Below are 72,089 nucleotides of genomic sequence, written 5' to 3'. Positions count from 1 at the left end.
TCAGCGTCGTTAGGAATGCCCTACACATGATCTTGTTTGGTACCCCTTGAAGGTGCATTAGGGTCTTGAAAGTCTCTAGATGATCGAGGGGATCCTTGACCCCATCGTAGCTTTCAATCTGGGGGCATGCGGAATTTCTATGGCAGAGGGAATGAGTTGACGGAGGTAGTGAACAGTGAGTCAGTTCTGTTTACTAGGTCATCAAGATCATTGGACACTCGTCCTTTGAGAGCATTCATCATGACCTCCATCTGCTCCTTCATCGCCTGCATCTCTGCGATAATCGGTGGAGGGGCCGAATCCATGAGAGACAGAAGGCTCATGTTTTGTCGCTTTGGTCTGCTTGGGGCGTTGCTGCCCTCTGGCTTCTCTTGGTCCCTTCGTTCTGCACTGGTTCCTTCTTGGTTTTCCTCCTGAACGTTATGTCCTGCGTCCCTTTGGCGTAGCTGCTCCTCCAGATCATGGTTCTGTTTTGTGAGACGTTCTACTACTGCCATAAGAGTTTAGACCTGCCTCTCTAATGCAGTAGGTCTTGGAGGCTCATCTCTTTGAGCGTTGTTGGTGGTAGCCATCGAGCGAGTGAGTACCATGCAACTCTTATGTCAGAGAAGCGATAGTATGGCTAAACTTCAATTGTATTCCCACAGACGGCGCCAACTGATGATGCCGTAAAATCACCAGTGAGCTACACGATCCTCGCACGCTTGAACTAGCGACCTACAAGAAGAAAGAAGTGACCTAACAGAGAGCATCGGTGTGGTGCCGGCCAAATACTCTCCAAATGTCAAGTTAGAACTATTCTCAACTCTAGAGTGCTAAAGAGGGATTAATTATGCGTACCTTGATTTGTGAGGGTATTGGGGCTTTTATAGTAGTAGTAGAAGGTTGGCCTTTCTTCCTTGATGTAGAAGTCTTTTCCTTATAGGAATCCACTTGAATAATCTCAAATGTGATGGACAAGACATTTCCTTGTAGAGAGAGTTTCTCCTCAATGCGCGTATCTTCCGGAATTCTTTTTGTACTAGGATTCCTATTTCCTTTGGGATTCTACCAGAATTCAAGCGTGTGTAACAAGTATTCTAAGTCATGCTATGCCCTGGGCTCACCCATTGCCGGCCCATGGGCTAGGATCCATCAGGCCCAACATAGTGAAGGTTCGTCATGCTAATTTTTACCCATTCACTAAGTATTTGACCAATCTATTTTTTCATGCATCATTTATGTTTAGGATTCACATGCATTGCATTGTTTTCTATATCCATCTTGTAGTTTTGCAGTCATATCTCTCATTGTTTCACACATAACATGCATACACCTTGCTAAATTGGGTACTCAATTTGCTTTATAAATTGATTGATTAGTTTTGAGTCCTTTGTACATTCTAGTATATGCTATTTTTATGTGTGAACTGTAGAAAATTATTTTCTTAAGAGATATGATGGATAATCAATGTGCAAATATTTCTCAACTCATGCAACTGTTTATGGGTCACATAGTGTCAAGTTTGCATTTATTGAAAGAGAGAATATTTTTTTTCATGTGTATCCTTAACTTATCAACTTAATTTTTTAAGTTTGGGTTGTGTTTTTTTCCCCACCTCCTAAATTTTCCCCAAAACTGTTTTCCTAAATCTTGTTTTGTTTTTCCTATTTTTATATGGGGGAAGCTTGTTTTTAACCCTTGTTGTTCATAAGGGGAGTTGTTGCTCTTCGTAGGGCTTGTCTCTATTTTTTATAGAGTTGAATTGATTTGTATTCCCTTGATTGTCTTTTTTTCTCTTGACCTTTGTTACTCTTTGTTTGAGTTATCTTTGTCAATTCATGACAAAAATGGGGGAGATTTAGATGAAATATGGGAATATGTGTGGAAAATACAAGAATGTTCTGTTTAGGGGGAGTTAACATTGTTGTTGATGTATCTAACTTAGGAGGAGAGTTAGTTTGCATATTTGTTGATTTACTGTTTTTGTTTTCCTGTCACACATGCGGTTATGCATTTTGTTTAGTGTTTCAGGAAATATACAGGTTGATTCAATTGAGCTGCTGTCTACACTTGCAACTGATGGATAATAGTTAGGATTGAATTTGTTTTTATGAGCATTATTTTTGTAAAGGGCTTTTTTTTGTAAACTTTGAGCTTTTAGTTGTGTTTTGTCACAGATTGCCAAAAGGGGAGTTTGTTAGGTTCTAAAGACTTAGGATTTTATGTATTTAGAACTCTAATGTGTATTGTTGGCAAACCATGATCAAAACAAGATGTTTAGTCGTGTTTAGACTTGCTCAAAGTTGGTTCATTTATGTAAAGTTGGAATAAACTGATGCAGGAATCATTTAAGCTTCTCTGCCTGGTTCAATCAATCGAAACTTAGGCTCGATCAATCGAAAATTGGGTCAGATGCATTTTCTGCAGAATTCCAACTCAGCCCTAGTTTTGTTTTAAAGCGTTTAGGGTTTTCTAATTTGCCTTAGGTATATAAGGCAAACCCTAGCCACATTTTTGTGTTGCTCATATTGCTGTTTGTGTAAATCTCTTGTGAGATCTGTGAGGAGCTTTCCTTTACACAAGCTTAGGATTATCAAGAAGGAGATTTCTTCAAGAGCTTGATGATCATTCAGTTGCTGCCATAAGAACTTAAAGAAACACAAGCAGGTGTGCTTGTACTTGCTAGAAAATCCAAGAAAGAAGGAGTCTATGGTTTCGGAGCTTGCACGTGGTCGTGTCAGTAAGTTTCTACTGGTGGGTAGCAATAGGATGTTAGTGGTCGAAGTCCTATTGAACAACTTCGATTCTTTCATAGTGGATTCAGGTTTACCTTGAGGATAGCTAAGTTAAATCCTCCCCCTGTTTTTACCGGTTTGGTTTCCTGGGTGATCATATGATTGTGTTATTTATCTTTCCGCTGCTTTGCCTGATATGATTGTTTTGATTGTGATAACCTAGATTTGTTAATTTGGACTAAGTAACAACTTGGCTAATTACCTAGGTTAATCCGATTGTGTTTTTAAGGGGTCTAAAAACTATCAATTACGACATATTACCAGGTCCAAAAAAAAGAAAAGAAAATGACATATTGCCAAATATATTCCGATGGGAATGGCATGGAAGCTTTACATAGATCGTGCTTACAAAAAAAGAAAAAAACAATGGTTGAGTTTAGAATATTTTACCAAATATTTCCACTATTTTACAATGTAGTTGACTCCCAATTACCAATGATTAAGTGAAGAAAATTGCACTTAAATATAATATTATTAATTGATTATCAGCAACAGATAATCATGAAAAGAAAGCAAAAAAATGAAAAAAATAATTACGGTAATTTTTTTGACCGATAATATATACTAGTCTTAGAAGCTCTTCTATTTTCTAGGAATACCACTAGAACGATTACTAGATACCACTGGAAAGATTACTTCCACTGTAAGCAAATAGAATGTAAAAAAAAAAAAAAAATTAGAAGAGAAAAAGCTTGTGCTAATTTTATTATTTTCTTTTTTTTTTTCTTAAAAGCAAAACATGATAACCAAAGGGCAAAAATATTTCAAAAAAAGAAAAGAAAAAGAAAGAAATACAAAAGAGCATCTTAATTATGCCAAAAGAAATTCATAGTTTCAAATAAATTTAAAGTAATCCTTACCAAACCAAAACTAAAATTTAAAGTTTTCCAACTAAATACAAAGCAAATAAAAATATGAAAATAGATGAAAAAAAAAACATAAAATAAAGCCATTGGTACTTGCTAGTCGGTAGGATGATCACAAGCTTGCTCAAAGACCACGAAAGTAAGGCAAAATAAGAATTAATCAAGTGTTAAATGTGATGAGTAATAGACATATAATAACAAAAGTAGCAATGGTTAAAGTATTTAATTAAAATTAAAAATAATATGAAGGGTGGAGATTTTATTTATGATATGAAAAATATACCTGAAAAAAATTATTGTATAATGTAGATCTTGTTCTTCAAAATTCTTTATGGGGAAATTGAAAGAGGAAGAAATGTGCAGATATGCATTTGTGCCTTGACCTTGATTTTTTTGAATTTGAAGTTTGTATTGGAAACAAAAGAAAATTGATGAAGAGTGGTGGTTATTCATTTAAGTTGAAACTGAATGGATGATTTTTTTTTTTTTTTTTTTTTTTATTGATGGGAAGACTCTGATTTTATTACATATCAGAAATAGCCATTAGATCATGGATAAGAGCTTGCTCAATGCAACAAGGATTCTCTTCAATACAAGCAATTAATATAGTCAACAATGCAAGACGCATGTTTAGTATTTTGAAAATTGTTCTCAAAAGTGGGAGCCAAACACAAAATATAAAAATTATTATCTGAAAACTTGTTTCAAGTTTAATTTTTTGAAAATTATTTTTATGTTGTTTTGAAAACAAAAACAAAAATCTTCCTACCAATCAGACCCTAAGATAGTATTGATATTGATAGTTGGGAATAGGAGATTTGAATTTTGAATATCTCTATTAAAATCAACATAAAATATCACTATCAAACAATTAATTTAGAACTTACGAACCTCTTGGCTTTATATAATTTAAAATAACTTAATAAATTTTATATATAAGTAATAACACACCCCCAAAAAAAAAAAAAAAAAAAACCTTATGAACTTCTTGGCAATTCAAATGAGGGTCCCAAAAAAAAAAAAAAAAAACCAATTCAAATGAGGTTGTTCCTATAATAAAAAAAAAATAAAAAAAATGAAGTTGTTGTGCACCGATAGACCAGGACAAGTCAATTGGTTAAAATCATGATAATGTAGTTTAAGTATATTTTATTTTAATTTTTTGAGATGACCTTCTTCAATAATGTAGTTCAAGTTGATCTTATAATTTCTTCAAAAATTTAAAAAAGAAAAAGAAGAAAAGAAGTTGATCTTATAATTTAATGCACACTAGCGAAGTTGACATATCAAAGAATTACTAATATTTATTACAACTTATCAAAAAGAATCTACTCAAAAAAAAATTATCAAAAAGAAATTGCTTTTATAATTTTCTTGGTTTTTAGCAACAGGGAAAAAAAAACTTTTATCTATAGGAGAAAAAATATTTTTATTACAATATTATTACGACATATTACCTGGTCCAAAAAAAAAAAAAAAAAAAAAACGACATATTGTCAAATATATTCCGATACGAATGGCATGGCAGTTTTACATAGATTGTGATAATTTTAAAAATTAAAAAAAAAAAAAAAAAAAAAAAAAAACAAACAACAACCAGTGGTTGAGTTTAGAATATTTTACCAAATATTTCCACTGTTTTACAATTTAGTTGACTCCCAATTACCAAAGATTAAGTGAGGAAAATTGCACTTAAATATAATATTATTAATTGATTATCACCAATTGATAATCATGAAAAGAAAGAAAAAAAATGAAAAAGAAAAATTACGGTAATTTTTCAGAACAATAATATATACTAGTCATAGAAGCTCTTCTATTTTTTAGGAATACCATTGGAACGATTACTAGATATCATTGGAAAGATTACTTCCACTGTGAGGAAATAGAATGTAAAAAAAAAAAAAAAAATTAATTAGAAGAGAAAAAGCTTGTGCTAATTTTATTATTTTATTATTTTTTAAGAAATAAAACGTGATAACCGAAGGGCAAAAATATTTCAAAAAACAAAAAGACAAAGAAAGAATACAAAAGAGCTTCTTAATTATGCCAAAAGAAATACATAGTTTCGAATAAATTTAAAGTGATCCTTATCAAACCAAAACTAAAATTTAAAGTTTTCCAACTAAATACAAAGAAAATAAAAATATGAAAATAGATGAAAAAAAAAAACGTAAAATAAAGCCATTGGTACTTGCTAGTCGGTAGGATGATCACAAGCTTGCTCAAAGACCATGAAAGTAAGGAAAAGTAAGAATTAATCAAGTGTTAAATGTGATGAGTAATATACATATAATAACAAAAGTAGCAATGGTTAAAGTATTTAATTAAAATTAAAAATAATATGAAGGGTGGAGATTTTATTTATGATATGAAAAAAATACCTGAAAAAATTATTGTATAATGTAGATCTTGTTCTTCAAAATTCTTTATGGGGAAATTGAAAGAGGAAGAAATGTGCAGATATGCATATGTGCCTTGACCTTGATTTTTTTGAATTTGAAGTTTGTATTGGAAACAAAAGAAAATTGATGAAGAGTGGTGGTTATTCATTTAAGTTGTAACAGAATGGATGATTTTTATTTATTTTTTATTTTTTATTGATGGGAGGACTCTGATTTTATTACATATCAGAAATAGCCATTAGATCATGGATAAGAGCTTGCTCAATGCAACAAGGATTCTATTCAATACAAGCAATATAGTCAACAATGCAAGATGCATGTTTAGTATTTTGAAAATTGTTCTTACAAGTGGAAGCCAAACACAAAATATAAAAATTATTATCTGAAAACTAGTTTCAGGTTTACTTTTTTGAAAATTGTTTTTATGTTGTTTTGAAAATAGGAACGAAAGTCCTCCTACCAATCAAACCCTAAGATAGTATTGATATTGATAGTTGGGAATAGGAGATTTGAATTTTTAATATCTCTATTAAAATCAACATAAAATATCACCATCAACCAATTAATTTACAACTTACAAACCTCTTAGCTTTATATAATTTAAAATAACTTATTAAATTTTATATACAAGTAATAACACACCCCAAAAAAAAATTATCTTGTGAACTTCCTGTCAATTCAAATGAGGGTCCCGTAAAGCAAAAAAACCAATTCAAATGTGGTTGTTCCTATTAAAAAAAAAAAATGAAGTTGTTGTGCACCGAGAGACCAGGACAAGTCAATTGCTTGAAATCTTGATAATGTAGTTGAAGTTTATTTTATTTTTATTTTCTGAGATGACCTTCTTAAATAATGTAGTTCTAGTTGATCTTATAATTTCTTTCTCAAAAAAAAAAAAAGTTGATCTTATAATTTCTTCTAAAATTTAAAAAAGAAATAGAAAAAAAGAAGTTGATCTTATAATTTAATGCACACCAGCGAAGTTGACATATCAAAGTATTACTAATATTTGTTACAATTTATCAAAAAGAATCTACTCAAAAAAATAATTATCAAAAAGAAATTGCTTTTATAATATTCTCGGTTTTTAGCAACAGGGAAAAAAAAAAAACTTTTATCTAAAGTAGAAAAAATATTTTTATTACAATGTTATTACGACATATTGCCTGGTCCAAAAAAAAAAAAAAACGACATATTGCCAAATATATTCCGATACGAATGGCATGGCAGTTTTACATAGATTGTGGTAATTAAAAAAAAAAAAAAAAAAAACCATCGGTTGAGTTTAGAATATTTTACCAAATATTTCATCTATTTTACAATTTAGTTGACTCCCATTTACCAATGATTAAGTGAAGAAAATTGCACTTAAATATAATCTATATATAAAATAATAGGTGAAGCAGAGAGAGTGTGAAATTGAATTCCAAATTAGAACTCTAATTTTGTACCATGTGTCTAGAATCTGAAATTGAAGTTGAATTTTGCATCATGTGGCTAAATGTATGTGGGCTCATTCTCATTAAAACCACTTCTATGTATCGGGTCAAGTGAGTTATTGTACTAATTAAATTTTTTCTTGATTTTGTAGTCAAACATGAAAACCAAAGAGATTAATATCGGTGGAGCTTTGGGCTTGAACACTTTGTGCAGATGTTGTTCTAGCCATACGACACTTGTTGGGCTGTTGTATCCTGGGGGAGACAAGTCAGAGAAGGTCTGCACTGGTTACAAGAATTAGCTAACCAAGGGCTTGAATCTCCTTAAAGAGAGCGAGTGCCGCGCCTCAGTCCAAATAGTGTTGTGTATTTCCTTTCTTTACATTAATAATATTTAAAAGTATTATTCAGTTTCTCTTTGTGTGTTATTTCCATTATTATTGTGTTTGCACCAACAGATAGCAAAGCCAGAGTTTGCATCTTTGTTATAAATTGCTTACAAAGTTTGCATCTTTACATTTGTACTGAGTTTCGAATTAAAGTGCTTTCTTCTTGGTTCTGACACTGAGTTTTGTTTACTATTCACTTACAAAGTTTGCATCTTTACATTTGTTATAAATTGCTAATATGTGATTAGATGCACATTATGCCTAAAATTCACTATCCTTATATTTGGCTTTTTGTTCAAGTTGGGCACCTATAACAATGAAGAAAGCACTGCTGTGGACCGATGGATGATACTTTTTGTAGGTTCCAAAGGAACTTAGTGATCAATGAAATCTCACACGAATTAGAGAGGACCCGACTGTAGATGTCTGGATGGCAGATGTGAGTCACTATATTTTTAAAATGTTCAGTGAAGGTAAAGGTTATGAACAATGTAAATTTTCCGGAGAGAGATTTATTATTCTATATTTACGCAAGTTTGGTCGCCTTCTTGGAGTGGATCACTCCACCCTGTCTTTCTACTGGAATTTTTTATTCAGATTGTTACAATTTAATTCGAAATTTTATTTGAATTTTCCTATTGTTGTTACTATCATATATTGTCATTCCAATTGTTCGTTCCAATTTTACTATACACGTGTACAATTTAATTATTTTTAATTTTGCTATCATATGCAGAAGCCAATGAGATGAAATTAATAACACATTAAACACTAATGCTTTGGGAATCGGTAGTACCAATCTAAATCCATTGGACCTGCTTCGTGATAATACAACTATGAAGGATGTATAAAAACACGCACAAACCCATCTCTTTATAAAAAGAGATTGGAGAGAATTTCTTTTATCAGCCATGGAACTTCAGAGGTTTTTTCTTCACACAAATGCCCATCATGTTACAAAATGACTCATCGTAAAACTACAAAATCAGTACAACTCTGAGGGTTTTTTTTTTTTTTTTAATTTAAAATTTTTTAAGCTACGAAAATTTCAATCACCAATAGAGATTGAAGATTCAAAAGCGTGAATGGATCTTTTGGATAAACATTGCCACCAAGGTTCATCTTTCTGTGTAAAATATATATACTGCTAAGTTTTGTTAATGAAATTTTCTGGTTAATAATATGAATTTAGACTTAACTGAGCCTTTTAAACATGAATAAACTCATGATTAATAATATATCCATTCCCGTGCGGTAGCACGAGACAACATACTAGTATTAATAATTGATTATCAGTAACTGATAATCATGAAAAGAAAGAAAAAAATGGAAAAAAAAAATATTACGGTAATTTTTCAGACCAATAATATATACTTGTGTTAGAAGCTCTTCTATTTTTTTGGAATACTACTGGAACGATTACTAGATACCATTGGAAAGATTACTTCCACTGTGAGGAAATAGAATATATAAAAAATTAATTAGAAGAGAAAAAGCTTGTGATAATTTTATTATTTTATTTTTTTAAGAAATAAAACGTTATAACCAAAGGGCAAAAATATTTCAAAAAAAAAAACAAAAAAGAAATACAAAAGGGCATCTTAATTATGCCAAAAGAAATACATAGTTTCGAATAAATTTATAGTAATCCTTATTGCAAACCAAAACTAAAATTTAAAGTTTTCCAACTAAAGAAAAAAGCAAATAAAAATACGAAAGTAGATGAAAAAAAAAACGAAAAATAAAGCCATTGGTACTTGCTAGTCGGTAGGACGATCACAAGCATTCTCAAATGGACCACGAAAGTAAGGCAAAATAAGAATTAATCAGGAGTTAATTGTGATGAGTAATAGACATATAATAACAAAAGTAGCAATGGTTAAAGTATTTAATAAAAATTAAAAATAATATGAAGGGTGGAGATTTTATTAATGATATGAAAAAAATACCTGAAAAAATTATTGTATTGTGTTGATCTCGTTCTTCAAAATTCTTTATGGGGAAATTGAAAGAGGAAGAAATTTGAAGATATGCATTTGGGCCTTAACCTTGATTTTTTTTAATCTTAAGTTTGTATTGGAAACAAAAGAAAATTGATGAAGTGTGGTAGTTATTCACTTAAGTTGTAACTGAATGGATGATTTTTTATTTTTTATTTTTTTATTGATGGGAAGACTCTGATTTTATTACATATCAAAAATACCTATTACATCATAGATAAGAGCTTGCTCAATGCAACAAGGATTCTCTTCAATCCAAGCAATATAGTCAACAATGCAAGATGCACGTTTAGTATTTTGAAAATTGTTCTTAAAAGTGGAAGGCAAACACAAAATATAAAAATTATTATCTGAAAACCAGTTTGTAGTTTAATTTTTTTTAAATTGTTTTTATGTTGTTTTGAAAACAGAAACGAAAATTCTCCTAGCAATCAAACCCTAAGATAGTATTGATATTGACAGTTGGGAATAGGAGATTTGAATTTTTAATATCTCTATTAAAATCAACATAAAATATCACCATCAACCAATTAATTTACAATTTACAAACGTCTTGCCTTTATATAATTTAAAATAACTTATTAAATTTTATATACAAGTAATAACACACCCCAAAAAAAAATTGTCTTGTGAACTTCCTGTCAATTCAAATGAGGGTCCCGTAAAGCAAAAAAACCAATTCAAATGAGGTTGTTCCTATTAAAAAAAAATGAAGTTGTTGTGTACCGAGAGACCGGGACAAGTCAATTGCTTGAAATCTTGATAATGTAGTTTAAGTTTATTTTATTTTTATTTTCTGAGATGGCCTTCTTAAATAATGTAGTTCATATAGATCTTATAATTTCTTCCTCAGAAAAGAGTTGACCTTATAATTTCTTGTAAAATTAAAAAAAGAAATGGAAAAAAAGAAGTTGAACTTTTAATTTAATTCACACCAACGAAGTTGACATATCAAAGTATTACTAATATTTATTACAACTTATCAAAAAGAATCTAGTAAAAAAAAAAAATTATCAAAAAAAAATTGCTTTTATAATATTCTTGGTTTTTAGCAACAGTGGAAAAAAAAAAAAAACTTTTATCTAAACTAGAAAAAATATTTTTATTACAATATTATTACGACATATTGCCTGGTCCCAAAAAAGAAAAGAAAAGACATATTGCCAAATATATTCCAATACGAATGGCACGACAGCTTTACATAGATTGTGGTAATTAAAAATAAATTAAAAAATAAATTAAAAAAAAAAGAACCAATGGTTGAGTTTAGAATATTTTACCAAATATTTCCACTATTTTACAATTTAGTTGACTCCCATTTACCAATGATTAAGTGAAGAAAATTGCACTTAAATATAATATTATTAATTGATTATCAACAATTGATAATCTTGAAAAGAAAGCAAAAAAATGGAAAAAAAAAAAAATTATGGTAATTTTTCAGACCAATAATATATACTTGTCTTAGAAGCTCTTCTATTTTTTAGGAATACTACTAGAACAACTACTAGATACTATTGGGAAGATTACTTCCACTGTGAGGAAATAGATTGTAAAAAACATTAATTAGAAGAGAAAAAGCTTGTTCTAATTTTATTATTTTATTTTTTTAAGAAATAAAACGTGATAACCAAAGGGCAAAAATATTTCAAAAAAAAAAAAAAAAAGAAGAAACAAATACAAAAGGGCATCTTAATTTTGCTAAAAGAAATACAAAGTTTCCAATAAATTTAAAGTAATACTTATTGCAAACCTAAACTAAAATTTAAAGTTTTCCAACTAAAAACAAAGCAAATAAAAATATGAAAATAGATGAAGAAAAAAAAAACGTAAAATAAAGCCACTGGTCCTTGCTAGTCGGTAGGATGATCACAAGCTTGCTCAAATGGACCACAAAAGTAAGGAAAAATAAGAATTAATCAAGAGTTAATTGAGATGAGTAATAGACATATAATAACAAAAGTATCAATGGTTAAAGTATTTAATTTAAATTAAAAATAATATGAAGGGTGGAGATTTTATTAATGATATAAAAAATACCTTAAAAAATTATTGTATAGTGTAGATCTTGTTCTTCAAAATTCTTTAGGGGAAATTGAAAGAGGAAGAAATGTGAAGATATGCATTTGTGCCTTAACCTTGATTTTTTTGAATCTGAAGTTTGTTTTGGAAACAAAAGTAAATTGATGAAGAGTGGGGGTTATTCGTTTAAGTTGTAAATGAATGGATGATTTTTTTTTTTTTTAATTGATGGGAAGACTCTGATTTTATTACATATCAAAAATAGCTATTACATCATGGATAAAAGCTTGCTCAATGCAACAAGGATTCTCTTCAATCCAAGCAATATAGTCAACAATGCAAGATGCATGTTTAGTATTTTGAAAATTGTTCTTAAAAGTAGGAGCCAAACACAAAATAAAAAAATTATTATTTGAAAACTAGTTTCAAGTTTAATTTTTTGAAAATTGTTTTTATGTTGTATTGAAAACAAAAATGAAAATCCTCTTACCAATCAGACAATAAGATAGTATTGATATTTATAGTTGGGAATAGGAGATTTGAATTTTGAATATCTCTTTTAAAATCAACATAAAATATCACAATCATCCAATTAATTTACAACTTACAAACCGCTTGGCTTTATATAATTTAAAGTAACTTATTAAATTTTATATATAAGTAATAACACACACCAAAAAAGAAAAAAAAAATTATGTTACGAACTTCCTGGCAATTCAAATGAGGGTCCCATAAAGAAAAAAAACCAATTCAAATGAAGTTGTTCCTATAAAAAAAAATGAAGTTGTTGTGCACCGAGAGACCAGGACAAGTCAATTGCTTGAAATCTTGATAATGTAGTTTAAGTTTACTTTATTTTTATTTTTTGAGATGACCTTCGTCAATAATGTAGTTCAAGTTGATCTTATACTTTCTTCCTCAAAAGAAAGTTGGTCTTACAATTTCTTCTAAAATTTAAAAAAGAAAAAGAAAAAAAGAAGATGATCTTATAATTTAATGCACACCAACGAAGTTGACATATCAAAGTATTACTAATATTTATTACAACTTATCAAAAAGAATCTACACAAAAAAAAAAAAAAAAAGATTATCAAAAGGAAATTGCCTTTATAATATTCTCAGTTTTTAGCAACAGGGAAAAAAAAAACTTTTATCTTAAGTAGAAAAAATATTTTTATTTCAATATTATTACGACATATTGCCTGGTCCAATTAAAAAGAAAAATGACATATTGCCAAATATATTCCAATACGAATGGCATGGCAGTTTTACATTGATTGGGGTAATTAAAAAAAAACCAGTGGTTGTGTTTAGAATATTTTACCAAATATTTCCACTATTTTACAATTTAGTTGACTCCCATTTACCAATGATTAAGTGAAGAAAATTGCACTTAAATATAATATTATTAATTGATTATCGGCAACTGATAATCATGAAAAGTAAGCAAAAAAATGGAAAAAAAAATTACGGTAATTTTTCAAACCAATAATATATACTTGTCTTAGAAGCTCTTCTACTTTTTTAGAATACTACTAGAACGACTACTAGATACTATTGGAAAGATTACTTCCACTGCGAGGAAATAGAATGTAAAAAAAATTAATTAGAAGAGAAAAAGCTTGTGCTAATTTTATTATTTTATTTTTTAACGAAATAAAACGTGATAACCAAAGGGCAAAAATATTTCAAAAAAAAAAAAGTAGTAAGAAATACAAAAGGGCATCTTAATTATGCTAAAAGAAATACATAGTTTCAAATAAATTTAAAGTAATCCTTGTTGCAAACCAAAACTAAAATTTAAAGTTTTCCAACTAAAAACAAAGCAAATAAAAATACGAACATAGATGAAAAAAAAAACGTAAAATACAGCCATTGGTACTTGCTAGTCAGTAGGATGATCACAAGCTTGCTCAAATGGACCATGTAAGTAAGGAAAAATAAGAATTAATCAAGAGTTAATTGTGATGAGTAATAGACATATAGTAACAAAAGTAGCAATGGTTAAAGTATTTAATTAAAATTAAAAATAATATGAAGGGTGGAGATTTTATTAAAGATATGAAAAAAATACCTGAAAAAATTATTGTACAATGTAGATCTTGTTCTTCAAAATTCTTTATGGGGAAATTGAAAAAGGAAGAAATGTGAAGATATGCATTTGTGCCTTAACCTTGATTTTTTTGAATATGACGTTTGTATTGAAAAGAAAAGAAAATTGATGAAGAATGGGGGTTATTCATTTAAGTTGTAATTGAATGGATGATTTTATTTATTTTTTATTAATGGGAAGACTCTGATTTTATTACATATCAGAAATAGCTATTACATCATGGATAAGAGCTTGTTCAATGCAACAATGATTCTCTTCAATCCAAGCAACATAGTCAACAATGCAAGATGCATGTCTAGTATTTTGAAAGTTGTTCTTAAAAGTGAGAGCCGAACACAAAATATAAAAATTACTAACTGAAAACTAATTTCAAGTTTAATTTTTTGAAAATTGTTTTTATGTTGTTTTGAAAACAGAAACGAAAATCCTCCTACCAATAAGACCCTCAGATGGTATTGATATTGATAGTTGGGAATAGGAGATTTGAATTTTGAATATTTCTATTAAAATCAACATAAAATATCACCATCAACCAATTAATTTACAACTTACAAACCTCTTGGCTTTATATAATTTAAAATAACTTATTAAATTTTATATATAAGTAATAACACACCCAAAATATATATATATATATATATATCTTATGAACTTCCTGGCAATTCAAATGAGGGTCCCATAATGAAGAAAAACCAATTCAAATGTGGTTGTTCCTATTAAAAAAAAAAAAAATGAAGTTGTTGTGCACCAAGAGACCGGGACAAGTCAATTGCTTCAAATCTTGATAATGTAGTTTCAGTTTATTTTATTTTTATTTTTTGAGATGACTTTCTTCAATAATGTAGTTCAAGTTGATCTTATAATTTCTTTTAAAATTTAAAAAAGAAATAGAAAAAAAGAAGTTGATCTTATAATTTAATGCACACAAGCGAAGTTGACATATCAAAGTATTACTAATATTTATTACAACTTATCAAAAAGAATCTACTCCAAAAAAAAAAATTATCAAAAAGAAATTGCTTTTATAATATTCTCGGTTTTTAGCAACAGGGAAAAAAAAAACTTTTATCTAAACTAGAAAAAATATTTTTATTACAATATTATTACGACATATCGCCTGGTCGAAAAAAAAAAAAAAAAAAAAAAAAGGGGACATATTGCCAAATATATTTCAATACGAATGGCAAGTCAGTTTTACATAGATTGTGCTAATTAAAAAAAAATAAAAAAAAAAACCTGTGGCTGGGTTTTGAATATTTTACCAAATAATTCCACTATTTTACAATTTAGTTGACTCACATTTACCAATGATTAAGTTAATTGATTATCAACAACTGATAATCATGAAAAGAATGCAAAAAAAAAAAAAAAGGGAAAAGAGTTACGATCATTTTTCAGACCAATAATATATACTAGTCTTAGAAGCTCTTTTATTTTTTAGGAATACTACTGGAACGATTACGAGATACCATTGGAAAGATTACTTCCACCATGAGGAAATAGAATGAAAAAAAAAATTAATTAGAAGAGAAAAAGCTTGTGCTAATTTTTAATTTTTTTTACATTGGCGAAAATGCACTTTTAGTCCCTATATTTTACACTTTTTCTATTTTGGTCCCTACGTTTTATTTTTACCACTTTTAGTCCCTAAATCAATTAACACGTGACATTTAAGTTCTTACCATCAATCAACTAACAAGAAAAACTGAGGTGGCAAACAAAACATCCTATATCAATTAATAAGAAAAGCTGAGGTGGCAAACGAAACATCCTATTAACTAATGTGACACTGATGTGACGATTAAAATATTATTAAAAATTAGTATTTAACATTTTTATATGCCACATCAATATTTTAATTTTTTATAGAAAGCCATGTCAAACAATTTAAACAAAAAAAAATTAAAAAACAAAACTTGAAATTATTTTTTTAATAAGAAAATAAGAAATAAAAAATTATTTTTTATTTCTTCCCAAATCCAAGAAATAAACCTAGCACCCACAACCCAACCACCACCAGACTACCACAACCAAACCACCATCACAATCGATCCCACCCAATCAACCCACAAAATAAAAACCAGAAAAATAAAACCCAGAAAACTAGAAAAATGAAACCCAGAAAACCCAGAAACCCAAAAAAATAAAACCCAGAAAACCAGAAAAATAAAACCCAGAAAACCAGAAAAATAAAACCCAGAAAAAGCAGAAAAATGAAACCCAGAAAACCAGAAAAATAAAACCCAGAAATCCAGAAAAATAAAACCCAGAAAACCAATCAATCCCACCGTTGTTGGTGACGACAGAGGGTGAAAAATAAGGCTGATCGAGTGGCAACGCATGTGGAGGAGAGGCCGGTGATTTCTGGGTTTTGTTTGTGTGATCTACAACCCGATGAGGTGGCGGCAAGGTGGAGGAGAGGCCGGTGGTTTGGTGGTTTAGCTGCGTATTCTAGAGAGAGGAAGAGAGGCTAGAGTGAAAGTGAGAGTGAGAGTGAATGATGAAGGGAGGAGAGGCGGCTGGGTTAGAGTGGAAGAACTTAAAATTATTTTTTTAATCTATAGTTCTAAAGGAATAGTTATGTCAGAGGTACTGGGTTTATTTCTTGGATTTGGGAAGAACATTAAGATCTTATTTTCTTATTAAAAAAATAATTTTCAGTTTGGTTTTATAAATTATTTTCTTTTTTAGTTTAAATTGTCTAACATGACATTTTATAAAAAAAATTAAAATGCTGGCGTGGCATATAAAATGTCAGACAATATTTTTTAATAATTTTTTAATCGTCACATCAGTGTCACGTCAGCTAATAGGGTGTTTCGTCTGTCACCTTAGCTTCTTCTATTAGTTGAGTGATGATAAGGACTTAAATGTCACACGTTAATTGGTTTAGAGACTAAAAGTGGTAAAAATAAAATGTGGGGACCAAAATGAAAAGAAGTGCAAAATGTAGGGACTTAAAGTGTATTTACACCGTTTATTATTTTATTTTTTTAAGAAATAAAATGTGATAACCAAAGGGCAAAAATATTTCCAAAAAAAAAAAAAAAAGAAGTAGAAAGAAATACAAAAAAATTTAAAGTTTTCCAACTAAAAACAAAGTAAATAAAAATATGAAAATAGATGAAAAAAAAAAAAGTAAAATAAAGCCATTGGTACTTGCTTGTCGGTAGGATGATCACAAGCTTGCTCAAATGGACCACGAAAGCAAGGCAAAATAAGAATTAATCAAGAGTTAATTGTGATGAGTGATAGACATATAATAACAAAAGTAGCAATGGTTAACGTATTTAATTAAAATTAAAAATAATATGACGGGTGGAGATTTTATTAATGATATGAAAAAAATACCTAAAAAAATTATTATAGAGTGTATATCTTGTTCTTCAAAATTCTTTATGGGGAAATTGAAAGAAGAAGAAATGTGAAGATATGCATTTGGGCCTTAACCTTGATTTTTTTGAATCTGAAGTTTGTATTGGAAACAAAAGAAAATTGATGAAGGGTGGGGGTTATTCATTTAAGTTGTAACTGAATGGATGATTTTTTTATTTTTTATTACTGATGGGAAGACTCTGATTTTATTACATATAAAAAATAGCTATTATATCATGGATAAGAGCTTGCTCAATGCAACAAGGATTATCTTCAATCCAAGTAATATAGTCAACAATGCAACATGCATGTTTAGTATTTTGAAAATTGTTCTTAAAAGTGGAAGCCAAACACAAAATATAAAAATTATTTTCTGAAAACTAGTTTCAGGTTTAATTTTTTGAAAATTGTTTTTATGTTGTTTTGAAAATAGAAACGAAAATCCTCCTATCAATCAGACCCTAAGATATTATTGATATTGATAGTTCGGAATAGGAGATTTGAACTTTGAATATCTATATTAAAATCAACATAAAATATCACCATCAACCAATTAATTTACAACTTACAAACCTCTTGACTTTATATAATTTAAAATAACTTATTAAATTTTATATATAAGTAATAACACACCCCAAAAAAAAAATTATCTTAAGAACTTCTTGTCAATTCAAATGAGGGTCCCATAAAGAAAGAAAACCAATTCAAATGAGGTTTTTCATTAAAAAAAAAAAAAAAAAAAAAAAAAAAAAAAAAATCACCGAAAGACCAGGACAAGTCAATTGCTTGAAATCTTGATAATGTAGTTTAAGTTTATTTTATTCTTATTTTTTGAGATGACCTTCTTAAATAATGTAGTTCAAGTTGATCTTATAATTTCTTCTAAAATTTAAAAAAGAAATAGAAAAAAAGAAGTTGATCTTATAATTTAATGCACACCAGCAGAGTTGACATATCAAAGTATTACTAATATTTATTACAACTTATCAAAAAGAATCTACTCAAAAAAAAAAATTATCAAAAAAAAAATTACTTTTATAATATTTTTCGGTTTTTAGCAACAAGGAAAAAAAAGAAACTTTTATTTAAAGTAGAAAAAATATTTTTATTACAATAATTAACTGAAGAAAATTGCAATTAAATATAATATTATTAATTGATTATCAACAACTGATAATGATGGAAAGAAAGCAAAAAAATGGGAAAAAAAAAAATTACAGTAATTTTTCAGACCAATAATATATACTTGTCTTAGAAGCTTTTTATTTTTTAGGAATACTATTAGAACGATTACTAGATACCATTGGAAAGATTACTTCCATGATGAGGAAATAGAATGTTAAAAAAATTAATTAGAAGAGAAAAAGCTTGTGCTAATTTTTAATTTTTTTTTTGCATTGACCTAAATACATTTTTAGTCCATACATTTTACATTTTTTCTATTTTAATCCCTACATTTTATTTTTACCATTTTTAATCTCTAAACCAATTAACACGTGACATTTAAGTCCTTACCATCAATTAACTAGCAGGAAAAACTGAGGTGGCATACAAAACATCCAATTAGCTGATGTGGTGCTGATGTGACAATTAAAATATTATTAAAAAATATTATTTGACATTTTTATATACTACGTCAGCATTTTAATTTTTTATAAAAAGTCATGACAAACAATTTAAACCAAAAAAAAAATTAAAAAACAAAACTTAAAATTATTTTTTTAATAAGAAAATAAGAATTTGTTCTTAATGTTCTTCCCCAATCCAAGAAATAAACCCAGCACCCACAACCCAGCCACCACCGGACTACCACAACCCAACCACCATCACAAACAATCCCACCAAATCAACCCACAAAATAAAAACCAGAAAAATAAAACCCAGAATACTAGAAAAATGAAACCCAGAAAAATAAAACCCAGAAAACCAGAAAAATAAAACCCAAAAAACCCAGAAACCAGAAAATTAAAACCCAGAAAAATGAAACCCATAAAACCCAGAAAACCAGAAATATAAAACCCAGAAAACGCAGAAAAATGAAACACAGAAAACCAGAAAAATAAAACCCAGAAATCCAGAAAAATAAAAACCAGAAAACCAATCAATCCCACCGTTGTTGATGACGACAGAGGGTGAAAAATAAGGCTGATCAAGTGCAACGCATGTGGAGGAGAGGCCGGTGATTTCTGGGTTTTGTTTGTGTGATCTACAACCCAAAGAGGTGGCGGCAAGGTGGAGGAGAGGCCGGTGGTTTGGTGGTTTAGCTGCGTATTCTAGAGTGAGGAAGAGAGGCTAGAGTGAAAGTGAGAGTGAGAGTGAGAGTGAATGATGAAGGGAGGAGAGGCGGCTGGGTTAGAGGAAGAACTTAAAATTATTTTTTTAATTTATAGTTCTAAAGGAATAGTTATGTTAGAGGCGCTGGTTTTATTTCTTGGATTTGGGAAGAACCTGAAAATAAGTTCTTATTTTCTTATTAAAAAAATAATCTTAAGTTTTGTTTTTTAATTTATTTTCTTTTTTGGTTTAAATTGTTTAACATGACTTTTTATAAAAAAATTAAAATGCTGATGTGATATATAAAAATGTCAAATAATATTTTTTAATAATTTTTTAATCACCACATTAGCACCATGTCAGCTAATAAAGTGTTTCGTCTGCCACCTCAGCTTTTCTAATTAGTTGACTGACGATAAGGACTCAAATGTCACGCCTTAATTGGTTTAGGGACTAAAAATGATAAAAATAAAATGTAGAGACCAAAATGAAAAAAGTACAAAATATAAAGACTAAAAGTGCATTTACGCCTTTTATTATTTTATTTTTTTAAGAAATAATACGTAATAACCAAAGGGCAAAAATATATATATATTTTTTTTAAATGAAGTTGTTGTGCACCGAGAGACCAGAACAAGTCAATTGCCTCAAATCTTGATAATGTAGTTTAAGTTTATTTTATTTTTATTTTTTGAGATGACCTTCTTCAATAATGTAGTTCAAGTTGATCTTATAATTCTTCCTCAAAAAAAAGTTGATCTTATAATTTCTTCAAAAAAAAAAAAAAAAACGAAAAGAAAAGAAGTTGAACTTATAATTTAATGCACACTAGCGAAGTTGACATATCAAAGTATTTCTAATGTTTATTACAACTTATCAAAAAGAATATACTCAAAAAAAAATTTATCAAAAAGAAATTGCTTTTATAATATTCTCAGTTTTTAGCAACATAGAAAAAAAAAAACTTTTATCCAAAGTAGAAAAAATATTTTTATTACAATATTATTATGACATATTGTCTGGTCCAAAAAAAAAGAAAAGAAAAACGACATATTGCCAAATATATTCCGATATGAATGGCATGGCAGTTTTACATAATGATTAAGTGAAGAAAATTGCATTTAAATATAATATTATTAATTGATTATCAGCAACTTATAATCATGAATAGAAAGCAAAAAAATGGGAAAAAAAAATTACGGTAATTTTTTAGACCAATAATATATACTAGTCTTAGAAGATCTTCAATTTTTTAGGAATAATACTGGAACGATTATTAGATATCATTAGAAAGATTACTTCTACTGCGAGGAAATAGAATGTAAAAAAAAATTATTTAGAAGATAAAAATCTTGTGCTAATTTTAATATTTTATTTTCTTTAGAAATAAAACGTGATAACCAAAGGGTAAAAATATTTCAAAAAAAAAAAAAAAAAGAAGAAAGAAATACAAAAGAGAATCTTAATTATGCCAAAAGAAATAAATATTTTCGAATAAATTTAAAGTAATCCTCATTGCAAACCAAAACTAAAATTTAAAGTTTTCCAACTAAAAACAAAGCAAATAAAAATATGAATATTGATGAAAAAAAAAGAACGTCAAATAAAGCCATTGGTACTTGCTAGTCGGTAGGATGATCACAAGCTTGCTCGAAAGGACCACGAACGGAAGGCAAAATAAGAATTAATCAAGAGTTAATTGTGATGAGTAATAGACATATAATAACAAAAGTAGCAATGGTTAAAGTATTTAATTAAAATTAAAAATAATATGAATTATGAAGGGTGGAGATTTTATTAATGATATAAAAAATACCTTAAAAAATTATTGTATATTGTAGATCTTGTTCTGCAAAATTCATTATGGGGAAATTGAAAGGGGAAGAAATGTGAAGAAATGCATTTGTGCCTTAACCTTGATTTTTTTGAATCTGAAGTTTGTATTGGAAACAAAAGAAAATTGATGAAGAGTGGGGGTTATTCATTTAAGTTGTAATTGAATGGATGATTTTTTATTTTTTTTTTATTGATGGGAAGACTCTGATTTTATTACATATCAGAAATAGCAATTACATCATGGATAAGAGCTTGCTCAATGCAGCAAGGATTCTCTTCAATCAAAGCAATATACTCAACAATGCAAGATGCAGGTTTAGTATTTTGAAAATTGTTCTTAAAAGTGGAAGCCAAACAAAAAATATAAAAATTATTATCTGAAAACTAGTTTCAGGTTTAATTTTTTCAAAATTGTTTTTATGTTGCTTTGAAAACAGAAAAGAAAATCCTTCTACCAATCAAACCCTAAGATAGTATTGATATTAATAGTTGGGAATTGGAGATTTGAATTTTGAAATCTCTATTAAAATCAACTAAAAAATCACCATCAACCAATTAATTTACAACTTACAAACCTCTTGCCTTTATATAATTTAAAATAACTTATTAAATTTTATACATAAGTAATAACACACCCAAAAAAAAAAAAATTATCTTATGAACTTCTTGGCAATTCAAATGAGGGTCCCATAAAGAAAAAAAACCAATTCAAATGAGGTTTTCCCTATAAAAAAAAAAAAAAAAAATGAAGTTGTTGTGCACCGAGAGACTAGGACAAGTCAATTGCTTGAAATCTTGATAATGTAGTTTAAGTTTATTTTATTTTTATTTTTTGAGATGACCTTCTTAAATAATGTAGTTCAAGTTGATCTAATAATTTCTTCCTCAAAAAAAAGTTGATCTTATAATTTCTTTTAAAATTTAAAAAAGAAATAGAAAAAAAAGAAGTTGAACTTATAATTTAATTCACACCAGCGAAGTTGACATATCAAAGTATTACTAATATTTATTACAACTTATCAAAAAGAATCTACTCAAAAAAAAAAAAAAAAAAAAAAACTATCAAAAAGAAATTGCTTTTATAATATTCTCGGTTTTTAGCAATAGGAAAAAAAAACATTATCAAAAGTAGAAAAAATATTTTTATTACAATATTATTACGTCATATTGCCTGGTCCCAAAAAAAAAAAAGAAAAATGACATATTGCCAAATATATTCCAATACGAATGGCATGGCAATTTTACATAGATTGTGGTAATTAAAAAAAAAAACCAGTGGTTGAGTTTAGAATAATTTACCAAATATTTCCACTATTTTACAATTTAGTTGACTCCCATTTACCAATGATTAAGTGAAGAAAATTGCACTTAAATATAATATTATTAATTGATTATCAGCAACTGATAATCATGAAAAGAGAGCAAAAAAAAGGAAAAAAAATTACGGTAATATTTCAGACCAATAATATATACTTATCTTAGAAGCTCTTCTATTTTTTAGGAATACTACTAGAACGACTACTAGATACTATTGGAAAGATTACTTTCATTGTGAGGAAATAGAATGTAAAAAAAATTAATCAGAAGAGCAAAAGCTTGTTCTAATTTTATTATTTTATTTTTTTAAGAAATAAAACATGATAATCAAAGGGAAAAAATATTTCAAAAAAAAGAAGAAGAAGAAAAAAATACAAAAGGGCATCTTAATTATGCTAAAAGAAATACAAAGTTTCGAATAAATTTAAAGTAATCCTTATTGCACACCAAAACTAAAATTTAAAGTTTTCCAACTAAAACCAAAGCAAATAAAAATATGAAAATAGATGAAAAAAAAAAAAAAAAACGTAAAATAAAGCCACTGGTCCTTGCTAGTCGGTAGGATGATCACAAGCTTGCTCAAATGGACCGCGAAAGTAAGGCAAAATAAGAATTAATCAAGAGTTAATTGTGATGAGTAATAGACATATAATAACAAAAGTAGCAATGGTTAAAGTATTTAATTAAAATTAAAAATAATATGAAGGGTGGAGATTTTATTAACGATACGAAAAAAATACATGAAAAAATTATTGTGTAGTGTAGATCTTGTTCTTCAAAATTCTTTATGGGGAAATTGAAAGAGGAAGAAATGTGGAGATATGCATTTCTGCCTTATCCTTGATTTTTTTGAATCTGAAGTTTGTATTGGAAACAAAAGAAAATTGATGAAGAGTGGGGGTTATTCATTTAAGTTGTAATTGAATGGATGATTTTTTTTTTTTTTTTGATTGATGGGAAGACTCTGATTTTATTACATATCAGAAATAGCTTTTATATCATGGATAAGAGCTTGCTCAATGCAACAAGGATTCTCTTCAATCCAAGCAATATAGTCAACGATGCAAGATGCATGTTTAGTATTTTGAAAATTGTTCTTAAAAGTGGGAGCCAACACACAAAATATAAAAATTATTATCTGAAAACCAGTTTTTGGTTTAATTTTTTGAAAATTGTTTTTATGTTGTTTTGAAAACAGAAACGAAAATTCTCCTACTAGTCAGACCCTAAGATAGTATTGATATTGACAATTGGGAATAGGAGATTTGAATTTTGAATAAAATATCACCATCAACCAATTAATTTACAACTTACAACCCTCTTGGCTTTATATAATTTAAAATAACTTATTAAATTTTATATATAAGTAATAACACACCCCCAAAAAAAAAATTATCTTATGAACTTCCTGGCAATTCAAATGAGGGTCCCACAAAGAAAAAAAACCAATTCAAATGAGGTTGTTCCTATAAAAAAAAAAAATGAAGTTGTTGTGCACTGAAAGACCAGGACAAGTCAATTGCTTCAAATCTTGATAATGTAGTTTAAGTTTATTTTATTTTTATTTTTTGAGATGACCTTCTTAAATAATGTAGTTCAAGTTGATCTTATAATTTCTTCCTCAAAAATAAGTTGATCTTATAATTACTTCTAAAATTTAAAAAAGAAATAGAAAAAAAGAAGTTGATCTTATAATTTAATGCACACCAGTGAAGTTGACATATCAAAGTATTACTAATATTTATTACAACTTATCAAAAAGAATCTTCTCAAAAAAAAAAATTATCAAAAAGAAATTGCTTTTATAATATTCTCGGTTTTTAGCAAATGGAAAAAAAAAAATTTCTCTAATGTAGAAAAAATAACTTTATTACAATATTATTACGACATAATGCCTGGCCAAAAAAAAAAAAAAAAAAAAAAAAAAACGACATATTGCCAAATATATTCTGATACAAATGGCATGGCAGTTTTATATAGATTGTGGTAATTAAAAAAAAATAAATGAAAAACCAGTGTTTGAGTTTAAAATATTTTACCAAATATTTCCACTATTTTACAATTTAGTTGACTCCCATTTACCAATGATTAAGTGAAGAAAATTGCACTTAAATATAATATTAATAACTGATTATCTACAACTGATAATCATGAAAAGAAAGCAAAAAAAATGGAAAAAAAAATTACGGTAATTTTTCAGACCAATAATATATACTAATCTTAGAAGCTCTTCTATTTTTTAGGAATACTACTGGAACGATTACTAGATACCATTGGAAAGATTACTTCGACTGTGAGGGAATAGAATGTAAAAAAAATTAATTAGAAGAGAAAAGCTTGTGCTAATTTTATTATTTTATTTTTTTAAGAAATAAAACGTGATAACCAAAGGGCAAAAATATTTCAAAAAAAAAAAAAAAAAAAGAAGAAAGAAATACAAAAGGGCATCTTAATTATGCCAAAAGAAATATACAGTTTCGAATAAATTTAAAGTAATCCTTATTGCAAACCAAAACTAAAATTTAAAGTTTTCCAACTAAAAACAAAGCAAATAAAAATAAATAGATGAAAAAAAAAAACTGTAAAATAAAGCCATTGGTACTTGCTAGTCGGTAGGATGATCACAAGCTTGCTCAAATGGACCACGAAAGTAAGGCAAAATAAGAATTAATCAAGAGTTAATTGTGATGAGTAATAGACATATAATAACAAAAGTAGCAATGGTTAAAGTATTTAATTTAAATTAAAAATAATATGAAGGGTGGAGATTTTATTAATGATATAAAAAAATACCTTAAAAAATTATTGTATAGTGTAGATCTTGTTCTTCAAAATTCTTTATGGGGAAATTGAAAGAGGAAGAATTGTGAAGATATGCATTTGTGCCTTAACCTTGATTTTTTTGAATATGAAGTTTGTATTGGAAACAAAAGTAAATTGACGAAGAGTGGGGGTTATTCATTTAAGTTGTAACTGAATGGATGAATTTTATTTTTATTTTTTTATTTTTTATTTTTTATTTATTGATGGGAAGACTCTAATTTTATTACATATCAGAAATAGCTATTACATCGTGGATAAGAGTTTACTCAATGCAACAAGGATTCTCTTCAATCCAAGCAATATAGTCAACAATGCAAGATGCATGTTTAGTATTTTAAAAATTGTTCTTAAAAGTGGGAGCCAAACACAAAATATAAAAATTATTATCTAAAAACTAGTTTCAAGTTTAATTTTTTGAAAATTGTTTTTATGTTGTATTGAAAATAGAAACGAAAATCCTCCTACCAATCAGACAATAAGATAGTATTGATATTTATAGTTGGGAATAGGAGATTTGAATTTTGAATATCTCTTTTGAAATCAACATAAAATATCACCATCATCCAATTAATTTAAAACTTACAAACCTCTTGGCTTTATGTAATTTAAAAAAACTTATTAAATTTTATATATAAGTAATAACGCACCCCAAAAAAAAATTATCATATGACCTTCCTTGCAATTCAAATGAGGGTCCCATAAAGAAAAAAAAAACCAATTCAAATGAGGTTGTTCCTATAAAAAAAAAATGAAGTTGTTGTGCACTGAGAGACCAGGACAAGTCAATTGCTTCAAATCCTGATAATGTAGTTTAAGTTTATTTTATTTTTATTTTTTGAGATGACCTTCTTCAATATTTTAGTTCAAGTTGATCTTATAATTTCTTCCTCAAAATAAAGTTGACCTTATAATTTCTTCTTAAATTTAAAAAAGAAAAAGAAAAAAAGAAGTTGATCTTATAATTTAATGCACACCAGCGAAGTTGACATATCAAAGTATTATTAATATTTATTACAACTTATCAAAAAGAATCTACTCAAAAAAAATTATCAAAAAGAAATTTCTTTTATAAAATTCTCGGTTTTTAGCAACTGAGAAAAAAAAAAATTTTATCTAAAGTTGAAAAAATATTTTTAGATATTGCCTGGTCCCAAAAAAAGGAAAAATGACACATTGCCAAATATTTTTCAATACGAATGGCATGGTAGTTTTACATAGGTTGTGCTAATTAAAAAAAAAAAAAAAAAAACAGTGGTTGAGTTTAGAATATTTTACCAAATATTTCCATTATTTTACAATTTAGTTGACTCCCATTTGCCAATGATTAAGTGAAGAAAATTGCACTTAAATATAATATTATTAATTGATTATCAGCAATTGATAATCATGAAAAGAAAGCAAAAAAATGGAAAAAAAAATTACGGTAATTTTTCTGACCAATAATATATACTAGTCTTAGAAGCTCTTCAATTTTTTAGGAATACTATTGGAACGATTACTAGATACCATTGGAAAGATTACTTCCACTGTGAGGAAATAGAATGTAAAAAAAAAAAAATTAATTAGAAGAGAAAAAGCTTGTGCTAATTTTATTATTTTATTTTTTTAAGAAATAAAACGTGATAACCAAGGGCAAAAATATTTCAAAAAAAAGAAAAAAGAAGAAAGAAATACAAAAGGGCATCTTAATTATGTCAAAAGAAATACATAGTTTCGAATAAATTTAAAGTAATCCTTATTACAAACCAAAAATAAAATTTAAAGTTTTCCAACTAAAAACAAAGCAAATAAAAATATGAAAATAGATGAAAAAAAAAACGTAAAATAAAGCCATTGGTACTTGCTAGTCAGTAGGATGATCACAAGCTTGCTCAAATGGACCACGAAAGTAAGGCAAAAAAAGAATTAATCAGGAGTTAATTGTGATGAGTAATAGACATATAATGACAAAAGTAGCAATGGTTAAAGTATTTAATTAAAATTAAAAATAATATGAAGGGTGGAGATTTTATTAATGATATGAAAAAAATACCTGAAAAAATTAATGTATTGTGTAGATCTTGTTCTTTAGAATTCCTTTTGGGGAAATTGAAAGAGGAAGAAATGTGAAGATATGCATTTGTGCCTTAACCTTGATTTTTTTGAATCTGAAGTTTGTATTGGAAACAAAAGAAAATTGATGAAGAGTGGGGGTTATTCATTTAAGTTGTAACTGAATGGATGCTTTTTTTTTTTTGATGGGAAGACTCTAATTTTATTACATATCAGAAATGGCTATTACATCATGGATAAGAGCTTGCTCAATGCAACAAGGATTCTCTTCAATCCAAGCAATATAGTCATCAATGCAAGATGCATGTTTAGTATTTTGAAAATTGTTCTTAAAAGTGGGAGCCAAACACAAAATATAAAAATTATTTTCTGAAAACTAGTTTCAAGTTTAATTTTTTGAAATTTTTTTTTTTTTATGTTGTTTTGAAAACGGAAACAAAAATCATCCTACCAATCAGACCATAAGATAGTATTGATATTGATAGTTGGGAATAGGAGATTTGAATTTTGAAAATCTCTATTAAAATCAACATAAAATATCACGACCAACCAATTAATTTACAACTTACAAACCTCTTGGCTTTATATAATTTAAAATAACTTATTAAATTTTATATATAAGTAATAACACACCCCAAAAAAAAAAAAAAATATCTTATGAACTTCTTGGCAATTCAAATGAGGGTCCCATAAAAAAAAAAAAAAAAAAAACCAATTCAAATGAGGTTGTTCCTATAAAAAAAAAAATGAAGTTGTTGTGCACTGAGAGACTAGGACAAGTCAATTGCTTCAAATCTTGATAATGTAGTTTATTTTTATTTTATTTTTATTTTTTGAGATGACCTTCTTCAATAATGTAGTTCAAGTTGATCTTATAATTTCTTCATCAAAAAAAAGTTGATCTTATAATTTCTTCTAAAATTTAAAAAAGAAAAAGAAAAATAGAAGTTGATCTTATAATTTAATGCACACCAGTGAAGTTGACATATCAAAGTATTACTAATATTTATTACAATTTATCTAAAAGAATCTACTCAAAAGAAAAATTATCAAAAAGAAATTGCTTTTCTAATATTCTCAGGTTTTAGCAACAGGGAAAAAAAAAAAAACCCTTATCTAAAAGAGAAAAAATATTTTTATTACAATATTATTACGACATATTGCCTAGTCCAAAAAAAAAGAAAAACGACATATTGCCAAATATATTCCGATACGAATGGCATGGCAGTTTTACATAGATTGTGCTTAAAAAAAAAAAAAAAAACCAGCATTTGAGTTTAGAATATTTTACCAAATATTTCCACTATTTTACAATGTAGTTGACTCCCAATTACCAATGATTAAGTGAAGAAAATTGCACTTAGATATAATATTATTAATTGATTATCAGCAACTGATAATCTTGAAAAGAAAGCAAAAAATGGAAAAAAAAAAAAATTACGGTAATTTTTCAGACCAATAATATATACTAGTCTTAGAAGCTCTTCTATTTTTTAGGAATACCACTGGAACGATTACTATATATCATTGGAAAGATTACTTCCACTGTGAGGAAATAGAATGTAAAAAAAAAAATAAAAATAATTAGAATAGAAAAAGCTTGTGATAATTTTATTATTTTATTTTTTTTAAGAAGCAAAATGTGATAACCAAAGGGCAAAAATATTTCAAAAATAAAAAAGAAGAAGAAAGAAATACAAAAGAGCATCTTAATTATGCGTAAAGAAGTACATAGTTTCGAATAAATTTAAAGTAATCCTTATTGCAAACCAAAACTGAAATTTAAAGTTTTCCAACTAAATACAAAACAAATAAAAATATGAAAATAGATGAGAAAAAAAAAAAAAAAAAACGTAAAATAAAGCCATTGGTACTTGCTAGTCGGTAGGATGATCACAAGCTTGCTCAAATGGACCATGAAGGTAAGGCAAAATAAGAATTAATCAAGAGTTAAATGTGATGAGTAATAGACACATATTAACAAAAGTAGCAATGGTTAAAGTATTTAATTAAAATTAAAAATAATATGAAGGGTGGAGATTTTATTTATGATATGAAAAAAAATACCTGAAAAAATTATTGTATAGTGTAGATCTCGTTTTTCAAAATTCTTTTTGGGGAAGTTAAATGAGGAAGAAATGTGATGATATGCATTTTTGCCTTAACCTTGAATTTTTTTGAATCTGAAGTTTGTATTGGAAACAAAAGAAAATTGATGAAGAGTGGTGGTTATTCATTTAAGTTGTAACTGAATGGATGATTTTATTTTATTTTTCTTTTGCTGGGAAGAGTCTGTTTTTATTACATATTAGAAATAGCTATTATATCATGGATATAAGCTTGCTCAATGCAACAAGGATTTTCTTCAATCCATGCAATATAGTCAACAATGCAAGATGCATGTTTAGTATTTTGAATATTGTTCTTAAAAGTGGGAGCCAAAGACAAAATATAAAAATTATTATCTGAAAACTAATTTCAAGTTTAATTTTTTGAAAATTGTTTTTATGTTGTTTTGAAAACAGAAACAAAAATCCTCCTAACAATTAGACCCGAAGATAGTATTGATATTGATAGTTGGGAATAAGAGATTTGAATTTTGAATATCTTTATTAAAATCAACGTAAAATATCACCATCAACCAATTAATTTACAACTTACAAACCTCTTGGCTTTATTTAAGTTAAAATAACATATTGACTTTTTTTTTTTTTTTTTTTTTTTTTTGAGAATGTACATATTGACTTTTGTTGACTTTTAGATATAAGTAATAACACAAAAAAAAAAAAAAAAAAAAAAATCTTATGAACTTCCTGGCAATTCAAATGAGGGTCCCGTCAAAAAAAAAAAAAAAAAAAAAAAATCAAAATGAGTTTGTTCCTATATATATAAAAAAAAATCAAGTTGTTGTGCACCGAGAGACCCAGACAAGTCAATTGCTTAAAATCTTTTATTTATTTATTTATTTTATTATTATTATTATTATTTACTTAAGAAACCAATGGCTTAAAATCTTGATAATGTAGTTTAAGTTTATTTTATTTTAATTTTTTGAGAAGACCTTCTTCAATAATGTAGTTTAAGTTGATCATATAATTTCTTTTTCAAAAAAAAAAAGTTGATCTTATAATTTCTTCTAAGATTTAAAAAAGAGAAAGAAAAAAGAAGTATCAAAGTATTACTAATATTTATTACAACTTATCAAAAAGAATCTACTAAAAAAAAATTATCAAAAAGAAATTGCTTTTATAATAATATTCGCTTCTTTTTTTTTTTTTTTTTGAGAAAAAACTTTTATAATATTCTTGGTATTTAGCAACAGGGGAAAAAAAAACTTTATCAAAAAGAGAAAAATATACTCCTATTTATTATAATATTATAACGACATATTGCCAAGTCCAAAAAAAGAAAAAACGACATATTGCCAAATATATTCCGATACGAATGGCATGGCAATTTAACAACGATTTTTCTCATTAAAAAAAAAAAAAAACCAATGGTTGAGTTTAGAATATTTTGCCAAATATTTCCACTTTTTTCAATGTAGTTGACTCCCAATTACCAATGATTGAGTTAGGAAAATTGCACTTACATATAATATTATTAATTTATTATTTGATGGTTTTTAGACCCCTTAAAAACACAATTGGATTAACCTAGATAATTACCCAAGTTGTTACTTAGTCCAAATTCCAAATCTAGGTTAATACAAACACAACAATCATATCATGCATAGTAGCGAAAAGATAAATAACACAAAGATATGATCACCTAGGAAACCAAATCGGTAAAAACCTGGGGAGGATTTAACCTAGCTATCCTCAAGGTAAACCTGAATCCACTATCTTGAAAGAATCGAAGTTCATACAATAAGATTTACAAGCCCCCACGCTCGACTTCTTATTGCTACCTACCAGTAGAACTTACTGATACGACCACGTGCAAGCTCCGAATCCACAGACTCCTTTCTTGGATTCACCACCAGATACAAGCACACCTGCTTGTGTTTCTTTAAACTTCAATGGCAGCAACTGAGTTGATCATCAAGGTGTGGATAATATCTCCTCCTTGAAAACCCTAAGTTTGTGTAAAGGAAAACTCCTCTAGATCTCACAAGAGATTTACACAAACAGCAATATGAGCAACACTAAAACGTGGCTAGGGTTTGCCTTTTATACTTAGGACAAATTAGAAAACCCTAAACGTTTTAAACAAACTAGGGCTAAGTTGGAAATCTGCAGAAAAACGCATTCTGCCTGAGATTCGATCGATCAAGTCTAAGCTTCGATCGATCGAGCCAGGCCGAAATGCATAGTAACTTCTGCATTAGCTCGATTCCAACTTACATAAAAGATACAACTTTGAGCAAGTCTAAATACTACTAAACATATTGTTTTGATCATGGTTTACCAACAATACACATTAGAGTTCTAAATACATAAAACCTAAGTCTTTAGAACCTAACATTATTAGCAACTGATAATCACGAAAAGAAAACAAAAAATTGAAAAAAAAAAAGTTTTATGATAATTTTTCAGACCGATAATATATACTAGCCTTAGAGGCTTTTTTTTTTTTTTTTTTTTAGAGATACCACTAGAAAGATTATTGGATACCACTGGAAAGATTACTTCCACTATGGGAAAAATAGAATTTTAAAACAATCAATTAGAATAGGAAAAGCTTGTGCTCATTTTTTTTTTTCTAAAAAGAAAAATGTGAAAACCAAAAGGGAAAAAATTTTCAAAAGAAAAACAAAATACATAGAAAGAAATACAGATGAGCATCTTTCCTTTTTTTTTTTTTTTTTTTTTTTTTTTGAGAGAGAGAGAGAGAGAGAGTTTTAATCTGTGGTGTCTGCTCTTGATAATAACTCTTTATTATCAGATCAAGATACCAATCGGTTTTTGGTGTAGGCAGGGATTGAATCCCAGATCTCTTATACAATCATCAGAGACTTTACTAGTTGAGCTAACTGGAACCTACAAAGAGTATCTTAATTATGCCAAAAGAAATAAATAGTTTTGAATAAATTTAAAGCAGTCCTTATTGCAAACCAAAACTAAAATTTAAAGTTTTCCAACTAAATACAAAGCAAATAAAAATATGAAAATAGATGAAAAAAAAAGGTAAAATAAAGCCATTGGTACTTGCTAGTTGGTAGGATGATCACATGCTTGCTCAAATGGACCACAAAAGCAAGGCAAATAAGAATTAATCGAGAGTAAAATGTGATGAGTAATAGAGAAAGAATAATAAAAGTAGCAATGGTTAAAGTATTTAATTAAAATTAAAAATAATATGAAGAGTGGAGATTTTATTTATGATATGAAAAAAAATACCTGAAAAAATTATTGTATAGTGTAGATCTTGTTCTTCAAAATTCTCCAAGGAGAAATTGAGAGAGGAATAAATGTGAAGATATGCATTTGTGCCTTAACCTTGATTTTTTGAATCTGAAGTTTGTATTGGAAACAAAAGAAAATTAACGAAGAGTGGTGGTTGTTCCTCTATACTACTATTTAAAAGGCTTCCGCTGTTTGGATTCCTTATTTTTTTAGTTCAAAAATACCCCTACACCCCTATATTTAAGTAGAGACAAAACTAAAGGACAATCCGGTAAAAATGCAACTCTAACTCTTACTAAAACATTGCCTAAAAAATATGACCACTCTCCTATTAATTTTCAAATTGCTTTATCTACTATAAATTAAATACTCAAAGTAAAAATTATATAAAAATAAAAACACAAAGTTTTATGAGGCTAGTTTAAGTTGTAAATTTGGAGAAATAAATAAAAAAACTGCTAAGGATAATAACAACGGGGTTTTTTTTTTTAAATACTCTTAACTCTCTTCTCAAAAAAAGAAAAAGAAAACTCTTAACTCAACTTGACAAATTGGGTTTATTTTTTATAGAATTAAATGTGCATAAAAACAAAATGAGAGAGAAATAGAAAAGAAAGATTTTATAAGTAGCCTAAAATTTAGGATTTTAAAACTAAATAAGTTTACTTAGATAAGTGAAAAAGAGTAGTAGATAATTGGATATTCTTTTAACTACATGAGATAATCTCATAAAAATAAATAAATAAATAAAAACTAAATGGGATGATGGGATGAGGATAAAAGGTTTTTTTTTTTTTTTTTTTTTTTTTAAATAGTCGTATAGAAAAACTTGCGGCAATTTTTTTTTTTTATAAGACTTGTGGCAATTTCATTTGGAAATTAGGAAAAAAAGAGAGTACATTATTGGAAAAAAAAAGGAATTTCATTTTTATTAAAATATAGGAGTTTTTAAAATCAGTAATTATATATATATATATATATATATATATATATATATATATATTTAATCCTATTATTTAAAATTTACATACTGGTAAAGTTGAGAATATTTTAGGCATCAAAATTGAGCATCCTAAACAGGGAAAACCCCTTAATGTTCCTGTGAACTTTTTCTTGACTGGATTTCTTTGAAAGTCTAACTAAATTCAATTTAGTTTTCTTCTATATCTTTTTAGATCATAGATAATATTTGACTAAATTAGATCCATCGGTCCAAATTTCTATGTAAGTCTATTTTTACTTAATTTATTTTTCATTTTAAAAAAAGTTGAAATTTGGATTATTTTCATTAATGAATTCATATTTTTCTTAATTTTTTTTTGTCAAATGTTTTAATTATTATATATATTTTTATTTTTTTATGTGTAATATTAATATATTTGTTCTTAGAGGCTAAAGCACATTATAATTAGAGACATTACTTAAGTTGTATAAGTTAGGGTGTTAACCACTTGAATAAAATCAACACTAAAATAGATTATTAAATATTAAAATTTGACTAAAGAATGAAATTTCTTTTAGGTGTACAAATACAATTGATTTTGTAATCTTTAGTTTGGAATTAATTATTTTAGGATAACTTTATTTATGCAAGTATTATAAAAGATTTAACTACTTGATTCAAATCACCCCTCATTAATAAATAGGGAATTATAAAATAAAAAAAAGTAGAAAAGTTTTATTGATCATTTTAATTAGGGATATTATACATAAGAACAAATATACAAAATTATTCATTTTATATAATAATAATCATCTATTTAGTTAGAAATGAGTTTTAAATTATGTAATAATAACTCATTTATTTATTATTCCTCAATATACATACATACATACATACATACATACATATATATATATATATATATATATATATATATATAAAGAAAATTCATCACTAAAGTCGTGCAATGTACAAGACTTTCACTAGTTTATAGAATAAAATTAACATGGAAGTTCAACAAAAGTTTAACAAATTTATTCTAATTTTAGATATCATATCATATAAATAAAATAAAATAAAATTTTACATATAATTTTTTGTCATGCAGACTAAGAAAAACACAGTTTTTTTTTTTTTTTTTCATGATTTACATACGCTAGATTTTTTTTTTCATCCTTTATTGTTCTGTAAGTAAGAAAATTTTATGATATTGTTGATTATGTTCTTTTGATTTTAATTTTCTTTTATTAATTAACCTAGACAGGGGAGTTTCATGAGGAGACTATCACTTAGGAATGGACCTAGGATTTCAAGCTAAGGAGGGTTAGAGTATAAGTAAAAACAAAAAAATCATAAAATTTCAAATTAGCATCTATTTAGTATTAACAAACTATCAGCAAAGAAAAATACACAAAATTTTGTTTCGTAATATATTATAATGAAATCATCTACTAATAAAGACAAAAACACAAAGCTTTATTGTTTCTTACTACACTAGAGCATTTGCATAAGCTCATGCAAAAATTTCTATCTATTTTAGCATAATAACCTTTTTGTTTTATTTTATATACTCACAATTATTTTTTTTAAACTACATTTCATCATAATACTATTTCCTTATCAATTTTTTTTTTTCATTATTATCTCAAATCATCTTTGAAAGCTCGAAAATGTGTTAAAACACAAGAGCTGTTTAGACCCCCAAATTAAAAATTACTGCTCGATAGATTTTACTTTAACTTATACTAAGTGCGAAATAGAGTAAATGCGAGCAGATAAACAAATAAACTACTCTAAGCCATATTCAATATAACACAGTAGTAATATGGAAGCTAAAAGAGTAGGGAAGAAGAATGCAAACAGAAGATAACATGCCGACGTGTTATTGAAGAGGAAACCGAAGTACTCAGCGTAAAACCTCTCCGTTGCCCTCCAAGCGATAATCGATCCACTAGAAAATCAATTGGGATACATGGGTTAGCAAGAGACCCTCTAAACTTAATCTACTCGATGCACCTAAGCCCTCCAAGCTCCTACTCCAACAAGGCTTCTCGGAACCGTATCTTGTCTAACTCTTTGGATCCCACAATACGCCCGATTGCATCTGCCAAAGCCTGCCAAAGCTTGGCTTCTTCTAATACTTCCCAGCAGCACCAGAATCTCACTTGACTCTCTAAAAGGGTGTGGTAAGTTTTTGGGCTATCAACCTCTCAATGGTATAGAAATGGAGAGGGAGGAGTTGAGGAAAATCCACAAGCAATTGTGTAGAGAATTGTGGGTATAAAAATCTCTATCTCTCAAGGTTTGTGGTTAGAGTTTTCTCTCAAAAGCACTCCTCAACATCTGTGGATAATATGGGTATATATAGTGTAGGTACAGAAAGTGTGTATCAGAAATGATAGTCTAGCAAAACAGAATATTTTGCAGGTATCTCACTGGAAGGCCTTACCCGCGAGACACTCGCGAAACACAACTGTCTTCATCTTGTCCTAACTCTTCGCATTCCAGTCATGTGCAGGGCACATGCATCACTTCGCGGCATGCTTACTCGTGAGCTACCTGTGAAAACACTTCAGTCTTCAATTTGCCTTGAGTCTTCACGCACTTTCTATCTCTCTCTCACACACAACCCTTACAAATAAATCCCACATGAAATACAGGGTATAAAAGATTGAACAGAATTACAATCAAATTTGGCACGGAATTAAAGCCAACAAAACACATAGTTGTAAATTACAACCTTACAATCTCTCTTTTCCTCAACCAAAAATCACTATCCCCAATCTAAATATAATTTCTAAAACATTCATTTGCATAGCAACAATAAAATTGTAAATCTATATATATATATATATATATATATATATATATATATAAATTCTAAAGAACTAGGGGGCCCGACCCCCCTTGGGCCCCACCTAGTTCCGTCCCTGCTATCATTAATAATAATAAAATAAAAGTTTTTTTAAAAAAATAAGAAAAAAAAGTTCAATTGCTAAGTCGGCATCCTATTAAAGCACTAGTATTGGTGGTGCTAAAAAGCTATATTGCTATTTTTAGCACCACCAAATACCAAAATGTGGCTATATTGGTGGAGTCAAAGCCATATTTTTTAGCTTCACAGCTACAGTGCACAACTACTTTTGGTTGTGCACTGTAGCTCATATGTAAAAAAAAAAAATTATTAAATTTTTGTGTTCACACTATTTTTTAATAAAATATCTATTTTTCTCTTCAATTCTTCTCATTTCCCGTTGCCCTCTCTCTCCTCAGACTCCACCTTTGCCGATTTGTTGCTCATCGACTCGTTGCCCAACTACCAGCCATCTCGTCGACCCACAAACCCATCTCCCCAGACCCATCTCGCTGAGACCCATCTCCCCAAACCCATTTCATAAAGCCTCGTCTCCCTAGACCCTTCTCTTTTCTCTTTTTGCTTAGATCAGAATTTGGGTGATTGGGTTTTTATTTTTTTTATTTTTTATTTTTTATTTTTTTTGTGTTTGATTAATTTTTGGTTGATCTTTGCTCATATAGGAATTTGGGTGTTTGATATTTTTTTTTTGGTGGGTTTGGTGGCTGTGGTGGTGGTTTGGTGGCTATAGTGGTGGTTTGGTTTGTTTTGTTTTGTTTTTTGTTTTTTGTTTTTTTTGTTTGTTTTTTGTTTTGTTTTGTTTTTTTTTTTTTTTGTGGGTTTGGTTATGACTATGGGTTGTGGTTGAAATGGTGGTGGTTTGGTAGTTGTGGTTGGTGGTTGTGGTTGCCATGATTTTGGTGGTTGTGGCTGTGTTGGGTGGTGGTTTTTCTTTCTTGTCATGGACTATGGTTGAGGTTGTTGCTGGTGTGTTGTGGCTGGTTGAAAACTTTTTGTAGTGGATATTTTTTTATTTTATTTTAAAGAATTTTTTATATTACTTTAATCAAATGGCTAAAAATATAGATCCATTGATGTTAGGTGTATTATAAAGTGAGAAGGTAAAATAGATAAGTAGCTTTTTGTGGAGTCATATTGCTAAATTTATGGCTCCACCAATGTGGATGCTCTTATAGGGCAAAAATTTACTTTGGTCCTTCAATTATTCATTGCGTCAAATTGTCAATTTTGCCCAGTGGCATGGCAGTCAAGTTCTGTGTCCTGTTGTCCAAGAATAATCACCATTGCCGTCCTTTGAAGTTGCAAAATAGATGTTTCAACAGAAATTATTAGTGAAATGTTTGTAGTACTGGCTTGGCCAATCTGGTATATGCATAAACAAACAGTGTGCTAAGGAATAGGATTAAATTCCAGACAACATGCAACAATTTAAGCTATATATATACACAATTTAAGCTTGTCGAGGGTTCTTTTTATGTTTCTTGTACCTTAGATACGTGTCTTGATGTTATTGGATAATGCTTAGTCTAGGCCTTTTTCTAAAAAGGAAGTTGGGTCTGGCGCTTTGAGAAATGGGCTCCAAAGTACCATTCCACCGCTGCTAGTTTGTGCGCAAACATTGAGTCCAAAGTCCAAGGGAAGACGCTACAAGGTGGGCTTATCCTTTGTTTTTGCTGTAGAAGGAACTTTTCTCAAGTTTCTACCACAAGATTGACTTTTTTGCTGTGCAGTAAAACTTTCTACTACAGAGTAAAGCTTTTTGCTGCGTAGTAAAGCTTTTTGCTGCAGAGTAAAGCCTTTTGCTGCACAGTAAAGCCTTCTACTGTGCAGCAAAGCTTTCTACACTTTTTTGCAACATAAATGACTACTCTTCACTTTTTACTGCAGAAATACTTTTCTACTTATTGCATATAAACAAATCTAAAACCCAAAGAAAATACCCATCAAGCAAATGTTAGTTTACATGGGTTAGCATATTCTCAAATATATACATACATATATTCGTAAATACACTTATACATATTCACATATACATATGTAAAATATATGGCGGAACATGAGCCACAATGTATACATGTGCGTATGGCAGAATAATGATTGGTTCGTGTCAAGAGTAAAGCACGTAATAATAAAGAAATAAGAAAGTTTTAGCAGAAAAGGTTTAGCTAGTACAATAGCTAACACAATAAAATAAAAATGTGCTATAGCAGAATAACTAGTATAGCAAATGAAGATACCACAGTAGGACAACTGATGTAGCGAACGTGATAAAAAATGTGCTACAGTAGAATAACTAAATACAACAGATATAAGTTCTAACGAGTGAAATCAAATATATTTGTAATCGAAATCAAATATTGAATCTTCCCATAGAATAAGTAAACCAAGAAGGAACCCAAACCCCAACTTGAACAACTTTGTCATACGCTTTTACCATCAAAGTTGTACATTTTGGAGAATAGGCCTAAATGGCTACTAGCTATTACTTTTACAGACTTCAAAGAGGAGGTTTTCTAAAAGAGAGGGAAAAGATAGTCTATTGATGCATGCCCCTATTCTTACCATATTTTCTCTCTTCTTTTTACCAATTTCTTTCTTTCTCTCCATTCTTTTTAATCTTAGTTTCTTACTGCTCTCTTGCTGTGGGTTGTTCCCCCTTTGGTTTTTCCTTTTCTTGGGTCCCTCTCTTTGGGTGCCTCCCCCTCTAAGTGCCTCTCTTAGGTGTTACCACTCTCTTACCATGGGTTCCTCCTTTTCATCTATAGCTGCCTCCCATTTTTATAGTGAGCTAATTCAATGAGATTTCTCCCTTTTACCCCTAAGCTTCATTAACTGTTTTTGGTTTGTTCTGGGCATTCCTTCAGGACTACCCACCAACCCATTAGTTGTCCAGCCACTACCATTGCTCAGTACATTCTCACTCCACCACTACTCATTTCATGACAAAATTCCATTTTGTTTGTTCTTGCTGTATACCTCTACCTCTAGGTTCAAATGGATAAGGATTGGGCTACCTCACCACCTACCTCTATGGCACGCATCAGATGGTCCCAATCATCTACTATCTCTTTTGGGTAAGATACCATCCCAGTAGGGTATATTCCTAAATGAAGTCATGGCTGGAAACCAAATATAGACCCCTTTCCCCCCACCACCAAACCACACCCTTTGAATCCCCTTAACCGTGGGCCTACCTCCTTGTATTGGCATGGCTGGGTACAAGTTGGTGGTGCTCCGACCCTTATGTGCTTGCTCTACTATTTTTTGTTTTTGTCTTCTTTTGTTCCCATGCCGTTTCTACCATAGCAGATTAGCTTTGTTTCGTTCTACTGTATGTCTTTGTCTTATTTCTTCATGCATTTCCTGTTGTGTTTGTCATTTCCTTTGGTTTGGCTTTTCTTTCCTTCACGCAATTTCTGTTGCTGACACTTCCTGCTATTCCTTGTTTCTTTTCATCGTGTATCTTCATACTTCTTTCATGCCTATCCTTTTATACAAAAGGATTTGGGCCTTTGTGGGCCAGATAATGTTGATTGGATTAGAATGGTCTTGGGTCTAATTTGCCTTGATCTGTTGAAGCCATTTTGCTAAAGAATTGTATTCTAGGGTAGATTTGTATTCTTCTGTAGATTTTTATTCTGCTGCAGATATGCATTTTACTGTAGATCGCTTTCCCTTGAATTTTTTTCTTTGGACCTTTCTTACTCTTTGGTCTTCTTATTGGGTCTTTGAGCCTTACTTTTCATTGGGTTTTCCTTTGTATGGGCTTTTAAGTCTTGCTTCTTATTGGGCTTTCTTCCTCATGGGCTTTTGGATATGGATTTGCAAAAATGGGCATCAACAAAGCTATATATATTCTAGACATCAGCAATTTGTAAAAATGTTGTAAAATAGTTTGTGTTAGTAGCATTATTCATCAAATTAACTAGGTTGTTGTAGGCTTGTGGCAGTCAAACAAGAGTGAGTCAATGTAGTACTATGATGTTGGGTTTAGAAAATTGCATTTAAAATAATATTATTATGTTATTAATTCATAATAAATTGTTTCAAAAACAATTATTAATTCGCTCAAAAGAAAGCAAGAACTAGGTTTATGATAATTTTGTATACTAATAATAATTTAGAGTCGTGCTAAGTTGTTAGGGTTCAATGTATGCGTGTGTTGTGTTGTAGCTAAATTGTAGGATAGCTAGGCCTCCAGAAGAGAGAGAGAGAGAGAGAGAGAGAGAGAGAGAGAGAGAGAAGAGAGAAAAGATACAAGAAAGGATAGTAGGACAAATTGTTATTAATGATCTGATTGATCAATTGTGTTTCTGTGAGTTTTTAGACCCCTTAAAACACAATTGGATTAACCTAGTTAATTAGCCAAGTTATTACTTAGTCCAAATTCCAGATCTAGGTTATCACAATCAAACAATCATATCATGCATAGCAGTGGAAATATAAATAATACAATGATATGATGACCTAGGAAACCAAATCGGTAAAAACCTGGGGAGGATTTAACCTAACTATCCTCAAGGTAAACCTGAATCCACTATGAAAGAATCGAAGTTTTATAATAGGACTTAGACCACTAATATCCTATTGCTACCCACCAGTAGAAACTTACTGACACGACCACGTGTAAGCTTCGAGACCGCAGACTCCTTCTTTCTTGGATTCTCCAGCAAGTACAAGCACACCCGCTTGTGTTTCTTTAAGCTTTTATTGCAGCAACTGAATGATCATCAAGCTCTCAATCAAATCTCCTTCTTGATAATCCTAAGCATGTGTGAAGGCAACCACCTTTAGATCTTACAAGAGATTCACACACACAGCAAATAGAGCAACAAAAAAACGTGGCTAAGATTTGCCTTTTATACTTAGGGCAAAACATAAAACCCTACACGTTTTAATAGGCTAGGGCTAAGTTGGAGAAATCTGCAGAAAAAACATTCTGCCAAAGATTCGATCGATCGAGCCTGTACTTTGGTCGATCGAGCTAAGTCGAAATGCACTAATACTTCTGCAACAGCTCGATTCCAACTTTACATAAAAGACACAACTTTGAGCAAGTCTAAACAAGACTAACAACCTGTTTGATCATGGTTTGCCAACAATACACATTAGAGTTCTAAATACATTAGTTCCTAAGTCTTTAGAACCTAACGATTTCCTGTTACACCCTTTATACAATCTGTAACTAATTCCCTAAATAACCCTTCCATTCCAACTTTACTAACTAACCCTCCTAACCAGTACTTACTGTTTACATAGTTGGCTAATTACTAACTAATTCTAATACAACAATAGCTACAACAGCTCTCACATGAAAGAACTAATGAACCAATCTACCAATTCAATAAAATAACTAATACACACAATCCTAACCACCTTGCCCACAAGGTGTGGGAATTTCTGCTGAAGATCAAATAAATTCTCCCAGGTGGCATCCTCCTTGCTCTCACCTTGCCATTGAACCAACACCTGAGTAATGACTCTGTTCCTCAATTGATATGATCTGTTAGCCAAAATAGACATGGGTTCAGGGGAAAGGACCAAATCAGCAGACACAGTTGGTATTGTAGACCTAGGTTGCACACGTTGGCCCACTTTGGCTTTGAGATTGGACACATGGAAAACAGGGTGAATGAGGGAACCAGCTAGCAAATCTAACTTGTAAGAAACCTACCCAATCTTTTGCAAAATCTGAAATGGGCCATAGAATCGAGGAGCTAACTTCCCTAGTTTTTGATGATGCACAGAGGCTTGTTTGTAGGGTTGCAATCTGAGGTAAACCCAATCCCCCACATTAAATGACCGGTCCACCCTCTTCTTATTAGCATACCATTTCCTCCTTTCTTGAGAAGTAGTGAGGTTGTGTTTGAGCAAGGATAAAAGCTGTTGCCTATCCCTCAACAACAAGTCCATAGCCCCTACTTGAGTGGTGCTAGGCACATAATCCATAACTCTAGGTGGAGGATATCCATATAGAGCCTCAAATGGAGTTAGTTTAATGGATGTATGAAAGTTAGTGTTAAACCAAAACTCAGCCAATGGAAGCCACTCCACCTAAGATTAAGGCTTGTCAGCTACAAAAGCCCTTAAGTAATGATCCAAACTTTTATTAACAATCTCATTTTGGCCATCAGATAGGAAGTGGTAGACAGAAGACATAGCTAATGTAATCTCTCGCAATCTGAACAATTCTGACCAAAATTTAGATGTAAAAACAGGATCCCTATCACTAACAATGGATGAAGGCATGCCATGCAATTTGAAAACATAATGCATATAAAGATTAGCTACCTTGGCAGCAGTGTAAGGGTGAGAAAGAGGGATAAAATGAGCATACTTAGTTAACCTATCTACCACCACAAACACCACAGTCTTCATTTGGGACTTAGGTAGCCCTTCCACAAAATCCATACTTACATCTGTCCAAGGCCTTTCTGGGATAGATAAAGGCTGTAGCAACCTAGCAGGATAACAAGTCTCATTCTTAAGTTTTTGACACACATCACACTCCTTAATGTATTGCTTCAAGTCCTTGCTCATACTAGACCAATAGAAATCCTTCTTAAGCTTGTGAAAGGTCTTCAAATAGCCTAAATGACCCCTCAAAGGACCATCATGCACTTTCTGCAACACCTTGGTCTTTAGATCACCATTGAATTGCCCCAAATACAACTTGCATTTAAAAAACATCAAGTCATTACAAAGGGTAAATCCTTTTTGAATGTTCAAATAGTGTATAAAACACCTTGAACGATTAGACCCCCAATTTACAAATTATCAATTCAAGCTTAATATCAAACAATATATGTGCGGAAAATGAACATAAACTTATAACAGAATTGATAAACAATCTAAACCAAATAAAATCACATCCACAATAGAAATTAAATGGCAAAGATTAAGGGAAGACAGATGCAAACACAAGGACAACACAATGATGTGTTATCGAAGAGGAAACTGAAGCCCTCGGCGTAAAACCTCTCCGCCGCCCTCCATGCGGTAAATAATTCACTAAAGAATGAAGTTGGGATACATGAACAGCAGAAGACCCTCTAAGCCTAATCTACCTAGTGTACCTAAGCCCTCCAAGCTTCTTGCTCCAACAAGGTTACACTGAACCTTTGTCTTCTTTAGCTTACCAGATTCCACTATAACCCATAGCATCAACCAATATGAATTGGTCCCTTCCTAACTGCTTCCCAAGCACCAAATAGCCTTCTCATAGATATGGGTATGGTGAGAAAAGGTTTTGGCTAATGTACCTCTCAAGGATGTGACAAAGGAGAGGGTGAGAGTTGAGGAATTTGAAGAGTCACTATATAAAGATTGTGGACGAGTCAATCTTGTTTTTCTCTAGGGTTTCTCTCTCAAAATTCTCTCTGGAAGCTCTCAATGGGTATAAGGGGTATTTATACTGGAGTGAGAAAGGAATACGAAGAGTCATTTTTTCCATAACAGAGTGGACTGGTGACTTGGCCTCGCGACTTGACTGAGTCGCGAGTCCAAGCTGCAAGATAACTGAATGGCCAGTCTAGACTTTTTGTCCTATAGTGCTATAGCTGGCATGACGGTTCAGCTTCTCTGCATGCTTCACACGTGTGCATTATTTGGCGGCTTGCAAGCCGTGAGCCACCCGCGAGATCCAGCCGCGAGTCCTTGCTTCACTGCACAGTCTTGAGCATTTCTTCACATTCTCTCACACACTACCCTTACATGATTCCCACCTAAACACAGGGTTACTAATTGCCAAATTACAAGCAAATTTGGCACGGAATAAAGCCAATAAGATGGTTGATTAAATTCAACCTTACACCTTTGGAGCAACCTGACTAGACTGAATAGCTTGAACAATATTCTGGATAGTTGGATCAGATGCATAACTTGACTTAAGATCAGCAAGCTAGGTTGGAGTAGGAAAAGAAATCATGCACAAGATACCCACAACAAAAGCAGAAGGTTCTATGGAAGTTCTAGTTAGATTTTCATCCTTTCTAGATAGAGCATCAGCCACCACATTCTCCTTACCATGCTTGTACTTCACAATAAAAACATAACAAAGTAGTTTAGTAATCCATTTTTGTTGTGCAGGAGTACCCACTCTCTGTTCAAGCAAATATTCCAACATAGATCGAAAGAATTAGATTAAAGACCAAAAGAGCAAAAGCTCAACCATAAGAACCCTTCCTTATCTAAACGGAACGATTGTTTGCAATGAGTGTCTCATGAAAAGTGAGACAAGGGTTGGAAGAATAAGAATCGAAGATGCACATAGACAAGGAGTTAAGAGCATTAAACACTTTCTTTAACAACATACTATTTTCACTCAAATCCGGTTTACCCTTTTTAGCATAACTTCCAAGAAGCTCAAGTTTCTCTTTTCTTTTGATTCTTTTAAGAGCATGAAACTTAGAGCATTGAGGTCTTAAATGATTAAAGGCACCACAATGGTGACAAACAATATATTTAGGTCCACTAGGCTTTTTGGGAATGGATCTAGCAACTTGGTTTTGTTCTCTCTTCAACTTATGACATTAAGGTCTTATATGACCAATCACACCACAATGGTGGTAAGTTGGAACAAACTTAGATCCATTCAAAACCTTAGGTTGAGACCTAAACGGAGGCTTTGACTTAAGAGTCTTTCTCTCCACCTTTTGATTTCTTTTATGTGGAGGAATGTACATCGATTTGTCCTTTGAGGTAGAACACACAATAGGAACAAAATCGGGTACCACAACATGATTGCAACAAATATTTTCATCCTTTTTAGAAATAGGTTCAGCAATCAAACACTTGGCATGCATCTTAAGAGATTCATTTTCACGTTTTAGCTCATCAACAAGTTTGTTAGACAAAACAAATTTAGCATCCAAGTCCATATTCAAATATTCAAACTCTTTCAGCTTTTCAAGAGATTTTTCAACAAGTTTCTTATATTTTTCAACCAATTTGTTGGATTCATTGAGCTTAGCAATCAAATCATCCAAAAAAACTTGCTCAAATCTTTATTAAACTTCTTAGCCTTTTTCTTCAAGAGTTTGATGTTAGGAATATCAACAACACCCATAGATTCAAGTAACATGTCATCACAATTATGAGGATTAACACTCATAGAGGCATTTTCACAAACACATGACATGTTACACTCAATAACATCCAAAACATCCATAGAAGCATACAAAGCATTATCCATGGCAAATAAACACAAGGGGTCAAGGATCACACTTAAGTATTTAAATCAAAACAAATGTACCCGCTCTGATACCAATTGAATGTTCAAATAGTGTGTAAAACACCTTGAACTTTTAGACCCCCAAATTACAAATTATCAATTCAAACTTATTATCAAACAATGTATGTGCAGAATATGAACATAAGCTTAAAATAGAATTGAGAAAACAATATCAATTGGTCCTTTTCTAACTGCTTCCCAAGCACCAAACAACCTCCTTACAGATATGGGTATGGTGAGAAAATGTTTTGGCTAGTGTACTTCTCAAGGATGTAACAATGGAGAGGGTGAGAGTAGAGGAATTTGTTGAATCAAAGGATGAAGATTGTGGATGAGTCAATTTTGTTTTTCTTTAGGGTTTCTCTCTCAAAATTCTCTTTGGAAGCTCTCTACATTTCTTGGGTATAAGGGGTATTTATACTGTTGTGTGTTTGGAATGCGAAAGGTCAGTTTTTCCCAAACAAAGTGGTCTGGCGACTTGGCCTCGCGACTGGACTGAGTTACGAGTTCAAGTCGCGAGCTAACTACCTGGCCAGCTTGGGACTTTTGTCCTGTAGTACAATAGCTGGCGTGACTCTTCAGCTCCTCTGCATGCTTCACACGTGTGCCTCTTTTAGCGACTTGCTAGCTGTGAACCACTCGCGAGATCCAGTTGCGAGTCCCTGCAGAATGCACACTTCTGAGCTTTTCTTAACACTCTCACACACTACCCTTACATGATTCCCACCTAAATACAGGGTTTCTAAATGTTGAATTACAAGCAAATTTGGCACGGAATAAAGCCAACAAAATAGTTGATTAAACTCAACCTTACAAAATGGATTTTTAAATTTTCTAACTTTATTTCTTATGTAATTTCTACTACTATCAGAGAGCATCTCTTTTTTAGTTCTGATTAATATGATTTCCATAGTTAGAGTTTGATTAGTTTTAAATTTAAATTTAGTACTATGATTGTATTTATTTGTTGATTGTTGATTTAATTTTTTAAGTGAATTTAACGGTTTATGTTACTACATTGTAAAGTTTTTAAAGTTCTCCACATGGTAATCTCTATTTTATTTATTACTTCTCCTTACAACCTCTTTGTTTTCCAATCAACAATTACAAATTGACGTTTGGGTGGGTTTTTTTTTTTTTTTACTCTTTATTACTTTGTATTGGTTTTTTTCTATACCATCTCTCTCTCTCTCTCTCTCTCTCTCTCTCTCCATTGGAAACCTATTGTTTTCCAAAATTTGACGATGATTCTATGACATTAAATATGCATTATTAGTTTTTTTATTTTATTTAGTGTTTATAACTTGATTTGTTTTGTATTTCATTCTTCATTTGATGCATTGGGTGTGAGAATGAGTGTTTCCCTAGAATTACTCCACTTGATGTGGAAAATTTTATTTATTTAATTTGGGCAAAATATTATATTTAAATTTTTTAAAAATAAAAAAAGGAGTGGAAATATAAATAATTTAGTGATATATATGGGGGTTGTGGCTGAATTTAAATGTTAAATAAAATGATATAAGAAAAAAATAAAAATAAAATACATAACAATAAACAATAACTTATCCAGATAATTCTATGTAATATAATAATAGTACATTCTTATATACTTTTTTTGATTATTTATAATGCAATATGATAATATTTAACAATCAACATCATAAAAAAAATAAAAAATAAAAAAAACCTTAAAAACACAAAACTAAATCCCATCAACCAAAATAGAGTTCTAAAGAATACATAATTTTATCAAGCTAAAATAGAGATGCAAGAAAAATAAAAATAAAAATCCACCAAAAAATTGGGGGAGAAAGAGTGGGAAATAACCACTTTTTTTTTTCATCCCTCCACTACCCTCTACTTTAATATTACTATTTATCTTTCCCTTCATCTTACTTTATTTGTCTCTTCTTATCCCTTCCCTCTTATTATAAATTAGTCACTCTTTTCCATTCTTTGTATAGTTCTCTCTCTCTGTCTCAATGTTTTGGTAGATTTTTATTTTTTATTGCATCTCCGCTTTAGGTTGATAATTTTTTGTGTTTTTAAGAACTCTAATTTAGGTTGATACGATTTAGTTTTGTGTTTTAAACTATTATTATTATTATTTTGCTCCTTGATTGTTAAATTTTATCCGATTACATTATAAAAAATTAAAGATAGTAGATAAAAATAAAATAGTATTCCATTAAGTAACATAATTTGGATAATTTAGTGTTTATTTTTATATCTTTTAATTTTTCTTATTTTTTTCTTCTCTTCTATTTTTCTCAATATTGAAATTCAACATCCTCCTTATCATTAAATCATTAATATTTTTCTCTCTCCTTTTGTTTTAAAAAATAAAAAATGTAATATTTTACTTAAATTCAAATAAAATAAAATTGTATTTTTTTTTTTAACATTTACACTTTCTCCAACCTTTCTCCTTCTCTTTACCTTTTCATCTCCCCAAACATTCTACCTTGATATCACTTTTCCTCTTTCCTTTTATCTTCCTTTATTTTGTTTCTTTTTATTATCATCCTCTTAGTATAAAGGAAGGAGAAATATTGAAAAAGTGTAAATATTTAAAAAATAAGTGAATGTAAAAAATAGGGTAAATTCCACAAATCACCCCTGAGGTTTGGGTTAATACCAATTAGGTCCAATACATTCCAAAATTGACCAATTTGGTCCATAAAGACTATTTTGTCCCTAAACACCACTAAACGTTAACCTCCGTTAATTTCTCTCTCTTCTCTCTGTCCCTCTCTGTTACTCTTCCCTCTTCCCTCCTCCCTCACTCTCTCTCCTCAGATCAGCCATAACCACTCCTCAGATTAGCCACAACCACTCAGATTAACTACAACAAGAGCCACAACACAATTTTACTACCCATACCAAAACCCAGTCAAATCTGCTCCAACAATATCCAAATCCTCCAACACATAGAAAACTCACCACCACATCAAAACCCAAAACCACCCCCAATTGCAAATTCATTCCATATTGGAACCCACCACCATCATCACCGGCCACTAAACCCAGCAACCACCTTTGGCCACAAAACCCAGTGACACCGGCAACAAAACCCAACCAAACCCAAATCCAAAAATTCCAATCAACATTTCGTAACCCACAACCACCTCACTGCAAATCCACCCTAGATCAAAACCCGTAACCACCTCCATTTCAAATCCACCCCAAATCAGACCCACCACCACCACCACCTTAAACAACCACCGACCATAAAACCCAAATAAAAAAACTCAAACCCACAACAAACCCGCTGCAGATTGGAATCCACCACCACCAAAATACCCACAACAAACCAGAACCCATCACCGGCAACCAAAAACCACCACAAACAACCACCATAATCACGATCCACAACCAACCCAGACCACCAAACCCATGCACCACTGCCGTTGCAGAGAGAAGAAAGAGATAAAGGAAAAGGGTGAGTCAGAGAGAGAAGACTGGGTCAGGTTGGAGAGAGAGGTCTGAGGGAAAAGAAGAGCAGAGTGCAGAGAGGTTTAGATTAGCCAAAAAAAAAATGCAGAGAGGTCAGAGGGAAGAAGAATGAAAGAGGTAGAGAGAGAGCAGACCTGTTACGTTTGAGAAAGGAGGAAAAAGAAAAAGAAAGAGGTAAAATGACTAACGGAATAGCTAACGGGTTAGGGATTAAAATGTCTTCATGGACAAAATTGTCTTTATGGATCAAATGGGTCAATTTTGGAATGTTTTGGACCTAATTGGTATTAATCCAAATCTCAGGGGTGATTTGTGGAATTTACCCTAAAAAATATTATAGGAAAATTGGAAATAAAAAAGAAATATATATAGATGTTAAAACCGACAAAAATGAATATGAAAAGTCAATAATATATATATATATATATATATATTGTAAAAAAATAGGAAAAAATAGTAATTAATAATGATGTAACGAATGATGTGACGATGAGGTGACACAACAGGAACTCAACAACAATTAATACTACATTTCAACTTTTAGTAACATATAGATTAAATATATGGGCAGCCTTTTTATATAGCGGTATTAAGTATTGACTATCAACCGTTGCTTTCCGTTGATTTCGTACAACCAGGCCCAGATGAGTTGGGATAATATTTTATAATCATATGTCAACCACGAAGAAAAGAAACAGCTCTGTTAATAACTATTTTGGAAAGAAGTGCAAGCTATCTTATGGTTTATTTTCTTTCAACCTCTTCAACACCTATTTCCCTCTCTCACAATAATCATGGGGTTAGTCTGTATTGCAATGAAGATACCAAAATCCATAAACACTAGATTTTTACTAGGCATGCTGGACCATATAAAGTTCATTGTTATGGTGGCACTCACACGTCTAGGTCTGCTCAAACCGCCGGAACAAGCAGCTGAGACTGAAGAACATTCCACTAGTTATGTTCTTGTAATGGATGGTTTAACTCCATCACTAATCGCAGTCGACAGTCTAATGGGGTTGATCAAGAAGATGGTTCCTGTGATAGAATATAGTGTTTTTGTTGAAAGACATAGAGCAGTGACTGATGATGAAGACGTGGATATGGAAATGGAATGTTCTGTCTGCTTGAATTGCGTGGAGAGAAGCCATGAGATCAGAGAGCTTTGTAATTGCTACCATGTGTTTCACAAGGAGTGCCTGGATAGATGGGTGGATGAGGGTCAGGTGACCTGCCCTTTGTGCAGAACTCTACTGTTTCCAGCAAAGACAGAAAGGATAATTTAGATGTTATAAGAGATATCAAGGTAGCATATTTGTTTGGTTAGAAGTATGAGACGGGAGCTAGTGGGTTCACAAATCTCATCTTCAGGCATCAATGATTCTATATCACTTATCTGAACTTTTTGAATTGGCTCCAGATTGTCAAAAGACATGATGAATATGATGTGTAAAAAACAAAAAATTATGAAAATCACCGTACACAATTCTGATTATGATGTGTAAGGAGTGTATACTATTTTGAGTGTGTAACAATATACTTTTCTAAAGTTACTATGCTTCACATTGTCTCTAGGGCAGTGATTATCACAAATCTGTCCAGATTCATTGTCATTGTTTTCGTTTGTTATGGATATTTGTGTAAAAATTGTGGACATCTTGCACGCAATTTTGGATATGATGTGCATGAAGTGTGTGACAAAAAATTTCTTGATCTCCAAACCCTAGTATATGGCTTTTTTTTTTTTTTTTTTGGGGTGGGCCGGGGGGGGGGGGGGGGGTTGTTTCTATTTAGATTGACAATCAACTTTTCATGAAAAAATAATGTAGAATAGACCACTATGGCATTCTTAGACTCTCATATGCGCTTGAAGTCATCGCGCAAGGCACTAGTAGAAATCATTGGCCTTGAAGTTGGAATCGCATAAAATTTGGCAGGCTAAAGTGAAGCGACCTTTTGAGCAATAGTCATCTTCTTGTCATGAGGTACCTCCTGAAAATAGCGAATTCCTCCATTTAGGCCTCAAAAATTGTGATTCTATTGTTTATGGTAATTTTTGTTTCCTTTATAACTTTTTATTTAAAAGTTAGAATAAGGCACTGCTTGTTTTGTGATGACCCTTAAGATCAGTATTTTATGATTCTGCATTTAACTTAATTTTGCCATTTTTGGAAAATTTTGGTATTTTGTCACCTAATCGTGTAATTAGTGCGAATTAGGGATTTAGATGCTCTCTAATCATCTTAGGGTTTTACTTTCTCAGTGTTTATATGTTTTGTAGCCATCAGAGGCAAATCACATTATTATCAATAAAATTGCAGAGTTTTTCTCAAACTTTTCTTTGGAGGATTCCAATTTACTACCCAGAAGCTAACAGTTTAGTTTCTATCTATCAAAAAGAACATCATGTATGCTTTCTTCAAGCTTCTACGACATAAGAAAACATGACATTCATATGAATCAAACTGCAAGTCTGCAAGTGAATTCAATTTAGAACCTATTCAAAACGATAGCAAGATAATCATATCAATCATAGCAAGATAATCATATCAATCATCCAAGACAAATCAGGGATATTAATTAGAAAACAAGTAAGACATCAATCATTAGTACGGAATAGGAAACTTAATGAAAACAAGTGGTAAGTAGTGTGGAGGCAGTCACATAATTATACATATTAGGACAACAGTCACGAGTTAATGACTAATTTCACTTAAAAATAAATTAAGAGATAAATTGTCTTTTTTCCTAATATGTTTTGTTTCATGAAAGTTCAAATATGTGTATAAACACCCTTGAACGTTTAGACCCCCAATTTACAACGTAACCAATTCAAGCATTATGTCAAACAACTAGTGTGCAGAAAATGAACATAAGTTATAATATAGAATTGGAAAAACTATCTAAGCCAAATTAAAATCACAACCCACAGCAGATAATAAAAGGCAAAGATAAAAGGGAAGGAAGATGCAAACACAAAGACAACACGTGATGTGTTATCGAAGAGGAAACCGAAGCCCTCGGCGTAAAACCTCTCCGCTGCCCTCCAAGCGGTAAACAATCCACTAGAAAATGTAGTTGGGATACATGAACAGCAATAGACCCTCCAAGCCTAATCTACCCAGTGCACCTAAGCCCTCCAAGCTTCTTGCTCCAACGAGGTTGCGCCGAACCTTTTTCTTTTCTAGCTTCCCGGATTCTGCTACTATACCGTAGCATCAACCAATGTAAATTGGTTCCTTCCTAACTGCTTCCTAGAACACCAAACAGCCCTCTCACAGTGATGAATATGGTGAGAACAAGGTTTTGGTAAAATGCCTCTCAAGGGTTTGACAATGGAGAGGAAGAGAATTGAAGAATTTGAAGAGACTCTAATGTATAGATTGTAGGTGAATCAATCTTGTTTTTCTTTAGGGTTTCTCTCTCAAAATTCTTTCTGAAAGCTCTCTTTCATATGTGGGTATAAGGGGTATTTATACTGGAATGAGTGAGGAATGTGAAACGTCAGGTTTTACAAAATAGGGGTGGCTCGCGGCTTGGCCTCGCGACTTGACTAAGTTGTGAGACCCAGTCGTGAGATAACCGTATGGCCAGTTGTCCTGTTTTGTCCTGTAGTGCTCCAGCTAGCATGACTGTTCACCTTCTGGCACGCTTGGCACGTGTGCTGCATCTGGCGGCTTGCAGTTGTGAGCCACCCGCGAGATCAAGCCGCGAGTCTCTGTTTTCTTGCACACTCTTGAGCAATCAACACTCCATCTCACTCACTACTTTTACAACAAACTCACCTAAACACAGAGTTACTAAATGCTGAAATACAAGTAAATTTGGCACGGAATAAAGCCAATAAGATGGTTGATTAAATTCAACCTTACAATCTCCCCCTTTGGCTATTCCGTGACAAAACCCTAAAACAGACTCTAGACTTAACATGTGAGTTGGGAACAGTTGAACAAAACTCACTCACCCCTAACTCTAGAAGCTGTGAAGCACTTGAATCATAAGAACATGAAATTCCTGAAAACACAACAATACACCATGATCATTGTATGCAGAAAAGTATGAAATGCATATGAAACAGGCTTAAAGTGATCAAGCTAGGGTGAAGAGAAGTTTCAAATCATGGCTTGATCAACCAAGTAATCACCACAAGGTAGTGATCACAGTGTTCATTCACACTTGGAATGAACACTAGAACATACAAGTTAACAAGAACAAAGCAAGTTACTTGTATGCCTAACACTCAACCAATGCATAATACACTAAGTATATGCATCTAGGAACAATCCTACAAGGGCACAAGAGTGACAGTACTTAAAACAAAATGCAAGACATTTAGATAGAAGTACTGATTTCAACAAAGCATAAAAGGCTGCATAAAGCATGATACAAACCATAAAGCCTACATACATGCATAAAACATAACCCTAAAAGCTTACATAAGCAACATCGGTACAAAAACAATATAACAACTTAAACTGAAGAAAAATGCAGAACCACTCCCCTTTAGGTAATATCCTCCCCCTCTGATCAGGCCTATCACTCCCGCTTTTTGTCATTGAATAGGCCACACATTCTCTTCTAGCCTTCTCTGAATCTGATCCAATTAAGTTTGAAGTGAGGTAAACTTTATATCCCATCGAGTGCTATGATGGTGTAGAGTAGATGTGAGTCCAGACATCTTTGTATTCAACTCGTGTACAGAGGATATAATGTGATCAAGTTTTTCATCAAGGGAGAGAGTGCTGAAATGAGAGCCACTGTGAGATGCAGAAGTTTCTGGTTTGGCTCTCTTCCGACTATGTCCAATGCTTGCGTTGAATGTATGCATGTTGATTGGACTCGGTTTTGAGTGAGGAGATTCATCTGCCGTTGGATAAATTCCCTTGAGCTTCAAGATCCTTGAAATGAGACAGTAGAAAGGAATGCACATTCGGGACTCAGTTCGTAGAACCGTTTTGCGCAAAATATGAAAGATATGAGCACAGATGTCAATTTCTACATCAAAGATTAGATCATGAAGAAACAAAGCACGTCCGAGGTTCATATACCCAGTGCTTGATAAGGGGTACAAATTGTGAAACATCACAATTGTAAGCACTCTCAGTTTTGGAGGAAGAGAGGAAACACTGACGGAGTTTCCATTGGATGAGAATTCCAAGTCTTGTCCAAGACCCTCCTTGAGAAGTTCTTCGTCAGGACAAAGATCATCATAAACCGGTGAGTGTCGAAGCATTGGTCGGTTGATGTGAAGGATCTCTGCCAAATATGCAGGAGAAACTGAAAAGCTCTTTTTCCTAACCTAGCACTTAAGTTCATCTTCTTCCACAATCGCGTTGGCATAAAATTCCTTTACCAAATCTTCATACGCGTCATCCAGATTAGAGAGAAGGTAATTCCAATCCTTGTGAGCAAACCATTTCGGAATGTCAGTGTCATGAAGTGATGATTGATCAACAGGTCTTTCTAGTAATGGTGTAGCATTTCGGAAATAATTCTCATGAGACTGATAGGCAGCAAAGGATCTGAACTTGTTGGGATCGAATCTTTTTGATGAAGAACGAGTCCCTTTTGTTTGAGGTGAGTACTCATCAACGTCAATGACATGTTCCTTCCCTTTGGAACTGCCTCCTTTCACAGCTGCTTTCTTGAATGGTGACATTTCCAGTCTGAATCATGAATAGAGGAAAAGAAAGAACACAATGCAACAGACATTATTAGCAGTGGGTTAGTGACAATTAAGGGATAATGAAGAAACCCTAAAAGCTAGATGGAAATGACCAGAAACTAGCAATGTGGGACAAAAATGACCCAAATGTAGCTACACAATAGAGTGGGTCAGATTAAAACCACACAAAAATGAGAACATCATACACACAAGTAATCAAACACAGGGAAGAGAAATATGAACACCAAGGAGAACATAAAAACATGAGGAAAATGCAAAACAAAGAGTAGAGAACAAAACTTATACCTTTCCTTGAAGATAGATTGAATGGTAACAAGTTGTTGAAAGAATTTGAAGATTACCACAGTGATGATGCATAAGAGAAAGTAAGATCAGAAAATGAACAGAACCAGAGTTCAAGACAGGCAAATGAGAACCCCTTTTTGAGAAAGGTGTTGAAAATGGGCTCATTTTGCAGACCACGCATTTTTCGCGACTGAAGTGAGTCGCCAATAAGTCGCCAGGTCAAGCCGCCAAAACACTCAAAAGACAAAATTTTGAAAAATTTGCTAAGTGTTTTTCGCGACTGGAAGGTCTACCCGCGAGGGAGTCGCGAGCTGAGCCACGAAAATCTCTGAGTAACCCTCGCGACTGGACCTTCCACTCGCGAACAAGTCGCCAATATTGACCCGCGAACTCGCGACTGAGGCCCGCGACTGAGTCGCCAAAACAGAGCAAAAATGAATTTTTGAAATTTTCAAATTTTGAGAACAAAATACTTTCCAAAAACACCTAAAACACTAAAAAATCTTTTTGTGTTTAATTAACAAAGATTGAGCATGTGAAAACACATTTCATCAAGTACAATCACACAAATGAATATGGCATTTATTGAACATAAACTTGTGTGTTGTGTGTGGATATCAACAATGAGATAGTCCTTAGTCTAATGTGAAGTTTCAATGATCAATTCAACTAAGACATACACAATCAGCACTAGATCATGTGACCTATCTCAATTATAGAAATATGCATATATGACCTCCCACAAAACTTGATAACATATCTTGAAGCTTTACATTTGACTCCACTCTCAATCATAACAAATGATCTTTTTGATCCTTTTCGAGACAATCACCTCTCATTGTGAGAGTGATATTTGATATTTCACTTTAATGAACTAGCCTTTGGCTTTTTTGAATAAACATTCACTTTAATTTTTGGTTGCTTTCCCTTTTTCCTAGTCGAATACTAGTATGTGCGACAGGTTTTTGCAGCTCAATATCTCTTTTCATTTGGAGATTTACATTTGGTGAGCTCTTTTTAGCAAAAACAAAAATAAAGAGTGGGAAGATATATAAACACAAGTCTATGCATGTCTCAAGATCATCATAACCATTCACTCATCATTCATGACAAGTTTGAAGATCTATTTACAACAATCACATAAATTTCAAGATTTCTCCCACAGTGATAAGAGTGCAAAGAAACAAGCTATGCTCGAAAAGGCACAAAGCCATTAGCACAAAGGTACAGGGCAAAACAAGTTATGAGACAAAACTCAACTATGTCAATCAAACTTTTTGATTTTCTAATTTTTATGTGATTTTTGAATTTTTGACATAAAAGAAGAAAAAGATTGAACAAAAATAAAAGGAGCAACAGTATGCACAAATAGACAAACAATCAATAATCATGCTACACAAAGAGCCAACAAAGTAGTGTGTGCCCCAACACAAACAAACTTATCATATTATAAATATGTGAAGCACACATCACACAAGAGAGTCAAGGAATTGTACCAACACCAATGGTCTTATGGAGTGATTCAAACCGTGGACCATCGAGAGGCTTGGTGAAGATGTCCACCTTTTGATTGTCGGTGTGTATGAACTCAAGACACACAACTCTTTCCTCTACCAGATCATGAATGAAATGGTAACGTATCTCTATGTGTTTAGATTTTGAATGCTGGACAGGATTCTTGGAAAGATTGATGGCACTGGTGTTGTCACAGAAGACACACATCGTCTCTTGAGGAATTTCATAATCATGAAGAAATTTCTTCATCCAAAGAAGCTGAGTGCAGCAACTTCCAGCGGCGATGTATTCTGCTTAAGCAGTAGATAGAGACACGGAATTTTGTTTCTTGCTCATCCACAAGACAAGATTGTTACCAAGGTAGAAGCAGCCACCTGAAGTACTCTTCCGATCGTCTACACTACCAGCCCAGTTAGCATCTGAATACCTGGCAAGACAAGCATTTGAGTCTTTTGAATACCACAGACCATAGTTTGAAGTTCCATTAACATATCGAATGATTCGCTTAACAACAGTCAGGTGAGATTCCTTTGGATTAGCTTGATATTTGGCACAAACACCAACACTCAATGCAATGTCCGGTCTACAGGCTATAAGCTAGAGTAAACTCCCAATGATACTCCTATATAAGGTAGGACTTACTTCTACTCCAGAAGAATCAACATTCAGTTTAGTAGATGAGCTCATGGGAGTGGAGGCATGTTTTTTGGAGTCTAGTCCAAACTTCTTGACAATGTTTCTAGCATACTTCTCTTGTGAGACAAATATACCCTCCTTCTGTTGTTTGACTTGAAGACCCAAGAAAAATGTGAGTTCCCCCACCATACTCATCTCAAATTCCTTCTTCATCTCCTCAGAAAATTCAATAGCACGATCTTCAATGGTTGCCCCAAACACTATGTCATCAACATAAACTTGTGCCACAAGGAGATAATCTTCATCATTTTTGACAAGCAAAGTTCGGTCGGCATATCCCCTTTTGAATCCTCTATCTAGGAGGTAATGTGTAAGCCGATCATACCAGGCTCTAGGTGCTTGTTTTAAGCCATAAAGGGCTTTCTTCAATCTCAATACATGATCTGGAAAGTGAGGATCCTCAAATCCTTTTGGTTGCTCAACAAACACTTCTTCATTTAGGTATCCATTCAGAAATGCACATTTTACATCCATTTGATAGAGTTTGAAATTCATAGTGCATGCAATGGACATGAGAATTCGAATGGATTCAAGTCTTGCCATAGGAGCGAAAGATTCATCAAAGTCTACTCCTTCTACTTGAGTGTATCCTTGAGCTACTAACCGAGATTTGTTTCGAATTATCTCTCCATCTTCATCGGTTTTGTTTTTGAAAATCCATTTTGTGCCTATGACATGAACATTTTCAGGCCTTGGAGCAAGTTCCCACACATCATTCCTCATAAACTGATTCAGCTCTTCATGCATTGACTCAACCCAATTCTCATCTTGAAGAGCCTCTTCTACCCTTTTTGGCTCAAATTGAGCAAGGTAGCAATGCTATGTTACATGATTGGCCAACAGGATGTTTCCTTTTCTGACGCGAAGACCTTCATCCAGAGACCCTATGATGTTGCTTTCCGGATGGTTCTTAATTACTCTTGAAGATGGCTTCTTTGATGTGGAGACTTCATCACTTCGAGAGATGGGAGGATGGACTTCCGGAGGAGTAAGAGGACTTGATGTTCTAGACATCGATCTCGTTTCCATTCTTGGGTTGATGGGAGTCAATTCTTTTTCTGGTGTAGGTTCTTCAACTTCTATACCAAGAGCTTCGACCTCAACATCGGGTTCTTTGGTGCTTGGCCCTTCTCCATCATCAATCATCTCCACCTTAGATAAGGCATCATCAATCTTGACATTGATGGACTCCATCACTGTCTTAGTTCTCTTGTTAAAAACTCTATATGCCTGACTCGTAGTAGAGTACCCAAGAAAAATACCCTCATCACTTCTCGCATCAAACTTCCCAAGATTCTCCCGATCATTTAGGATATAACATTTGCTCCCAAACACCCGGAAATACTTCACTCTAGACTTCTTTCCATTCCAAATCTCATAGGCGGTCTTCTTTGTTCCTACTCGAAAAAATATTCTATTGCCAATGTGACACAAGGTGTTGACAGCTTCTCCCCAAAACTTTTGAGGTATTTGCTTGTTAAGCAGCATGACTCTCGCCATTTCCTGAATCACCCGATTTTTTCTCTCTACCATTCCATTTTGTTGTGGAGTTTTGGGGGCTGAAAATTCCCTTTTGATTCCATTCTTTTCACAGAAAGACTCGAATCTTGCATTCTCAAATTCTCTCCCATGATCACTTCTTATTTTGACAATAGGGATCCCTTTCTCGTTTTGAAGTTTCTTGCACAGAATTTCCAACCTCTCACATGCTTCTGATTTTTCTCTAAGAAATTCAACCCAAGTGTATCTTGAGTGATCATCCACAATGACCATAATGTATCTCTTTCCTCCTAGACTTTCAGTTCTGGTAGGCCCCATTAGATCAACATGAAGTAACTCCAAACACCGAGAAGTAGCAATGACATTCACCTTGTGATGACTTGCCTTAGTTTGCTTTCCCATTTGGCATGCACCACAAATGGTCTTCTTCACCTTTCCAAACTTAGGAAGTCCCTAAACTGCTTCAAGTTTGGACACTTTGACAACTTGTTTGAAATTAGCATGCCCAAATCTGTGATGCCAAAGTTCCAACATATCAACACAAGTACTTCTACACGAAATAGGTGCCGTGGGAAGTACTCCATAACAGTTGTCTGTAGTCCGATTTCCTTCTAAGACCTGAATCCCTTCCTCATTGATGATCAAGCATCCCTTCTTAGAGAATTGTACCAGGAAATCATTATCACAAATTTGAGTGATGCTCAGCAGATTTGCCTTCAGCCCTTTTATGTATAACACATCTTTCAACAACGGTAATCCAGGTATCTCGATTGTCCCTTTGCCTAAGACTTGAGCATGACTTCCATCACCAAAAGTCACATAGTCACCAACCTTTTCTTTGAGTGTCTTAAACAGAGACTTATCCCCTGTCATATGGCGAGAACAACCACTGTCAAGATACCACAAGCATGCATTAAACACCTTCAATGATGTATGCACAAATAAGCTCACATGAGACAAACATTCTTAACCTTCAAACAAAAACTCATCATCAATTTTCATGCTTCTGTCAGATTGACATTTCATTTTCAGATTCTCAATCATCTCACACAACATTCTATTCTTTCTTTTATATTTCTTAATCAATGATTTAGATTCAGATATGCTGCTGTGTAAGATATGATTCTGGTTTTCAAAATATTCCAGCATGTGAACAAAAATCCTAGCATGTTTCTTAGTTTTTAGCAACTCTACAAGATCATTGGTAAGACACCTTCAAACAAATGCATAGAGTCATTTTCACAAACACTTAAACTACAATTCAGCATGGTATTTTCCATAACAGCTACCACAACACAGGGGTCTAGGATCGCACTTCGGTAGTAAAACCACAACAAGTGCACCCGCTCTGATACCAATTGAAAGTTCAAATATGTGTATAAACACCCTTGAACGTTTAGACCCCCAATTTACAACGTAACCAATTCAAGTATTATGTCAAACAACTAGTGTGCGGAAAATGAACATAAGCTATAATATAGAATTGGAAAAACTATCTAAGCCAAATTAAAATCACAACCCACAGCAGATAATAAAAGGTAAAGATAAAAGGGAAGGAAGATGCAAACACAAAGACAACACGCGATGTGTTATCGAAGAGGAAACCGAAGCCCTTAGCGTAAAACCTCTCCGCCGCCCTCCAAGTGGTAAACAATCCACTAGAAAATGTAGTTGGGATACATGGACAGCAATAGACCTTTCAAGCCTAATCTACCCAGTGCACCTAAGCCCTCCAAGCTTCTTGCTCCAACGAGGTTGCGTCGAACCTTTTTCTTTTCTATCTTCCTGGATTCCGCTACTAGACCGTAGCATCAACCAATGTAGATTGGTTCCTTCCTAACTGCTTCCCAGAGCACCAAACAGCCCTCTTACAGTGATGAATATGGTGAGAACAAGGTTTTGGTAAAATGCCTCTCAAGGGTTTGACAATGGAGAGGAAGAAAGTTGAGGAATTTGAAGAGACTCTAATGTATAGATTGTAGGTGAATCAATCTTGTTTTTCTTTAGGGTTTCTCTCTCAAAATTATCTCTGGAAGCTCTATTTCATATGTGGGTATAAGGGGTATTTATACTGGAATGAGTGAGGAATGTGAAACGTCAGGTTTTACAAAACAGGGGTGGCTCGTGGCTTGGCCTCGCGACTTGACTAAGTCGTGAGATAACCGTATGGCCAGTTGTCCTGTTTTGTCCTGTAGTGCTCCAGCTAGCATGACTATTTACCTTCTGGCATGCTTGGCACGTGTGCTGCATCTGGTGGCTTGCAGCCGCGAGCCACCCGCGAGATCAAGCCACAAGTCTCTGTTTTCTTGCACACTCTTGAGCAATCAACACTCCATCTCACTCACTACCCTTACAACAAACCCACCTAAACACAGGGTTACTAAATGCTGAAATACAAGCAAATTTGGCACGGAATAAAGCCAATAAGATGGTTGATTAAATTCAACCTTACATTTCATGCCCTTATCATCATCATTGGAGCCATCATCATCGCCGTCATCCTCTGAAGCCTTTGGAGATGGAGATAGAGACGCGGTGAAACCTCCCATAACAGTCTGTTGTCGTGTGATACGATTAACACGAGTGTTCACCTGACACAACTCATCACTGAGAGTGTCAAGGTGAGCATCCATGATGGCCTCAAGAGTCACGCCACCCGCAAAAGACGAAGGAGCGGAAAAGGCTGGAGGAGTCGCCATCTCTGTCCTTGGCCACTTCGGTCGAAGCTAAGCCTCACTTTGTCTAACGGACACGCTGCTAATGGCACCCATGATGGTGAATTGAGTAGACTCAAGATAGGACACAGAGGCATGGCGAATGATCCTCGTGATAGCAGAATGAAAAATAAGCTTATCACAGGTTGCTATATCCTTACAGATATCTATAAGGAAGAGTATGAAGTGAGAGGAAAAGTCAATGGTAAGCCCCTCAAGGAGGGATAGCAAAAAGCAAGCACAAGGCTCAGTAATAGAATTATAGTGAGACAAGGGATGTAAAACAAGTGTCATCGCCATATTCAGGAATCTCAGACCTTTTGTAAAGCCTGAGCAAGGGGTGTTTTGACGATCACCCCAAGATGAAGGTGTCTCACAGAAGAGAGACATGAGCTCGTCTTTAGACACAGTCTTTAGATGAGGACAACGGGGGTAATCAGGATGCGATACCTTCGGGATGTGTAGCACATTGGAGATAAGCTCCGGTGTGACTACAATATGTATACCTTGAACAGAAGTGAGAAAACGAGGTATGGAATAATCAAATCCGTGCATATTGGAGTAAAAATCTTGTATGATCACGGAGGGACAACTGACTGGGATATCACAAAGGGATTCCCAACCCCTACTGTTAATGACAGTGGGTAGATTAGTATCAGAGAAATCTGAAAGGAAAACCTGGCATTCTTAATGAATGCCACATTTAGAAAAGTTCTTCGAAAAGTCCTGACGGGCTTTATCATCACGAAACCTGACATGAGAGGGTGTAGGATTAGAAGAAGAAGATTCCCCGGAATGAAGAGGGTTTCGAGACGGAGTGGATTTGTGCTTGGGTGCCATGTGTAAACTTTCTAAAAGAAAAAGAGAGAGAGAGAGAGACAAGTAGAAAAGTACTAATCAACAAAAATATCAAAAAGAAGGAAAAGAATGGTATTTATGCATGAAAAATGCATGAATGTGACATGCAACAGTAAAAACATCATGGGCTTAGCCCAATCCAAACTGACCAACACACAAGGTTCCAACAAAGAAATCACACATCTACAATGCATGAAACATTGTGAAGATGCAAATGTATTGCAATGCATGATCATATAGGATCATTTAAACAAAACCGAACTAAAAAATTTCACAAATAACTCAACAATTTTGAAAAACCCCAAAAATTTTCAAAAAAAAAAAAAAAAAACCAAAACCTAGGTCTAAATGTATGAAATGCTTGATAAATGAGAGAGAATAGATCATACCAAAGGTAGAAACCAAGGTTTAGACCGAAAAACAAGTGGGAAAGGCGAAGGGGTTGAGGGAAAAGTGTTTAGGAGAGAAAGGAGAGAGTTTCTGTCAAGAGAGATTGGAGAGAAATGAGAAAAAAAATTGCGTTGAAGCTATATATAGAAACACAAATCTCGATGGATCGAGGAGCTGTTGAGCACTAATTCTCAACAGATAAATTTGTAACGTTGAAATTAATCAACCATTTTGTTGGCTTTATTTCGTGCCAATTTGCTTATAATTCAGCATTTAGAAACCTTGTATTTAGGTGCAAATCATGTAAGGGTAGTGTGTGAGAGAGTGTGAAGAAAAGCTCAAGAGTGTGCACTCAGCAGGGTCTCGCGATTGGATCTCGTGACTGGTTCATGGCTGGCAAGTCGCCAAAGGAGGCACATGCGTAAAGCATGCAGGGGAGTTGAAGAGTCACGCCAGCTGGAGCACTAGAGGACAAAACTTCCAATCTGGCTAGGCAGTTAGCTCGCGACTCAAACTTGCGACTCTGTCAAGTCGCGAGGTCAAGTCACCAGACTACTCTGTTTGGGAAAAACTGACCTTTCGCATTCCAAACACACGCTAGTATAAATACCTCTTATACCCACGTATGTATTGTAGAGAGCTTCTAGAGAGAATTTTGAGAGAGAAACCCTAGACAAAAACAAGATTGACTCATCCACAATCTTCATCCTTTGATTCTTCAAATTCCTCTACTCTCACCCTCTCCATTGTTACATCCTTGAGAGGTACATTAGCCAAAACCTTTTCTTACCATACCTATATTTGTGAGGAGGCTATTTGGTGCTTGGGAAGCAGTTAGGAAGGGACCAATTGATATTGGTTGATACTATGAACTATAGCGGGATTCGGTAAGCTAGAGAAGACAAAGGTTCGGCGTAACCTCATTGGAGAAAGAAGCTTGGTTCATTCTCTAGTGGATTATTAACTGCTTGGAGGGTGGCAGAGAGGTTTTACGCCGAGGACTTTGGTTTCCTCTTCGATAACACATCATTGTGTTGTCATTGTGTTTGCATCTCTCTTCCCTTAATCTTTGCCATTTAATTTCTGCTGTGGTTGTGATTTTATTTGGTTTAGATTGTTTTATCAATTCTGTTTTAGCTTATTTTCATATTCCGCACATACATTGTTTGATAATAAACTTGAATTGGTAATTTGTAATTTGGGGTCTAAACATTCAGGGTGTTTTACACACTATTTGAACATTCAATTGGTATCAGAGCGGGTGCACTTGATGTGGTTTAATTATATTAGTGCGATCCTAGACCCCTTAGCTATGGATGAAGCTATGGAAAAGGCTATGTTGAATTGTGGCTTAAATGGTTGTGATATTGACTCTATGAGTATGTTTGAAGGGTGTCCTAACAATGAACTCCTAGAGTTATTAAAAACAAAGAAACATGCTAGGATGTTTGTTCACATGCTGAAATATTTTGAAAATGAGAATCACATCTTACACAGTGGTCTATGTGAATCTAATTCTTTGATTAAGAAGTATAAAAGAAGAAAAAGAATATTGTGTGATAAGGTTGAGAATCTGAAAAAGAAAATTCATTCTAACAAGAGCATGGAAAATGAAGACAAGTTGCTGTTTGAAGGTCAAGAGTGCTTGTCTCAAGCTTTCATGTTTGTGCACACTTCTTTGAAGGTTTTCAATTCATGTCTATGGTATCTTGATAGTGGTTGTTCTCGTCACATGACAGGGGATAAATCACTATTTAAGTCTCTCAAAGAGAAGGTTGGTGACTATGTGACATTTGGCGATGGAAGTCATGCTCATGTTCTTGGTAAAGGGATTGTCGAGATACCGATATTACCTCTATTGAAAGATGTCTTATACATCAAAGGGTTGAAGGTGAATCTCTTAAGCATCACTTAAATATGTGATGAGGACTTCCTTGTTCAATTCTCAAAGAAGGGGTGCATAATCATTAATGAAGAAGGGATTCAAGTCTTAGAGGGAAATAGGACTACCGACAATTGCTACGGAGTAGTTCCTACGGCACCCATTTTGTGTAAAAGTGCTCGTGTTGACATGTTGGAACTTTGGCATCATAGATTTGGGCATGCAAATTTCAAACAATTAGCTAAAGTATCTAAACTTGAAGCGGTTGAGTGACTTCCAAAGTTTGGAAAGGTGGAGAAGACTATTTGTGGTGCATGTCAAATGGGAAAACAAACAAATGCAAGTCATCACAAGGTGAATGTGATTGCTACCTCATATTGTTTAGAGCTTCTTCACGTTGATCTAATGGGGCCTACTAGAACTGAAAGTCTAGGAGGAAAGAGGTACATTATGGTCATTGTTGATGATTTCTCAAGATACACTTGGGTTGAATTTCTTAGAGAAAAATCAGAAGCATGTGAGAAATTGGAAATTCTTTGCAAGAGACTACAAAACGAGAAAGGGGTTCCTATTGTCAAGATAAGAAGTGATCATGGCAAGGAGTTTGAGAATGCAAGATTTGAGTCGTTTTGTGAGAAGAATGGAATCAAAAAGGAATTTTTAGCCCCTAGAACTCCTTAACAAAATGGGGTAGTTGAGAGGAAGAATCAGGTGATTCAAGAAATGGCAAGAGTTATGCTACTCAACAAGCAAATTCCTCAAAATTTTTGGGGAGAAGCCGTGAACACCTCATGTCACATTGGTAATAGAATGTTCTTCCAAGTGGGGACAAAGAAGACCGCTTATGAAATTTGGAATGGAAAGAAGCCTAGAGTGAAGTACTTCTGAGTCTTTGGAAGCAAGTGTTATATTCTAAATGATCAGGAGAATCTTGGAAAATTTGATGCAAAAAGTGATGAAGGCATTTTCCTTGGGTATTCTACTACTAGCTGGGCATATAGAGTTTTCAACAAGAGAACAAAGATGGTAATGGAATCCATCAACGTAGAAATTGATGATGCCATAACAAAGGTAGAGATGGTTGACGATGGAGAAGGACCAAGCACCAAAGAATCCACAGTTGAGGTTGAAGCTCTTGATATGGAAGTTGAAGGACCTACACTGGAAATGGAATCAACTCCCGTGAACTCAAGAGTGGAAATAAGATCATTGTCTAGAATAGCAAGTCCTCTCACTCCTCTGGAAGTTCATCATCTTATCTCCCAGAATGATGAAGTTGTTAGGTTCTAAGTACTTAGGAACTAATGTATTAGAACTCTAATTTGTATTGTTGGCAAACCATGATCAAAACAGGTTTTATAGTCTTGTTTGGACTTGCTCAAAGTGAATGCGTTTTATGTAAAGTTGGAATTGAGTTGTTGCAGAAGTTATAGTATGATTTTTCCTATCTCGATCGATCGAGAATTCGAGCAAAACGTTTTTTCTACAGAATTTTCCAACTTAGCCCTAAGCCCATATGACGTGTAGGGTTTTATATTTTGCCCTAAGTATAAAAGGGAAAACCCTAGCCACGTTTTAGGTTGCTCCTTTTGCTGTGTGTGTGAATCTTTTGTGAGATCTAGAGGTATTTGCCTTCACACATACTTAGGATTATCAAGAAGGAGAATTCGATTCAAGAACTTGATGATCATTCAGTTGCTGCAATAAAAGCTTAAAGATATACAAGCGGGAGTGCTTGTAGTTGTTGGAGAATCCAAGAAAGAAGGAGTCCGTGGTCTCGAAGCTTACACGTGGTCGTGTCAGTAAGTTTCTATTGGTGGGTAGCAATAGGATGTTAGTGGTCTAAGTCGCTATTGTAAAACTTCGATTCTTTCATAATGGATTCAGGTTTACCTTGAGGATATCTAGGTTAAATCCACCCCAGGTTTTTACCGGTTTGGTTTCCTGGGTCATCATATCTTTGTGTTCTTTATATTCTGCACTTTGCATTGATATGATTATATGATTGTTTTAACCTAGATCTGAAATTTGGACTAAGTAATCACTTGGCTAATTAACTAGGTTAATCTAATTGTGTTTTAAGGGGTCTAAAAACAAACAAGTGGTATCAGAGCGGGTTGCTCTCTTGTTCTAGATCTTTTGTTCTTTGAGCTGATCCTTGACCCCTGTTGTCATGGATTCTTGGAAAATCATTGTGCTTATATGTCAACTTGCCTACTTGTTGGTTTTGCTAAATCTTTCCTTGAGCATCTTGGTCTAATCACATGTGATGATAATTATTTGTGTTATACTGCTTTAATCGCATTAAAGGCACGTGATTCTTGTCTTTGGTATTTGGATAGTGGTTGTTTCAGGCATATGATAGGAAACAAAGGTTTATTCAAGACATTCTTTGAAGGGAAGATTGGGACAGTTACTTTTGGAGATGGAAGCAAATCTGTGATCAAAGGCATTGGAACTATGGACATTCTAGGGTTGCCAGTCTTTGAAGATGTTTGGTATGTTGATGGATTGAAGGCCAACAATGGACTGAATGTTCTCTTCACTAAGTATGAATGTGAGATACTTGATGGAGGAGGTGATTATATGTGTGTTGGTGTAAGGACAGCTGACAACTACTATGGCATAACACCAAGTGTAAACAACAAGTGTTTTAGTGCAAAGATCGATCAAGTTGACTTGTGGCATCAACGGTTGGGACATGCCAGTCATAAGCAATTAGAGAAGATTTCCAAGTGTAATGCAGTTATTGGTTTACCTAAGTTTGAGAAGATAGATAAATGCATCTGTGGACCATGTCAGATAGGTAAACAAGTGAAATCCAAACATCCGTCTGTAGCTAGTGTTCAAACTTCAAGACCTCTAGAGTTATTGCACATTGATCTTATGGGTCTTGCCAGAGTTCAGAGTTTACGTGGAAAGAAGTATATTCTAGTTGTTGTGGATGACTTTACTAGATATACTTGGGTTGTGCTTTTGAAAGATAAAGCTGAGGCTCCTGAGAAGATGATACATCTATGCAAGAAATTGCAGGTTGAGAAAGATGCTATGATAGCCAGAATCAGAAGTAATCATGGAAGAGAATTTGAGAATACCAAGCTGGCTACCTTCTGTAATGATCAAGGCACGCATCAAGAGTTCTCTTCATCCAAGACACCACAACAAAATGGAATAGTGGAACGGAAGAATAGGGTTGTTTAGGAGATGGCATGTGTCATGCTACACAATAAAAAGTTGCCCAAATCCTTCTAGGGAGAAGCAGTTAACATTGCTTGACATACAATCAATCGGGTGTATTTCAGACCTGATTCCAAGAAAACTCCCTATGAACTCTGGAGAGGAAAGAAGCCTGTTGTAAAATATTTCAGGATATTTGGTAGTGATTGTTACATTCTGCATGATAGAGAGAACCTAGAAAAGTTTGATGCAAAGAGTGACAAGGGATATTTTCTGGGATACTCTTCTACTAGTAGAGCATATAGAATGTATAATCTGAGAACCAAAACAGTCATGGAATCTTCAAATATTGTGATCAATGATGAAGTATGTTTAGAAGCACATTCAGAAAACACTACTTCGGTTCAAGATAAGCCTATAGAGGTTGATGACTCACTTCCTGTTGATTATGTGGGGGAAACATAGTGATGAAGAGTTGATGGTGCTGAATGATGCAGTCTCTGTTCCAACAAGTCCAGAACCATCCACATCGGTTCATGAGACTCAACAAGCACACCATGAGCTGAGTCCTTCATCAGAACAAAAAGGTACCTCAACATCTCTAGTTAAAGGTCCATCCTCTAGAGTAAGGCTAAATCATCCTACCATAAATATATTGGAAAGTATGAATGATAACATGAGATTAAGATCAAAAGCCTTAAGTGTGTTGGGGATATATTTTTATGTAATTGGCATATCATTTGAAAAAACACACTTTACTTGTATTTGGGTAAATCTAAGTAGGTTCAAGATGATCAATACAAGTGGTTAAATTGAAGACATGAAGATTACTCAAGAACTACTCAAGAAAAGTGCAAATCTGCAAGTCTCGATACCTCCTCAACAGAAGCTGGATCTGTCAAGATTCATTAAATCTCGATAGATGTCTTGATCGATCGAGCTTACGAGATTCAGATTATAGCCAGCAACGTTTTTATTCTAAAAGACTATTTGTTTATGGGTTTGTATAATCTTTATTGGACTAGGAAAACCTAAGGTTTGTGTAAACCTATTTGGAATAGGAGAGCCCATTAAGCTCCTATTTAAAGGAGGTGGGAAAAAAAAAACCTAACCCTAGAGAGCTTTATAAGGTTTTCTTTTTGAAACCCTAGCCTCCTCCTATAGAAGAAAAAGTTCTTGCTACGTTTCTTGTATGCCTTCGGGTTTTGTAACCAAGCAAAGTCTCTTGCACCAACATTGAAGATCTTATTGGTGTTTCTATGTGAAGCTGCTGCAAATCAACTACAACAATCAAAGGGTTGCTATGGAGTTAGTCACGTACTTGGATTCATGCAAAGGAGTAAGCCACGTACTGGGATCCGTGCATCAATTGGTTAGTTACGTGCTGTGAGTCGTGCATCAGAAAGGGGAACTGTCACTACAGAACAAGTCCAATTGGGTATTGGGGTAAGGGTTCAACTGTAGGTTGGTAAGGTACTTAGATTCCTTTACTTGTAACTGCTTGTTGTGATAATAGTGGAGTTTCGGGAGTGGTGACCTGAAAATCACTCGATGGGGTTTTTGTCGTTAGGTTTTTCCAATTCGTAAACAAATCACCGTGTTATTTATTTTCCACTGCATATTTAGTTTATTGGTGATTTGTTTGTGCTACAACGCGTTTGCATGATAAATTGATTAATTAATAACTTGTCTAATTAATTAATTAATTTCTTTCACAAGGGGTTATTCAGTTTGTGGCCTATCAAGTGGTATCAGAGTAAGCACACTCTGATTAGGTTTTAATCTTTGCTGTGTGATCCATTGACCCCTGTTGTCATGGAAACTCTTGATTGTTTTGATTTGCATGATCTTATGTTGAATGATGATGATGATATTCAAGATGCCTTTTGCAAGCTTTATAATTTTTGTATGAAATCTCTTGAATGTTCTACAAAATTAAAAGCTAATTTTAAAAAGGTCAAGCTTGAAAAAGATGATTTGATTGCAAAATTGGATGAAGCCAATAATTGGAATGAGAAATTTAAAAATCAAATTTCATCTCAGGTGGACAAAATTAAAAGTTTGGAAGAGCAACTAGTTGAATCTAAAACTGAAGTTGAAAAATTAACTAGTGCCAAACTTGTTGTTGAGCCTAACTCAAAAGAAAAGGATTTTTATATTCCTCCATTTAAAAGGAATAATGAAGAGTTGAAGGCTAATATTGCTAGGATAGACAAAGGTAAAAATTCTAATCTTAACGTGGAAGTTTCTAAACCTATGTCTAAAACTTCTCCTAGGTTGAATAAAAATTTTGAATTTGTCCCCACTTGTCATCATTGTTATATTGTTGGTCATATTAGGCCAAATTGTCCTAAATTAAGGTCTTTGTCAACCTCTAAGGTTAGACCTCCTTCTAGGAAGCATAGTAGTTCGAAAACTACTCATGTTTGTCACCATTGTGGTGCTTCTGGTCACACTCGTCCTAATTGTTTCAAGTTGTTTCCTTATAAGCGAGTGTCAAATAGGTCTCATCCTTGGTCTAAAGGTTCTATACCTATTCTTGGTGAGTAATTAAAAGTTTTGAGCTTTTTAACTCAATTTCATGGGAATTCTAATTCCTCTATGTCCTTTAGTAGTCATACTAGGACACGTGCCTTTTCATCTTCACGGCCAAAGAATAGTGCTGTGTGGGTGATAAAGGATCCTAAGACTTAATTGTCTTTTTGTTTGGCCTTTGCTTTAATTCTTTCTATTTAAAGTTGGACTTTCTTTCTTGATTTCTTATTTCTTTTTGGAATCACGCTTTCATGCATATGCATCTTGTTTTATGCTTTCTTTTTATTTGTGTAACATGTTTTTGTTTGTTTTCAGTTTTGTTTATTTTGTTTTTAATATAAAAATAAATAAAAAAATTGAAAAATCAGAAAAATACAAAAACAGTGTGTGTTTTGTGTACATTGGTATTTGTGTACCTTGGATGGCCATTGAAACAAAGTCTTCTAAACTTTGTATCATTTTTAGCTTAGATGGGCATCTCTATGCACAACTAAGCAAGTGAGCTTTGTGGCTCATGTTTGTGATGAGTACGATTAAGTTGTCTCTTGAACTTAACACTCATATCACTCTTTTTGACGAGAAGGACTAAAAAATCCTGAGAGAAAGGTATAAATAACCATCTTACCACTGTTGCCCGCCAATCATAATATGACACCTGTATGCTTCGGCATAGCAAAAGTGCAGTGTCAATGACATTTGTATGCTTAGGCATAGCAAAATTGGAATATCAAATAACATTGGGTATTTCTTTTCTCTCTCTTATATGCCCATGCATGATATGCTTAAAAGAAAAATATGCAAAGAAAAAAAAAATCAAAAGCAAAAAGATAAAAAATGCTTTAAATATGATTGCAAGCGTGTATTCTAGGAGATGTGGGAGTTATAAGATGTACCTCAAAGGTGATAGTCCCCATCAAGCAGTTATGATTGTGTGTGAGTTAAAGCGATTTTCTCATATCTCAAATCGTCATAACATGTATAGACTTATGCAATCTTACGATGTTTTTCACACACAATATGCAATATTCTTTGCTATTCTTGATACATGTGCAGGTACAATGTGATTTGGCCATCACAAGGTTTTACATGTGTTAATGTATGCTCACTAAACTATCTTGACTTGTTTTTGAAATATAAAATTGGTTAGACTTGTTTAGTGTGTGTGTGTGTGTGTTTTTTAAGATCCATGTGCTTAAAATTTTAATTGAGAGATGTTTTTGAGAGCTTAATATGTTGATTGGATCGTTGGTTGAGTTGCATGTTGGATTGCATTCATGTTTGTGTTTTTCTCATCTCAAAAAACTGC

The 72,089-nt window shown here is 32.5% G+C and overlaps 1 protein-coding gene across 1 annotated transcript; it reads left to right on the top strand.

Annotated features, from left to right (window-relative positions):
- Positions 1–50,247: 50,247 nt before the first annotated feature.
- On the top strand, positions 50,248–51,199 carry LOC126707208 (probable E3 ubiquitin-protein ligase ATL44). The gene has a single exon (XM_050406801.1). It carries the CDS (start codon positions 50,340–50,342, stop codon positions 50,829–50,831), a length of 492 nt encoding a protein of 163 aa, XP_050262758.1. The 5' UTR covers positions 50,248–50,339; the 3' UTR covers positions 50,832–51,199.
- Positions 51,200–72,089: the final 20,890 nt, after the last annotated feature.

This window comes from Quercus robur, chromosome 11, assembly GCF_932294415.1.
Source record: "Quercus robur chromosome 11, dhQueRobu3.1, whole genome shotgun sequence".
Classification (NCBI taxonomy): Eukaryota; Viridiplantae; Streptophyta; class Magnoliopsida; order Fagales; family Fagaceae; genus Quercus; species Quercus robur.
The sequence above is the reverse complement of the archived record's forward strand: the minus strand, read 5'-3'. Positions and strand labels throughout refer to the sequence as shown.

What these genes read in the sequence shown, in the direction of transcription:
- LOC126707208 (XM_050406801.1), top strand. Translation starts at nt 50,340, where the DNA reads ATGGGGTTAGTCTGTATTGCAATGAAGATACCAAAATCCATAAACACT.